Below are 72,089 nucleotides of genomic sequence, written 5' to 3'. Positions count from 1 at the left end.
CTACAGTATCACACAGCATATCAGACAAACTAAAGGACCACTGACTCCATGCCCAATGGACTAGGATATGCTAATGAGCACATATATATATTGACTGAAGTCATCACCAAACACATTGTTATAGACATTTTTGTGCCTTACAGCATGAAGCATGAAATGTCCATAATCTAAGGGATCCAAAGTCCCTAAACATGTTGTTCCTACCCCTAGAGGAACAAGGTCAGCAAACCATAGCACTGAATATCAGTTCTCCACCTGAAAACACTCAAAAACAAGGCAATTCTGGATCATGTCAACTGCTCCACTGAGCATCTACGCTGAATATCAACTGCTCCGCTGTCTACCTGCGCTGAACGTCAACTTCAAAGAAGGCTACCTACGCTGGGCAAGTTGGGACATGTGGCACAGTCATTCCTCAAGGTGTCAATGCCCAGGAAGCTTCCAAAATGACACTTGGATCAGGGAATTCGACTGGTGATGAGTAAGAGGGTCTAGATCTCCAAGTGGAAGCAAGAACCTCCAAGTGGACTCAAGAACTGAAGAATAACTGAAGTGGGAGAGGACACTAGTCAGCTTCATGCCAGCCTCAAGCTGACTCATCCTTTCTCCAAAACTCCTATATATAGAGCTCTCTCATGAGGTCTAAGGAGGCTGGAATCTTGTGAATGTAAGGAAGTGTTGTTGGTTTGAGTATAGAACTATTGGGTGATTTGCTTTGAAGGAGATGAAGAGGAGATTTCTTTCTGCTGGGAGGTGATGCTGGATTGGGCCTTTTATGGTTGTATCACTTCCTGAACTTTACTTCTTCCATTAATAAAGCATTTGAGGTTCTTCTATATACATGTGTCTCAATGGTGTATTGTTATACTTGTGTATTTGATTTATTCTAATCCTTGAATCAGTTATGAACGTATGCTTCTTGTAGTTTCCCTCTCTTGCCATTTTGCAGGATCTTGGTGTAGCTGGGCCAGTGAAAGAGAAAGGAGCTGGGAGCAAGCAGCAAGTAGAGAATATTGGATCAACCATTAGCGGAAGACATCGGTTAGTGGATCCCTTTCTCCCCTTATTTACTTTCATAAAGAAGAAATCTTAGATAGCTTTGCTTCGATTGTTGCTGAGGTACTATCACCCTTAGAGTGGGATAGGGTCATTCCGTATTGGATAATTTTCCCAACAACAAATTGGCGACTCCGCTGGGGACCGTATCTTGTTGGTTGTTTGTGTTTTTTTCTATTCATTTCATAAACACAGGGAGTACCGAATCGAACTGCATTTGGATATTTCAAATGCAAAGTAGAGGGCAGCTACTCTAGCTCAGTTTCTGGGCATGTTTATGATTTGAAGAGCTGATCCACAAGGACTCTGAATAGCTCTTAGTGATAGCTTTTCATACTCCTAATTACCCTTTAGTGTGTACTTGATTGATAGCTTCTGATTTGGCCAAAAACTGTGAATTTTTTAGCAATCTATAACCCGGAAACTAAGAAAAACGAAAGTTTATCTCTTCATTGCAGGCACTATGAAGGCAGTCTGCATTTCATCACAGGTCCCGAAGGGGCTACCTGCGCTGAATGTCAAACTGACAGTGTACTACCTGCGCTGAACCAGTTTTGCCTTGTGCAACTGGGGTTCCCTGCTGTTTATTGCCCTATTTTCATCCTTGTTTTTGCAGCCTGTTATCAGTCAAGGTACCTATCTGAAACCATCTTTCCTTGCCACTATTCCGCCTCGGTTGTATAAAGAAACTGTATTTGTTCTTTGTGTATTTCTTACATCATTTGCAGTTTCCCATAACGAAAGTGAACTAGTCTTGCTGTGACCTCTTAGATCTAGACCTGTGATAAGTGTCGTTTTGATCTTAAGAGTTAGTTTATTTGCTGTTCATAGCTGATTGAGCTTTTGCTTTCGTCATATGGTTTGAATTTATGTATTTCTAGTGTCGAAATAAGTAAATCTTAAGGTGTCTTTTGATTTTGGACAAAAGCTTGTTTGCTTTCACTTGAAATTGAATTCAAAATTATACAACAGCTTTCTTTTTGTATTACATCAACATTAAGAAAGAGAAAAGAAATACCTGCATTGTGCATGTGCATTTTGACAGCTTGTATGTTGATTTAGGGAAAAGTGCATTAGTGTGTGCTCTATGATCTGTGTGAAAAGATGATGTCTTTCTTTTCCCTCAGTAGTTAAGATTTTCAAAGTTGAAGGATTGAAAAGCTTGCTTATCATCTTAGACTGCATTTAGGAGTTGTATCATACATCACGTGGTGATCCATAAAGGAAAACTGCTAAACAAGATCAACTTAAAATGAATTGAATTTACATAACAACGCATTGAAACATAACACAAACACATAAAGGTCTAAGCTAGAGACGTGTTCCGGCGTCGTTAAACATGATATCTTAGTGTTGAGTGGTTGGGTGATTCCTCCACGGTGAAGCGATAAGTATCAATACGGACTTGTGCTCCCACGTACCGTCGCGTATATATTGGGAGACCCCTATAGGAATAAAGCCTTTATCCATAGGAAGCCGTGTCGGCCGCCCTACTGATCGCAATGCAGTGAACACAACATTCACAAAGATCGACCACTCGTACCGTAAAACGTATTCTGTGGTTTTGCGAAAAGTTTGGCACACCCTCTGCCTAGATCTCCAGAGCAGTTTCTTTTGGCCTTTTTCAAACTCTATAACTGAAAAAGTCCATCCGAGCATTTGTCACTTCGGGCTCGTTAAAACATCGAAGGAGACTAGAGTCATCTTTAGCTTTTTCTCGACTCTTAAAAAGTGAAAAAGCAAGTTGTGTCTAAAGCGTTGTTATAAAATTTATTTTAAACGGAACATAATCACCTCCTATTCCTGCGTTGATCTGTAGGTTGAGAACATGGAACGCCCCAACCAAGGAATTCCACATGATGGAAATCCTAGTCCTTTCTCCTCTTGGGGAGAAGTTGGTGCGCCCCACATGGCCACATTGTCGCTTCCAGGACTGACAATTGGCCTGCCCATTTGGATATTCTCAACCAATGTAGTTTAGAACACCATGGTTCCTGAACAGTCGAGTCAATAGTTAGATCAGTCTAGAGCTGCCCACCAGCCTTCTACTTCCTATAACTCTTCCTCCAATCCTTCATCTTCGCAAGATAGAGCCGGCAAAAGCCAAGCTCCCATGGAGAAGAAGGAGAAGAAGAAGGGAGAGAAAAGAAGAAGGAGCCTAAGGCGATTGGGGGCAAGCAAAAGACATCTGACAAAAATCCACACACAGCACAGACCGGGCCTAAATCACCATGTGTCATATGTAGAGGAGACCACTTCCATAGAGATTGTCCCTGTATTCCCCGGATAGTAAGGGACTGGTCCCCTCATTTGCACAATTCGGGAGCATCAACCTCTGATAGCCATGTTGAATGCTTACCGTCAACCAGCGAAAGTGAAGGTTCAAGACAAAGAGGGGGAGCAAGATCCCCCTGCAGACTGTGTGAAGGCGATCACGCCATCCACCATTGTCCCTTCTTAGACGAAGCGAAGAGAGTTTTGGAAGATCGTCCGGTTTCACCGTTGAGACTTCCTCCTGGATACAGAAAACTCGTGCCAAGTCCTTCGTTGGTTGAGAATACAGCTAGCCCACTCAAGTGGTCAGCTGAAGTGTCAGTCATTGAAAATGAACCTACTGAATCCAGACCGGACGAAAGTCCAAAGGTCGAAACGGAAGTTGACCCGGTTCCGCCTTCAGAGGTTTCATCTTAGAATGACACCGTCATTGAAGATTCATCTTCAAATGACACCCTCACTGAAGAGAATAAGGATGACACTATCTAGATTCTTTTCATCAACATAGACTCTGATGAGCATCAGGGCAATGCGCCCATTCCTTTATCGCAGGAAGGAACTTCGTCAGGGTCATATCCGGCCGTATATTCGGTCCCACCACCAAGCAACCTAGTTGTATCCTTTGATTGGAATCAACTAGGCAGACCCCGGTTGCCAGCCAGTATACCATTCAGAATCATCATCCAAATATACAGGATGGTAATGTCTGGCACTATCATTGATGAAGGGGCATCTGTGAGTATCCTTTCCTCTATTGCTTGGAAAGCACTGGGTTCCCCGACGCTTTTGCCTGAGATAAGAAATCTCTCGGGTTTCGATAAAGGAACCAGTCGACCATTAGGGATCCTCCCCAATGTGCTTATTACATTGAAAGGGAAGAACGTTCAAATGAACGTGATGGTCGTTCAAGGAACCTTGGATTATAACCTACTCCTTGGACGAGACTATATATATTGCATGGGAGCAATAGTCTCCTCACTCTTTAGAGTAATGTGTTTTCCACACGAAGGAAGAATGGTCAAGCTCGTAGACCAACTTTCATTTCCGGGATCACGCATCGCAAATAGTCACATACCAACCCTGAATGGTCTATTCAATCAAGAAATGTCTCCACCCCCAGTCCTCCTTCCTGATGAGTGTGAGTGATTCGGAAAGATGGGAGTGGAACCCAGGGGGCATGCATCCTGGTCTGCTTTGGGTAGAGAAAACCTTGGGTATAAGATAGAATTTCCGCGAGAGAATTTGAATAGTCCGTACCCCGTCCGTGGATGAAAGGGGTTGTTCTGGAATAAGATTCTTTTGTCAAAGTTACGTGTTTGACAAAGGTCATTCACCCTTGTCTACTTCGGTAGACAGTGCCGAGGAAATGTTTTGTTTGAAAGATTAACGAAACAATCTTTGGGTAACCAGAAAGAGGCAAGCCTCCCTCAATAACACCAATGTTTTGTCTTTGAGTAGTGTTCTTCTCTTGTCACAAGTAGCTATTCTCTTGCGATCTTGCGAAAGATCTGTTAAAATTGGGCTGACGAGAAGACAAGTATCGCGTAAGACCCGTTAAAAATAACGAGAAGACAAGTATCGTTAACATTAGACTAGCAAGACGACAAGTAGCTGTGAACACCCAAAGAAAAGCAGAGGTGGGGGAGAGGAGGGGCAGTCTTGAAATTGTATTTTATACCTGGGGGCATGGAAACCTTTTGGAGTGCAAGCAAAGAGCGGTTATTTATCTATTTTTTGGATTAGTCGTTTCCGAACTTGCATAATGAAAGGATATGGAGTAAAGCTTAGTGAAGATGAAACTCCTTAAAAAATAGAGATCTCACAGGGGACATTTCTTATCTTATGACTGGTATAATCGAGCAGTTTTAGCACATAGTTCATGCTCGTTAAAAAATAAACATAAGATTCGAGCAGTTTTACCGTGGAATTTATGCTTGTTAAAAAATATAAAAGCGAGATCCGAGCAGTTTTAGCACATAGTTCATGCTCGTTAAAAAATAAACATAAGATTGAGCAGTGTTTTGGCGCATTCGAGCTCTTTAAAAAATGAACCCAGTCTCGGTAAATAACCATTTGAGACCGTAAATTCATCAGCCATAAAAGCCTTGGTCGTATGTGCACCTACCACCTTCACTTTTCATTTGGTCGATCATTCACCTCCATATGATTGTTTACCCATTTTGAGGAACAGCTGCGAAGAGTGATTTCACCTAGCCATCCTTGTGACACTGCCGTGATTGGAAAATTCCAACCTGTACCTGGAATCTGCTGCTATCCCTGTTTATCACTCGTTCCTCAAAAGACGAGTCTTCTTTGAGCTCTTTTCAACTGACTCGTAAAATATGAAAAGATTGCCGAGTTTTGGCCTTCCAGCTCGTTAAAAGGACCGGAAGAGCTATCCCTCCTCTAGATTTTAATCTTTTTGGACCTGAGGGATTATTGCACAAAAAGGTCGAGCGCTTGTTTTATTCGGCTCGTTAAAGTTATCGAAAACTCATCCCTTCTGTATTGTTTTATACTTTTTCGGACTTAAGGGATTAGATGACGAAAAAGGAATTTTGGAGTTAACTTTCCGTACCTTTTCAGACTCTATAAAAATGAAAAGGACCGAGTTTTCCTTGTCGTTAGACTCGTTAAAATGATTAAATAGCGACAAACTTGTCTTTAGACGAGAACGAGTTTCCCTATCGCTAGGCTCGTTAAAACATAGCGATGGGCTTGCCTGAAGGGCAGGTTATAGAACAAGCATATGTTATCCTCCTCAAGCTTGACAAAAATAAAGAGGTACTGGTCAGAAATGACTGGGGAAAAATTGGGAGAACCTCAAAGCTTTAATGGTAGCAAGTCGCTCTTGAACATGACACTTTTCCTCCGTATCACATCGGGTTGGGTTGTTTCATTCACCGGTCTCATCACCATGGTCTCGCCAAACCATCCACATTTGGGGTAATGCTACTGATCCATCGCATCAGTGTCGTTATATGTTCAAGAGATGTCGTTCAGAAAGACTCAACCGTGTCCCATCCACTGCCATACATTATCCTTCATCCATCCATGATCGCCACCCTGAATCATATGTCACAGATTGTTTTCACCTCCATTAAAATCATTAGCTCTGTTCCATGTCACTGATGTGGGATTCATTAAGGCCCTCCTTTGACGGATCGCTTCTTGTCGACTTCAGCTCATTATCCAAGAAGTTGATCTAGGAACACCCCCCTCAGTACTTTGAAGCTTGCATGCCTCAATGGCAAGTTTCTCACTTCCGGCGACAGGTATACATCAATGACCTTCGACCGAAAGATTTCACGTGGTGTTCGACGCCAAGTCCTTTATTCACACCACGTGACTTGTACTGCAGTACCTTGAGGGTCATTATCATTATCAATGATTCCTCTCGCGCTTGTTAACGGTTTACATCATTGAGCGGTAATCAAGCGATGTCTTTCCATGTTCGACTTCAGCGAAATTCTCACATGGATCGACTTGTACTTAGAGTGAAGATCGAACGATTTTGAAGACCCCGGATCTAGTTTCATCCATCCGGGCTGCGATATATATTCAGGAAAATATAAAGACATTTGACATGTACATCATTGCAGCAGATGATCATCCTACTCAAAGGATGATAATTTCAGCAGAGAATTATCAGTCTACCATCAGAGGATCGTCTGTTCTATGTACCAAAATGAATTTATAAAGCTAAGCATGGGAATGCCCGCCTCAGCTAGATCATGAAAGAAGAATGAAAAATAATGTATTGTATTGTATTTTATTACAGGTCACCTCTCAACGATTGAATGAACTTTGGATCCTCCTAATAAAGCATTTCACCCGATAAACGACCTCATACTTTAGGGGGCAACTGTTATAGACATTTTTGTGCCTTACAGCATGAAGCATGAAATGTCCATAATCTAAGGGATCCAAAGTCCCTAAACATGTTGTTCCTACCCCTAGAGGAACAAGGTCAGCAAACCACAACACTGAATATCAGTTCTCCACCTGAAAACACTCAAAAACAAGGCAATTCTGGATCATGTCAACTGCTCCACTGAGCATCTGCGCTGAATGTCAACTGCTCCACTGTCTACCTGCGCTGAATGTCAACTGCAAAGAAGGCTACCTGCGCTGGGCGAGTTGGGACATGTGGCACAGTCATTTCTCAAGGTGTTAATGCCCAGGAAGCTTCCAAAATGACACTTGGATCAGGGAATTCGACTGGTGATGAGTAAGAGGGTCTAGATCTCCAAGTGGAAGCAAGAACCTCCAAGTGGACTCAAGAACTGAAGAATAACTGAAGTGGGAGAGGACACTAGTCAGCTTCATGCCAGCCTCAAGCTGACTCATCCTTTCTCCAAAACTCCTATATATAGAGCTCTCTCATGAGGTCTAAGGAGGCTGGAATCTTGTGAATGTAAGGAAGTGTTGTTGGTTTGAGTATAGAACTATTGGGTGATTTTCTTTGAAGGAGATGAAGAGGAGATTTCTTTCTGCTGGGAGGTGATGCTGGATTGGGCCTTTTATGGTTGTATCACTTCCTGAACTTTACTTCTTCCATTAATAAATCATTTGAGGTTCTTCTATATACATGTGTCTCAATGGTGTATTGTTATACTTGTGTATTTGATTTATTCTAATCCTTGAATCAGTTATGAACGTATGCTTCTTGTAGTTTCCCTCTCTTGCCATTTTGTAGGATCTTGGTGTAGCTGGGCCAGTGAAAGAGCAAGGAGCTAGGAGCAAGCAACAAGGAGAGAAGATTGGATCAACCATTAGCGGAAGACATCGGTTAGTGGATCCCTTTCTCCCCTTATTTACTTTCATAAAGAAGAAATCTTAGATAGCTTTGCTTCGATTGTTGCTAAGGTACTATCACCCTTAGAGTGGGATAGGGTCATTCCGTATTGGATACTTTTCCCAACAACACACATTCCAAAAACAAAACCTTGAACATTATAGCTAGCCTAAAATACTATCCAAACAAAGTTAAATCATAAAGAGAGAGCCCTCTCTAGTCATAGGTAGGCTAGAACCTGTGACCCAAAGATTGGTTAGTGGTTACCTCGGCTGTATTCCCTTGGGAGTCAAAGGGAACAACCTGAGTGATAACAGACACCTTTACTGGAAATCAACTGCAGACAAGATCTTAATGGTTGGATTCTATTGGACAACCTTGTTCGCTGATGTGAAGAAATTTGTCACTTCTTGCCATAAATGTCAAATTTTTTAGGGCAAGAGAAAATTGTTACCTTTACCCCTAAAACCAATTTCCACTGAGAAACCCTTCCAACAATGGGGCCTTGACTTCATTGGAGAAATCCATCCACCCTCTTCAGGCCAACACAAATGGATTCTCACTGCCACTGACTATTTTACCAAATGGATAGAGGCCATCCCCTCCAGACAGGCCAATGATACAGTGATCATAGGTTTCCTAGAAACCAATATATTGTCCAGATTTGGCTGCCCTGATAAAATCATAACTGATAATGCTACAGCTTTCAAATCAAAGAATATGATCAGTTTCTATAACAAGTACCACATTACCTTAGGCCATTCCACAACCTATTACCCTCAAGGGAATGGACTTGCTGAATCTTCCAACAAGAGCCTCATTAATATCATTAAAAAACTATTGGAGGAGAACAAGAAAACTTGGCACAAGACACTAATAAATGCACTATGGACAGACAGGCTTACAACCAAAAAATCCATTGGCACCAGTCCCTATGAATTAGTATATCGCATGGAGGTTGTTTTTCCTTCATCATTAGGAGTTCCTGTTATGAAACTACTCCAAGAAGCTCAAGTGGAACCTAATGATATTCAAAGAAGGATAAACCAGACCATCAATTTACAGCAGACTAGAGAGGAGGTGTACCAAAGATCCCAAGTGTTGCATGAGAAGCTCAAGAAGATATTTGACAAAAGGACTAAGGCTGATGATTTTTACCTTGGAGATAAAGTGTTAAGATGAGATTCTAGAAGAGAGGATAAGAGGAAACATGGGAAGTTTGACTTCCTATGGAAAGGACCTTATATTATCTATGCCCTACAAGGAAACAATACATATTTTCTGAAAAACTTGGATGGCACAGAAGCAGAAGAAGGACCAGTCAATGGTCGGATGTTGAAACATTACTTTGATCCTACTTATTAATGTTATCATGATTGTTAACATGTACATACTATATCCTTTGTACTGTCACAGTTTTGATTGGACAGTAACTTGTTGGAGTTGAAGCCCGAAGAGAAGGCCCTAAGCTTCAAGAGTATCACTATCATACATAAAATAAAGCAACAAGCAGAAGAAGATTTCATAGTGTAGTAAAAATCATTTAGAGGCCATCTGATCTGTTGTTCTTGACTTTCCACCATGAAAAGCCATCCCCAAGTGGAGCCAATGTTATGCACCTATACCAATAGGTGTCATATATCATGATTGACTTGATGAAGCTATGTAATATGTTCATACTTTTACTTGTTGCAAAGGTTTTCCATATTTGCAAAAATTCAAAAAATTTAAAAAATGTAAAGAGGGTATACCCTAAAAGAAAAATAAAAGGGTGAAAAGAATAAAAGATGGTCAAAAATTCAAAGAAAATGAACCCCAACAAAAAGAAAGACCAAGGAAAGTGTGCAAGCATAAATGCCACTACTATTTACTTTATGTATAATAAACAATTGTGTGCAAATTGTCAACTTATGCCACAATTTATGAATATTCAAAAAGTTTAAGCTTGGCCAGTTCATATTTCAATTTCATGTTTTAGATATAGAGAATAAAGATATGACCAAACAGTATAATCTTGGCAGATAAATAGATAGGTAGAATGAAAAAAAGGAGCTCAACAGTTTAATCTGAGTCCTTGGATGTAATAAGTGTAGACATAGATAGGCATTGCCATGTAAAAGAAAAGGAAGTTTGATAAGGGTTTTCCAGTCTAAGTGCACCCAAATAAAGAAGTAAAAATGTTAGGTTAAAGTTGGTGATGAGCCCCAAAAATGGACAATTATTTGGGCTCATTCAACCTCCTAATTTGAATTAATCCACCATTCTCATTAGTTTACTGCATGTTTTTGATTATATTTATGTTAATAGAGTGAATTTGGTTAGTCATTATGCCAACAAGTCTAATGGGTGCTTTGTGTAGCCTTTTTGGTCAATTTGGAGGCAAAATTGAAGGTCTTAATGAGCACTTGGCAGCCAAATTCGTGGGAAGACAAGTGAGAGGATTTGTAGGAAGGTGTCCCCTTCATTTATGGGCCCTTACCTCGAATTCTCCACCATCAACTCAGAGTTCAAGGGCCACCGAATCAATCAGCACAAGGGCAGCCAAACAAGTCAAGTAGGACTGCTATTAACTCCAAGTTTTGGGCAACCGAGTCCCTAAAATTTAGGAGGATTGTTGGGTCCTCAATTTGTATAAATAAGAAGGCTTAGGGCCTCATTTTGGTTAGCCAATGGATGTTAGCTAGTTAGCCAATAGATAGTAGCTAGTGGTTAGTCATTTTGCAGCCATTAGTTAGCTAGTTTGTAGTTTGATTTTTGTGCAATAGATTAGCTCTGCTGTCAGCTCATTTTCAAGTTCTCCTTGTGGACAGTTTTGATGTAACTATTCATTTCTTGATCAATAAAGATGAATCCAGCTTTGCACCAGCTCTAAATCTCTCTTAAGAGGCTGTAGCTCTTGGGGTTGGGCCCATCTCAAGCGCCCAGTACCTCCTTTGTTTACTATCATGTGTCTTTGCTGCGTTTTCAAAATAAAATCTGCTCTTTAAATTTAGATATTTCTTTGGTATTTAGATTTCTTTTGATGGCTAAAGTAGCCTTTTATGTTTAGAATAGAGTGGTTGGATTTAGTCATGCGTTTATATCTCTTTGATAATGTTTTGTTCACATGTTGTACGTGATTCTTGTCATGAATAAAGTTGCTATTCACTGATTTCATTAAACTGTTAGATAGATCATCTGATATTTTGCTTGTATGCAAGACGTAGCTGGTTTGATCAGGTAAATACTATGCAGGGCACCTTCATCACCTCCTTGTTCATCTGAGCCTCGTCCAGATCAGCTCCTCCATCACCAAGTCTGTTTCCTCATCTCCCATCTGCTCTTTTGCCACGTAACCCTACCTTCTTTCCTTTCCATTGCCTAAACCTTCTTTGATGCAAGCTAGACTTCCACACCCTCTCATCACCTCATCCCTCAGTCATTGGGTCATTCTAGGCCCCTACCCTACCTCCCTACCCATTCATGCATTCTCTCCCACTCACCTATCAGTCAAAAACCCAATCACGAAACATCCTGTAGAAGAATTACAGAACATCCTGTAGAAACCCCTGCAGACTTCCTGTAGAAGTTCATAAACACGGTTGCATGGCATCCTGACTTTGTGAAACTCTCTGAAAGGATGATAGGGATCCCTTAGACCCTCTCCGAACCTTTCCCAAGCATTTCTCCTCCTTGATCCACCTCTGCACAGTGAAAAGCTAGTTAAAAGCACATGCATGATAATTCTAATAACTTAAACAAAAATACAAAAAAAAAAATTCTTCAGATAGTGATAACTTAGACACATGCATTTTACCTTCTTAGAAGTAATGGCATCTCTTTTGGTAGTTTTCATGCTCTCCTTTGCATCGGTAGGACTAGCTGGTAGAATTAGGGTTTGCTAGGGTTTGTGTTTCTTTTTGGCTTTCAGTTTCTTTCCGCAAGTAGATTAGCTTCCTTTGAGTTAGCTTTCGTCCATCAGTTAAAAAGCTTCTTATAAGAGCTCATAGAAGTTGGCTTGAGCCCCTAGCGGACTTGTGCCAGCTGACCAAGTGACAGCTGCGGCAAGAGCTAGTACTTGTGCATACAACACCATCGCTTCCAAGTTTGTTACGAACTACCGGGTTGATAAAATTAAAGAAGGGAGTTCCAAGAGTTGTAGCATTATTGCTACAATACTGGAGCCCACCATCTTTTTGGCGCCGTTGCCAGGGAAGCGTCAGAGTATTGGTGATTGTCGCTTTTCTTCTATTTTCCACTACAATCTTCTGCTAAGTAGTTTATTTCATTTCCATTATGCAATTTCATTTATGCAAAAGTATATTAGCATTTCCCGCTTTCATAGATTAGCATTTCAATTTCGCAATTTCATTTCTGCAAGCGTAGATTAGCATTTCAATTCCGCAAGCGTAGATTAGCATTTCATTCCTGCAATTTCATTTGAGCAAAATAGATTAGTCCTTTCCTGCTTTCATTTCAATTCCACATTTTCATTTTAGCAAGGTAGTTAGTTGTAGTTCAATCTATTTCAGTTTTGCAGGTACAAGCAGAAAAAAGAAAAAAACAACCAAAAAGATTTCCTTTCATGCCTTGTAGAAGTAGAGATAAGTTAGAAAAATGATTGCACAACACCCCCACTGCTTCACACAACCAACCTTCTCTCTTCTTCGATGGCTGTGATTAAAGAACCCTTAGGTGGACAACAAGACATATCTGAAGAACCTCTAGGGGAGAAGAAGAAGAAAACATTCCTCTGGAGCAAATGGCTACAAGCAGAAATGTTGGGAGCAGTACCTTATCCAAAAATGAATTTGCAAATCAGATCGAAGATTTCAAGAGTGATATGAGGCAGTTTCTTGCCATGCAACTGGATACCTTGCAGATCCAAAAGAAGCAAGAAGAATCCAAGAGGGTTTTGGCCATTTTTTGTCCTAGGTGCACTAGAAAGCATCCTAGGAACGAATGTCCAATGCACTCTCTAGAAGTGTGTTTTGTCTGTGAAGAATACCATCTTACAGATCAATGCCCTTCCTTGCCTGGACTTAAAGTTGCATATCAGAGAGCCAAAGGAGCCATTGAACCACTCCATTATATGAACCAAAGGAGGCCGCATGGACCTAGATCTTACCAGCAGGAACTGCAAGGGACACCTGAGACCTATTATGACCCCTATCAAGCCACTTTCATGCCTTCTTGGGGTCCCCATGCTCATCCTTTCTGGTTCACACCTCCTCCTTGTTCCTTCACAGATCCATATTATGTCCAACCAGTTACTCATTCATTTCACTCTTATGCTCAGCCACAACCTCAGTGGAATGCACCTTATCAGGAGTGGAGGCCCCAGTACAACTCTCATCCCGCTCATTTTCCTCCACCACCTGCTCATCCACAACCATCGCCTCCTCCTCCACCAAGGCAACCCCAAATGCCTACCCAACCACAATGCCATCCATCTCCATCTCAATTTCACACCTCCACTCAAATACCCGTACCATTTCCAAAGCCATACAATGGAGTAGCTCAACCCCATTGCAAATCTGAGGCACAACATGTGCAAATGATTCCTCGTGAGCTCAATGATCTTCACCAAAGCTCAGGAAGAGTGTTGCAAAACGGAGATTATATTGACAACATTGAAGGACCAAAGGAAAAAGAAGATTCCAAAGAAGAGATCAGAGAACCATGGGCTGCACTTGATGAAGATAAGAGATCAGAATCAGAGATCGAGAGCGTTCCCTCATGGTTACCATCAAATCTTCCATGTATTCAAGAGAAAGATCAGCAAAAAGAGGAAGATGAGGAAGTCATAGTAGAAAGTGACATGAAACATGACCCAGATCAGCAAAAGGACCAAGGATATCAAAGCTATATTGAGACATGGTTCCAGACAGTCACTAAGTTGCAGCAGTACTCTCCTCCTCAGCTATGTTTTGTACTTTCAAAGTCAGATCATTTTGTCTCTGAAATTTGGATAGTTGTCAAAGCATGCATTCCGAGCCTTCACATCATCTTGTCTCTAATCTCGATGTGCACATGGATCCATTGGAAGTATTCTTATACTTGAAAATGATTTTGTGTTTCAAGTAGGGTAGGGTAGGATAAAAAGGAAAAAAGAGAAAAATGAAAATAAGAGAAAAATAAAAATCTAAGGTGAAAACCTCCTTGGAGGCGCCTTAGATTGGCTCATTGATTGAAAACCTCCATGAGGCGGTCAATGGGTTGGAAAAAAGAGAAAATAAAAATGGAATAAGATCCCTGGGTGAAAACCTTCCTTGGAGGCGCCCAAGGCAGGCAATTAGGGTGAAAACCTCCATGAGGCACCCTAGTTGTTTTTCAAAAAAAAAAGAGAAAAAGAAAAGAAAAATAAAGCTAATCTCCATTGAATAATTTCATGTTGCAGCAATGACATTGCAGGTTGCAAGAAGGACATTTCATGACAAGAGGAGCACTCAAATCAAGATCAAAGGAATTTTTCTTGTGCCTTCTACAGGAAGCTCTGTATTTCTACAGGAAACATCCTGTAGAACCTTTGGACGAGACAAATCCAATTTCAAAAGTGAATCTAATGGTGGGAATCTGTTGATTAGGCCTACAAGCACTTGTGTGTCCATCCCTTGCCTTTATCCATCATTTTTTTCCACCTCCTTGTGCTTCTCATTGTGCTTCTATAGGAACTTCCTGTAGAAATTGTGGGAAACTAGACATGGATTTCAAAAAGTGGTTTGGCGAACATGGTAGCTTCCTCAAGGGTTCAGAAGTCCTCATGCAATCTTCCAACTCCTCCTCCATCATCTCCATACCTGCATCAAAGCCCAAGCTCAGTTTTCCCTTCCATGCAAGCACATGCAAAATGCCTTGAAGAAAAAACACATGGAACAAAATTTGTTTTTGCCATAACTTGAAAACCATGCATCCATTTGACAAACCGTTTTATGGGGAATTGTACAAGGTTGATGACAACATGCCTGAGCAGTTTCATGCAATTCCGGTGCATGGTTTCCAAGAAATCAGCCTCCATCACCATCAGCCATTTTTGCATTTTCTCCATAACCGTGCATCCGTTTCAAAACTTGTTTCATGGGGATATGCATGTGAGTGATGGTAACCTAACCAAGCAGTTTCAGCCGATTCCGATGCACGGTTTCTAAGAAATCGAGCTCTGAGATCTTCAGCCATTTTCCATTTTTCTCGAAATCCGTGCATCCATTGATCACGATTTTGCTATGGGAGGTGCATCATGATGATAGGAACATGCTCAGCAATTTTCAGAATGATCCGATCTATCGTTTTGGAGAAATGGCGAAAATAAGTTCTGGTCTGGTGAAAATGCAGCAGCAGCAGCTTGAAGGTGGAGGTCTGAACGTGGAAATGAACTCCTACAGCTTGGATCTGGCCAGAGGACACCTGCACAAGGAAAAGCAATCAAAAATCATCAGCCAAGCCCTCATGCAATCAAAGGATCCAAGCATGCAGCAGCAGAATCAGAGCATGCAGCAGCAAAAAGCTTCACAAGCAGCCGTTTGACTTCAGGTACGTGACTAAACCTTGTTCATCTATTACATGAATCTAGTCTAAGCATTGCATGAACGAATGGAATGGTGAAATTAAGCCATGAATGTAGCAAGACACCCAGTTCTCTAGCACTCACGAGAAAGTCACGCAACATGCACGGGTCAGTCATGCAAGTGAAATTTAAAAAACACAGATAGTGTGGCCAGTCTAACTCCAGTGCAATTGATGGATGAGATTACAGGCAGAGCACACACAGTTAACCACTGCAGTTCATGATAGCACAATAGTTGCATGGGCCAGCACACGTCGTTTCCACCTCACTCCACCAACAATCACGCAGACATCAATTAGCACTCAACTGTTAGTCAACTTGCACACAACTAGAAGTGTGGATTTTGTTGGTAATTTTTATTAGCACAAGAGCAGCCGCCATCAAGATTGCTACAGAAAGCTCTGATGCCATTGCAGGACTACAGTTTGCAAAAACACACAAATGAGGGGGTTATGGAGCATATACAGCGGAAGATTGCCAGACCAGTAAATGCAGATCCATCTGCAAAGTTTTGTTCAATAGCAATGGAAAGTTCATCTGGAACAGAAGCAAGAGAAGCTAGAGCCGTTGATTTTGCAAACAAAAATGTGATGGCTATGACTGGTGCAAAGTTTGAGGAAGAACTTTCTGTGAAACAAGGGCCGGTACTTATTTGACTGTTGAAGAAAAGAAGAAATTGAGATCCGGTGTTAAAGTGAATTTTGACTTTCTTTCTAACCACAAAAAGCTGCAGTTTACACTGACTTAGGCATTCAGCCTTCTTCCTCATCACTTGAAAGCAGTAAAAGTCAGATGGATTTGATTAAAGCAGAGAGCCTCCCTGATTTGAGTACTTTATCTATTATTCAGGTAGATTATAATGTCATATAGAGTATTTGGTGGTTCTATTCTTTCATTTCTTCATAAAAGTCTCTTTGAAGTATTAGCACAAAAGGATGAACCCGCTAGAAAAGACAGTACAAGCATAAAGAAGCATCCAAAGTAACTGTGAAGGATTTCCACAGAGATGGTGCAAAACATGCCATGAAAGATCAGGCTGATGACAGATGTTAAGAAAGAAGTCAACGTGGATGCTGCAAGGATACCTTGAAACAAGCCAAGTTCGAGCGCTTTGACAGAGAGCGTTCAAAGGAAACGAAAGGGAAATGAACAGAAAGCTTGTCAAAATCTAATTTTAAGAAAAGAAAAAATGCCTCTGAGCAAAGACTGCATTTCAAATATTGTTGATACACAGCTTTTTCAAGACCAAACTGCAGGAGTATTATGTCGATTTACAATATCCACAGACCCCGATTTACAACTCAAAGCTGCTGGAGCTGATGTTATATCAATTCTTGTAAGGGTTCTTCAATCTGATACTCCTTTAGCAAAGTGCAGGGTAGCCATTTCACTTGAGCAATTTTCACAGAATTCAGGAAATTTGAGCCCACCAGTCAAGAAAAAGCAAGGTTTTTTATGTTTCTCACCTTCTTCTGTTAGGCGGTGTAGAGTTCATAGAGGTGTCTGTTCAGATTAGAACTTCTTTCTATCTTGTTGAGGCAGAGAAACCAGTTAAAGGCCTGGAAACACTTTTTCCCATCCAGCTTTGGCATGCAATATCTATTCTCAGGCAGTTCATTGTACTTGTGTGCTTTTATAATACATTAGACTTTCCATTTGTGTTGGATTCGTCAGCTTTCAGGCAGCACAGTTCAAGGAGAAAGCACCCTCAGCCAAGCAGGCTAAGACAGTGCCGACTATTTCTACAGGAAGACAGAGAACTGTTAGCAGACTGTTTCTACAGGAAGCTAGCAGACTGTTTCTACAGGAAGTTTGAAAAGAGGGAAGCCAAAGGAGAAATCGGCCGAGATGTTAGCCAAAGAAGCCACCAGGGCCATCAAAGATGAGGAGAGAAATTGGTTGCTCAGAGGATGAGCAACACTTTCAGTAGGGGGGTGATGATGAGCCCCAAAAATGGACGATTATTTGGGCTCATTCAACCTCCTAATTTGACTTAATCCACCATTCTCATTAATTTATTGCATGTTTTTGATTATATTTATGTTAATAGAGTGAATTTGGTTAGTCATTATGCCAACAAGTCTAATGGGTGCTTTGTGTAGCCTTTTTGGTCAATTTGGAGACAAAATTGAAGGTCTTAACGAGCACTTGGCAGCCAAATTCGTGGGAAGACAAGGGAGAGGATTTGTAGGAAGGTGTCCCCTTCATTTATGGGCCCTTACCTCGAATTCTCCACCATCAGCTTGGAGTTCAAGGGCCACCGAATCAATTAGCACAAGGGCAGCCAAGCAAGTCAAGTAGGACTGCTATTAACTCCAAGTTTTGGGCAGCCGAGTCCCTAAAGTTTAGGAGGACTGTTGGGTCCTCAATTTGTATAAATAAGAAGGCTTAGGGCCTCATTTTGGTTAGCCAGTGGATGTTAGCTAGTTAGCCAGTAGATAGTAGCTAGTGGTTAGTCATTTTGCAGCCATTAGTTAGCTAGTTTGTAGTTCGATTTTTGTGCAATAGATTAGCTCTGCTGTCAGCTCATTTTCAAGTTCTCCTTGTGGACAATTTTGATGTAACTCTTCATTTCTTGATCAATAAAGATGAATCCAGCTTTGCACCAGCTCTAAATCTCTCTTAGGAGGCTGTAGTTCTTGGGGTTGGGCCCATCTCAAGCGCCCAGTACCTCCTTTGTTTACTATCATGTGTCTTTGCTGCGTTCTCAAAATAAAATCTGCTCTTTAAATTTAGATATTTCTTTGGTATTTAGATTTCTTTTGATGGTTAAAGTAGCCTTTTATGTTTAGAATAGAGTGGTTGGATTTAGTCATGCATTTATATCTCTTTGATAATGTTCTGTTCACATGTTGTACGTGATTCTTGTCATGAATAAAGTTGTTGTTCACTGATTTCATTAAACTGTTAGATAGATCATATGATATTTTGCTTGTATGCAAGACGTAGTTGGTTTGATCAGGTAAACACTATGCAGGGCACCTTCATCACCTCCTTGTTCATCTGAGCCTCGTCCAGATCAGCTCCTCCATCACCAAGTCTGTTTCCTCATCTCCCATCTGCTCTTTTGCCACGTAACCCTACCTTCTTGCCTTTCCATTGCCTAAACCTTCTTTGATGCAAGCTAGACTTCCACACCCTCTCATCACCTTATCCCTCAGTCATTGGGTCATTCCAGGCCCCTACCCTACCTCCCTACCCATTCATGCATTCTCTCCCACTCACCTATCAGTCAAAAACCCAATCACGAAACATCCTGTAGAAGAATTACAGAACATCCTGTAGAAACCCCTGCAGACTTCCTGTAGAAGTTCAAAAACACGGTTGCATGGCATCCTGACTTTGTGAAACTCTCTGAAAGGATGATAGGGATCCCTTAGACCCTCTCCGAACCTTCCCAACCTTTCCCAAGCATTTCTCCTCCTTGATCCACCTCTGCACAGTGAAAAGCTAGTTAAAAGCACATGCATGATAATTCTAATAACTTAAACAAAAATACAAAAAGATGTTTTCTTCAGATAGTGATAACTTAGACACATGCATTTTGCCTTCTTAGAAGTAATGGCATCTCTTTCGGTAGTTTGCATGCTCTCCTTTGCATCGGTAGGACTAACTGGTAGAATTAGGGTTTGCTAGGGTTTGTGTTTCTTTTTGGCTTTCAGTTTCTTTCCGCAGGTAGATTAGCTTCCTTTGAGTTAGCTTTCGTCCATCAGTTAAAAAGCTTCTTCTAAGAGCTCATAGAAGTTGGCTTGAGCCCCTAGCGGACTTGTGCCAGCTGACCAAGTGACAGCTGCGGCAAGAGCTAGTACTTGTGCATACAGCACCGTCGCTTCCAAGTTTGTTACGAACTACCGGGTTGATAAAATTAAAGAAGGGAGTTCCAGGAGTTGTAGCATTATTGCTACAATACTGGAGCCCACCAGTAGGTAGGGTAGATAGATGATGGTTGCAGAATTATATGTGATGAATGATGACTCTAAATGTGTTAATCTTTTACTTTCATCACAAGGCCAAGGCATGTATTATATTGAAAACATCTCAAGCAAAGAAAAGTCAGAATAATTAACTCCCCTACTCATTTTCCCTAAATTTTCACTAATTTCCCCTAAGTACTAAGGTATTTGCTAAATTAGAGGGGCTCAGAGCATTTCTCTGACTTCTGGAGGGACCGGACCCTCGGCCCAATAATTTATAAAGCCTAAGTACTTAAAACCATTCATAAATCATTCATTCCCCTTCATAAGTTTTTTCCTAAGTAAAATTCTATTTTACTTAGGAAAATTACAATATTTCTCATAAAAACCCTTTTTCACTTTAAGCCTAAGTTTAAATACACACATCAAATGTTTTTATACTTAGCGCTTTTTCATTCATTATGACATATTAACTATTAACTTGTATTAATTTATAAATCCCTTATAAAGTTTACCCTCTCCCGTATTATTGTAATTATGTAATAATCCCAAAATATTATATATCCCGCCCCCAGTTAAATATAACCATAATCTGTTTTAAAATAGGATTAATGAGTTAATCAATAACCCATTAAGAACCTCGACCCTCTGCTACATTAAACGGGATTAATTAACTCTCATGGTTAATTAATAACCTCACCAGCCAGTCCCGCCACTCTCAATGTGATTACGGGCCCGCCATTGTTAAAACACCGTCACTTCATACTCCCTGACAACCGTCTGATCACTCCTTCCATATCCGACGGCCATAATACATATCGCACGGCCCTTTGTGACCGCACGTTAGCATGCGATCACAAAGTGGTTTCACATACAGTACCCTGCCACGCGTCAACCGCTCTATGGAATCGCTAGCCCAACGCTAAATACCACCCTTCCCCATAAGCGGTGTGATATAAAACCGCTTACTGCCTTCCCACAAATGACAAAATGTCATGTTGTTTGCCACTGACATCACCCATCTAAAATCCAAAAACCCACCAATCTTTGACTTTGTAAATAAAACAAAAACAAATCATTTTCACTGTTTTATTCAGTAAACCTGTGTGCCCATGCAAACGAACGTCGAGGTCAACTAGTTCGAAGTTTTCAATCGCCAACCTACTCCAAACCTTGCAGCCGACGCCGCCCAGAACTCTCCAGCCACACCCAGTACTTGCATTTCATCGCTCATCCCTCAAAAAAATGTATTTATCAAATTCCTGACAAAAACCTTGCAAATACTTGTCTTCCACTCTAAATTGACGAAAAAGGCCCAAATTCATTATAATTTAGTTATTATTTTCATCATTTAAGTCCCCCATAGCCTCTGTGTTGCCCATTTCACAAAGCAAACCACAGTTTCCTTCTGAACCCACAAGAACCAGACATGGAAACCCCGGTGGCTTTGAATGTTGCACCTATTAATGCCCTTCATCGAAATTTAGACTATCTGTCTTTGGCAGATAAGGACTTCCAAATAAAAGACCTAACCACTGATAAAAATCACCTCAAAGTCTTTTGCCAAAGTAGAGATGACTACTTGAATGGTTATGATGCCATAGGACTGTGGGAATCCAATCTTCCCATATACTTTCTCCCCTTTGTCCATGTTTTCCCTGATATAATTTATGAATGCCATGCCAATTATGATGCCAACCACAGAGCAGTTATGTCTCCCAGCCAAACAGTCCTCTTCCCAATAACTGTTGAATCAATCAATGAGATGTTGCAATTTCACCCTAGTCAAGCTCTCACTCCCATTTCCATTGGAGATTTACTTGAGAAATCAACTAAATTATCCCAATCCGAACTTAATCACCTCTGTCAGACTTTCATACTACAGAAGCATCAGCCTAAGGACCCACCTCCTTATATGCAAGCTTTCTTCACAGATATGGGAAAACTCATAGTTGATATGATATCTGCAATTATGGGATTCAACACTAGTGAGTATGTAGATGAGTTAACCCTAGTGTTGATGTCAATCTTTACTCCTGGACAGCCCCCTGCTGTCAAGTATGATTATGCCTCCTTTATTGCTAATAAAATTCATGACCAGTTCATGAGACTGGAGAATGAAAGGGTTTTCAAGTATACCACCTTCATTTATCACCTCATACTCTATTATCAGTCAGATAATTTCCCATTGCTTGTCATGAAACTTGATACCAAGGGTAATCCAAGGTCTGTTATCTTTTGGACTTCCATCTTCCATGAATCCTTTGATTCCCCTTACTCATATAATGAGTTCATTGATCAGTTTGTTCATCCAGCAACTACCTTATTGACAGGGATTTCCCCTCCCAGGATCAATGGTGACATTAAGAGGATCCTTCAGCTCTCCAAACAATACAGAGTGGGTGACTGGTATTTCTCCTAGAATTATACAGAAATCAGGATGTATGGGTGTGAACTTTCCCCTTTCAAGTTACCAAAATATGTTCCAATGCGACTGTTTGCATTGGAATACTATAGACAGATGATAAACTCGGATCTAGTTCATTTTACTAAAGCCAAAAAGAAAGCACAACTCAGAATCAAACATCAATTAGGCCCTTTCATCTGCAACACTAGAGAAGCATGGAAAGAAGCAGAGAGAATTCTAGAAGATCATCTTAAATTACACAAAAGTTTTGGTTGGATTCCATATGACCCTCATAGCTTCATATGTGATAGAAGGATGAAAAATAGACTGTCACCATACTTGCATCATAGAATCCCAGAGATTGAACAATTTGCCAACATGGATGAATGGAGGGAAGGGACCTTAGTAGAAACTGATAGTGAGCAGGTCAACATAGAAAATGTAATGAAAGATCTTGAAAAGACTCTTGACCTAGATTCTTTTGGACAGGTGCAATTTGAGACTTCTCAAAGGTCAGCATTAGGGATAAGTGCCTCAACAGCTGGGACCTCTCAAAGGCACTCACAGCAGACCGATACACCACTTATAGGGACATCCAAAGGTAAAGAAATAGAGACAAGCACTCAGGCTACAGAACAGTCAATAATGTCTAAACAACCTGAAACTTCTAAGGAGCAGGCCCACATACACACTCTTCCAACTCAAGTCAATGTGGGAGAACCCCCAATCTTGCAAAATCCTCTGAATGAGGAAAAGAACAAAAGGAGAGACAGGGAAGTAGCTACCCCTGCCAGTGGATTCTCAGAATAGCCTAGTGCTAAGAGGCACAGGCTAAATCCTCATTCTGAAGAGGAATTTTTTGAAAACATTACTAATAGTCAAAGAAAATAAGGTGTAGATAGTCATCAAACTTTCCCAGTAGGTGGGACACCTTTTAGCTCACAAAGACAGGAGCTGGAGAGAAAAAAAAGTGCTGAAGTATCATCTTACAGGCCCCCAGGACAAGACAACCCGGATATTAAAAAGAAATTTAAAGAAATAAAGGCTAGGAATGTGTTATAGGGAAAAGTATCCGACTCGAATGACCCTATCCCACTCTAAGGGTGATAGTACCTCAGCAACAACTGTAAAACAAACTACTTAAGGTTTACTTCTTTACGAAAGCAAAAGAGAATGGAGGAATGCACTAACCGTTGCCTTGCGCTTTATGTCGAATCCAAACTCTTCTTTATGGCTGCTTGCTCCCAGCTCCTTGCTCTATTGCTAGCCCAGCTACAGTGAGATCCTGAAAAATAGCAAAGAAGGAAACTACAAGCAACATGCAATCATAACTGATTCATAGATTAGTGTAAATCAAATATACAATCATCACAATATATCATTGAAACAAGAGCATATAGAAGAACCTCAATAGCTTTTATTAATGAAGAAGTAAAGGTTCTGAGAGTGTTACAACCATTGAAGGTCCTAATCCAGCAACACCTCCCAGCAGGAAGAATTTCTCCTCTTCACCTCTCTCAAGCAATCACCCAATAGCTCTATAATGAAACCAACAACATATCATTACTTTGCACAAAATTCCAGCCTCCTGAGCTCATAGGAGAGAGCTCAATATATAGATGAATTGAGAAAGGATGAGTCAGCTTGCAACTGATGTGTAGCTGCCTTGTGTCCTCTCTCTCTTCAGTTAATCTTTAGTTGATCTTCAGTTCTTGAGTCCACTTGGAGAACCTTGCTTCCACTTGGAGAAACAGAGCCTCTGACTCATCACAAGGCGAAATCCCTGATCCAAGTGTCATTTTTGGAAGATTCCAGAGCAATGACTCATTGTGCCACTTGTCCCATCCCGCTCAGCGCAGGTGGCCTTTGTTCCACTTGCTTTGCAACGCAGGTACACCATGGAGCAACTGAGTTTCAGCGCAGAAACCTAGTGGAGCACCTGCTTTGATTTCAAGATTGCTTGTTTTTGAGTGTTTTCAGGTGGAGAACTGATCTGAGAGCTGTTGGTTTGCTGACCTTGTTCCTCTAGGGGTAGGAACATCATGTTTAGGGAACTTTGGATCCCTTGGATTATTGACAATTCATGCTTGTTGCTGTAAGGCACAAAATTGTCTATAACAGATGCCCCCTAAAGTATGAGGTCGTTTATCAGGTGAAATGCTTTATTGAGAGGATCCGAAGTTCATTCAATCTGCTGAGAAGTGTCCTGTAATAAGATACAATACAATACATTATTTTTCATACATTTTCATGATCTAGCTGAGGCGGGCATTCCCATGCTCAGCTTTATAAATACATTTTGGTACATAGAACAGACGATCGTCTGATTGTAGACTGATAATTCTCTGCTGCAATTATCATCCTTTGAGAAGGATGATCATCTGCTGTAATGATGTACATATCAAATGTCTTTATGTCCTGAATATATATCGCAGACCGGATGGATGAAACTAGATCCGGGGTCTTCAATCTCTTCCGATCTTCACTCGATGTACAAGTCGATCCATGTGAGAATTTTTTGAAGTCGAACATGGAAAGACATCGCTTGATTACCAGTCAATGATGTAAACCGTTAACAAGCGCGAGAGGAATCACCGATAAGGATGATGACCCTCAAGGTACGGCAGTACAATTCACATGGTGGGAATAGAGGACTTGGCGTCGACCACCATGCAAAATCTTCTGGTCGAAGGTCATTGATGTATACCTGTCGCCGGAAGTGAGAAACTTGCCATTGAGGCATGCAAGCTTCAAAGTACTGAAGGGGGTGTTCCTAGATCAACTCCTTGGATAATGAGCTAATGTCGACAAAGAGTGATCCGTCAAAGGAGGGCCTTAATGAATCCCACATCAGTGACACAGAACGGAGCTAGTGATTGTGATGAGGTGAAAACAAACTGTGATGCATGATTCAGGGTGGCGGTCATGAAATGGATGAAGGACAATGTATGGCAGTGGATGGGACACGGTTGACTCTTTGCAGAACCACATCTCTTGAACATATAACGACACTGATGTGATGGATTGGTAGCATTACCCCAATTGTGGATGGTGTGGCGAGGACCATGGTTATGAGACTGGTGAATGAAACAACCCAACCCGATGTGATACGGAGGACAAAGTGTCATGTTCAAGAGCGACTTGCTACCATTAATGCTGTGAGGTTCTCCCAATTTTTCCCCAGTCATTGCTGACCAGTACCTCTTTATTTTTGTCAAGCTTGAGGAGGATAACATATGCTTGTTCTATAACCTGCCCTTCGGGCAAGCCCATCGCTATGTTTTAACGAGCCTAGCGATAGGGAAACTCGTTCTCGTCTAAAGACAAGTTTGTCGCTATTTAATCATTTTAACGAGTCTAACGACAAGGAAAACTCGGTCCTTTTCATTTTTAGAGAGTCTGAAAAGGTACGGAAAGTTAACTCCAAAATTCCTTTTTCGTCTTCTAATCCCTTAAGTCCGAAAAAGTATAAAACAATACAAAAGGGATGAATTTTCGATTTCTTTAATGAGCCGAACAAAACAAGCGCTCGATCTTTTTGTGCAATAATCCCTTAGGTCCAAAAAGATTAAAATCTAGAGGAGGGATAGCTCTTCCGGTCCTTTTAACGAGCTGGAAGGCCAAAACTCGGCAAACTTTTCATATTTTACGAGTCAGTGAAAAGAGCTCAAAGGAGACTCGTTTTTTGAGGAACGAGTGATAAACAGGGATAGCAGCAGATTCCAGGTACAAGTTGGAATTTTCCAATCATGGCAGTGTCACAAGGATGGCTAAGTGGAATCACTCTTCGCAGTTGTTCCTCAAAATGGGTAAACACACATATGGAGATGAACGATTGGCCAAATGAACGGATGGAGGTGAGACTGCAAGAACACGACCAAAGGTTTTTAAAACGGCTTTCAAAGGTTACATTTCTCCAGGTTATTTACCGGTTCATTTTTTCTGGATGAGCTTGAACTGTAGGGAAAGATTGCTCACAATTTATGTTTATTTTTTAACGAGCATGAACTCTATACAAAAACTGCTCGATTTATGGATGCCCCCAGCATAATAATGTAGACGAGGCATATGCCCCCTAAACTTTAAGGGGCAGTTCATTTTTTAACGAGCTTGAATGCGTTCAAACCTTGCTCAATTATACCAGTCTTAATACAAGGAATGCCTTAGGTGAGGTAATCTTATTTAAGGAGCGATACCTCACTAATTACTCCAATTTGGCAGGTTTTAACTTTTTCCCTTCATCCTTTCTTTATGCAAGCTGGAAACGGCTAATCCTACGAGTTTAACGGGTTAGACCTACAAGTTTAAAGGGAGGACCTAAAAATTTAAAAAATAAATAGTCGTCCCGTGCTTGCACTCCAAAAGGTTTGCATGCCCCCAGGTATAAAGTATAATTTCGAGATTCTGTCCTCTTACTTATTATCCGAAAAATGGTTTTGTTTGCTGCCGCAAACTAAACTCTCTTTTCAGCGATGTCTATCATTAGGTTGCTAAGGATGGTGACTACTTGTTGCAGCAATTTCCTCTCTTTCTTTGAAGACTGCCCCTACTCTCTTTCAAAACATATTGTTTTAATGGGTGAGGCTTGACATTCAAAGATGGTGCCTACTTGCTGCCACAAATAGATCTCCTCCTTAGGAGAGCCTACTTTTTTAGACAAAGGGAGCGATTCTTCCGCTTCACATAACTTTGACAAAAGAATTTTATCCTAGAACAACCCTCTCTTCCTTTTTCGGACGGGGTACGGACTAGTCCATTCTTCTGCAGAAATTAACTTTATACCCAAGGTTTTCTCTGCCCAAGGCAGGCCAGGGTGCATGCCCCCTGGGTCCCAGTTCTTTCTTTCCGAATTACTCGCATTCATCGGGAAGTAGAACCGGGGGTGGTGGCATTCCTTGAGTGAATAAACCGTTAAGGGATGGTATTTGACTATTTGCAATGCGTGATCCTGGAAATGAAAGTTGGTCTACGAGCTTGACCATTCTTCCTTCGTGCGGAAAACAGATGACTCTAAAGAGCGAGGACACCATTGCCTCCATGCAATATATATAGTCTCGTCCAAGGAGTAAGTTATAAACCAAGGGTCCCTGGACGACCATGATGTTCATATGAACTGTCTTCCCTTTCAATGTAATCGGAACATTGGGGAGAATCCCTAACGGGTGACTGGTTCCTTTATCAAATCCTGATAGATTTCTCATCTCAGGTAAAAGCGCCGGGCAACCCAGTGCTTTCCAAGCAATAGAGGAAAGGATACTCATAGATGCCCCTTCATCAATGATAGTTCCAGCCATCACCATTCTGTAGATTTGGACTATGATTCTGAATGGGATACTGGCTGGTAACCGGGGTCTGCCTAGTTGGTTCCAATCAAAGGATACAACTAGGTTGCTTGGTGGTGGGACCGAATATACGGCCAGATACGACTCTAACGATGTTCCTTCCTGCGATAAAGGAATGGGCGCATTGCCCTGATGCTCATCAGAGTCTGTGTTGATGAAAAGAATATGGACGGTGTCATCCTTATCCTCTTCAGTGAGGGTGTCATTCGAAGATGGGTCTTCAATGACGGAGTCATTGGAGGATGAAACCTCTGAAGGAAGAACCGGGTCAACTGCCGTTTCGACCTTTAGACTTTCGTCTGGTCTGGATTCAGTAGGTTCATTCTCAATGACCGACACTTCAGCCGACCACTTGAGCGGGTCAGCTGGATTTTCAACTATCGAGGGATTAGGCGCGAGTTTTCGGTATCCAGGAGGAAGTCGTAACGGTGAAACCGGACGATCTTCCAAAAATCTCTTTGCCTCATCTAAGAATGGACATCGGTGGATGGCATGATCGCCTTCACACAACATACAGGGTGATCTTGGTCTCCCTCTTCGTCCTTCACTCTCGCTAGTTGACGGACTGCAATCAACATGACTACCAAAGGTTGATGCTACCGGATTGTGCAACCTTGGGGACCAGTCCCTTAGTATCCGGGGAATACAAGGACAATCACGATGGAAGTGGGCCCCTTTGCAAATGACACATGGCGATTTAGGCCCGGTCGGTGCAGTGTGTGGGTTTTTGTCAGCTGTCTTTTGCTTGCCCCCAGTCGCCTTCGCCATAGGCCCCTTCTGCTTCTTTTCTCTTTTCTTCTTTTCCTTCTTCTCCATGGGAGGCTGACTTTTGCCGGCTCTACCTTGCGAAGATGAAGGATCAGAGGAAGAATTATAAGAAGTGGAAGGCTGGTGGGTAACTCTAGACTGTTCTGACTGTTGATTCGACTGCTCAGGATTAGTGGCGATCTGGACTACATTAGTTGAAAAGAGCCATACAGGTAGGCCAATTGTCAATCCTGGAAGTGACAATGTGGCCATATGAGGCGCACCAACATCTCCCCAAGAGGAGAAGGGATTTGGACTTCCGCCAAGGTTACTTCCTTGGTTGGTGGGCTCCATACTTTTCAACTGTAAGATCAACGTGGGAATAACAGGTGATTATGTTCCGTTTAAAATAAATTTTATTAACGACGCTTTTAGACACAAACTTGCTTTTTCATGTTTTAAGAGTCGAGAAAAAGCTAAAGATGACTCTAGTCGCCTTCGATGTTTTAACGAGCCCGAAGTGACAAATGCTCGGATGGACTTTTTCAGTTATAGAGTTTGAAAAAGGCCAAAAGAAACTTCTCTGGAGTTCTAGGCAGAGGGTGTGCCAAACTTTTCGCGAAACCACAGAATACGTTTTACGGTACGGGTGGTCGATCTTCGTGAATGCTGTGTTCACTGCATCGCGATCAGTAGGGCGGCCGACACGGCTTCCTATGGATGAAGGATAATTGCCTATAGGGGTCTCCCAATATATACGCGACAGTACGTGGGAGCACAAGTCCGTATTAGTGCCACCGACTCTCAGGAGGAATCACCCACCTTCGTAGAGATCGACAGTCACTATGTTTAACGACGCCGGAACACGTCTCTACCTAGACCTCTATGTGTTTGCGTTATGTTACAAAGCGTTGTTATGTAAATTGGATTTATTTTAATGTTGATCTTTCTTAGCAGTTTGCCTTTAAGGATCACCACGAGATGTATGTAACAAATTCCTGAATGCAGTCTAAGATGAGAAGAAAACTTTTCAATCTTTCAACTTTGAAAACCTTAACTACTGAGGGAAAAGAAAGGCAAATCTTTTCACACAGATCATAGAGCACACACTAAATGCAAATTTTTTCCTAAATCTTCAAGCAAACAGTCGAATGCAAAATGCACAATGCATGTATTTTCTTTTCCCTTTCTTAATGTAGATGGGTTACAAAAAGAAAGTTGTTATATAACTTTGATTTCGATTTAGAGCGAAAACAAACAAGTTTGTCCAAAATCAAAAGACACCTTAAGATTCACTTGTTTAATCACTGGAAATACATGAAATCAAACCATAATGACGAAAGTAAAATGACTAATCAGCTATGGACAGCAAACAAGCTAACTCTTTAGACCAGCAAAACGCCTAACACAGGTTCAGATCTAAGAGGCCAAAAGCAAGACTAGTTTACTCTTCGTTATGGGAAATTGTAAATGAGTAAGAAATACAAAGAACAAGTACAATTTCATTATATAACAGAGGCAGAATGATGGCAAGTAATATTGGTCTCAGAACAAGTACAAGACTGACACCTAGCAGCAAAATCTAAGTGAAAACAGGCAAGAGAAAAGGAGGAAACCCCAACTGCACTAGGCAAAATTGGGCCAACGCAAGTGCTGCTCAGCCAGTCTGGCTCTCAGCGCAGGTAGCCCCTTCGGGACCTGCGTTGCAAAGCAGGTAGCCTGTGTACTACCTGCTTTGGAAAACGAGAGTTGCGTTTTCACAGTTTTCGGGTCATAATTTTCTCAAAAATGCACAGTTTTTGCTCAAATCAGAAGCAATCAGTCAAGCACACTCAAAGGGATGATAAGGAAGGTGAAAAGCTATCACTAAGAGCTTACAAGGATCTTTGTAGATCAGCTCTTCAAATCATGAACTTGCTCAGAAATGAGCTGGAGTAGCTGCCCTCTACTTCGCTTTTGATATAGTCAAAAGCTTTTCGATTTGGTACTCTTTTGTTCAGGAAATGAATAGCAAAATACTACAAACACAATCAAATGGATACGATCCCCAGTGGAGTCGCCATTTTGTTGTAGGGAAAAGTATCCGACTCGGATGACCCTATCCCACTCTAAGGGTGATAGTACCTCAGCAACAACTGTAAAACAAACTACTTAAGGTTTACTTCTTTATGAAAGCAAAAGAGAATGGAGGAATGCACTAACCGTTGCCTTGCGCTTAATGTCGAATCCAAACTCTTCTTTATGGCTGCTTGCTCCCAGCTCCTTGCTCTATTGCTAGCCCAGCTACAGTGAGATCCTGCAAAATAGCAAAGAAGGAAACTACAAGCAACATGCAATCATAACTGATTCATAGATTAGTGTAAATCAAATATACAATCATCACAATATATCATTGAAACAAGAGCATATAGAAGAACCTCAATAGCTTTTATTAATGAAGAAGTAAAGGTTCTGAGAGTGTTACAACCATTGAAGGTCCTAATCCAGCAACACCTCCCAGCAGGAAGAATTTATCCTCTTCACCTCTCTCAAGCAATCACCCAATAGCTCTATAATGAAACCAACAGCATATCATTACTTTGCACAAAATTCCAGCCTCCTGAGCTCATAGGAGAGAGCTCAATATATAGATGAATTGAGAAAGGATGAGTCAGCTTGCAACTGATGTGTAGCTGCCTTGTGTCCTCTCTCTCTTCAGTTAATCTTTAGTTGATCTTCAGTTCTTGAGTCCACTTGGAGAACCTTGCTTCCACTTGGAGAAACAGAGCCTCTGACTCATCACAAGGCGAAATCCCTTATCCAAGTGTCATTTTTGGAAGATTCCAGAGCAATGACTCATTGTGCCACTTGTCCCATCCCGCTCAGCGCAGGTGGCCTTTGTTCCACTTACTTTGCAACGCAGGTACACCATGGAGCAACTGAGTTTCAGCGCAGAAACCTAGTGGAGCACCTGCTTTGATTTCAGGATTGCTTGTTTTTGAGTGTTTTCAGGTGGAGAACTGATCTGAGAGCTGTTGGTTTGCTGACCTTGTTCCTCTAGGGGTAGGAACATCATGTTTAGGGAACTTTGGATCCCTTGGATTATTGAAAATTCATGCTTGTTGCTGTAAGGCACAAAATTGTCTATAACAGAATGAGCCATTGAGGATCCAGGCCTACAATCAGTATTTAAAGATAACTCTTGAAGAAATCCAAAGAACTAAGGAAGAATTAGGAAGGATGCCTGAGGAAGCTACCAGGCTAATAAATCTTTTGAATAGCAAGAATAAGTACCAGCTTGAAGTACTGGGCAATCAAGATAGAACAAGGACTATTCTGGAAATCAAGAAGGTATTGACTAAAAGGTCTCTAATGCAGAATTTGGAGAGGAGATGCCAGAATATACAAAAGGAAATTGATGATTTTATGCAAAAATTTGGCATATTGCAGAGTAAAGGAATCCCCAGTCCTTTAGTTATTAATGACACAAATAGACTATGTTGACAAGTTGGCTCGGTATGCAGACAACCAGGCCAGCTCATATGCTAGTGCATCTGCACCAAAGGCATTACCTACAGGCAGAGTTCTCTATGACAGTCTAGAGAACCTATTCTATGTGGAGCATGAAATAAAACATCTGTTCCAAGTTCAGCTTAATTTTTTCAAATACACCAAGGTTGATGGGATCCTTCGAAAACTTCAAAGGACTAGAATACCATAGGAAAAATGGTGGACAGATATGACAAAAAATTTGTGATTTACCCTTGGTAAAAAGGTAAATTTCCATTTTTTACCATAGTCAATGACGATAACAGAAGGTAAATAAGGATCAAACAGGTAAAGAGTATCAGAGCAAGTCAAAGAGTATCAGTAAGAAGATGAAAAGCAGAGCAGCTAGCACAGAATTACAAAGAAGACAGCAAGATGCCCAATCATAGGGCCTGCCTCCAGCTCATTCACAAGAATAGGGACAGCAAGCCATCAGTTTGCCTCTATCTTCTATATTCGAGACCATCTGTCTCTACTTTCATGTAACATATAGTTAGTCATCCTAGAATATATCTCTCTTTGTTATGAGATATTTTATTGTAAAATTTTGTATAAATACTCCCTCATTTGGAGTATTGAGTGTGGATTCTAAGACATTGTTGTAAAACTGATTACTTTGGAATAAAGTGCTATTGGAAAAATCTTACATGGTTGGCTAGATGAAGAATTAATACAAAGGACTTTTCACAGGATTCATGTGTCAAACACCGGACAAATAAGTATTTTATATCTCATGTGTTATTTTTTTCTTGTTTATTATATCAATTGTGTTTCATATCTGAATATTAAAACGAAAAAGAATAATTCAAAAAGTGCTTAAGTGCAATCTATCTTCAATCGTTTTTATTCTAAATGTTTTCTTCTAAACTATCGTAGGCAGTGAATTATTTATTGCTCCTGCTTCTTAGTTTATCATTTGATCATTTAGTAAAAACTTCTTAATTTCTTTTTATTGGTGATCATCCAAGTTCCCTCCTCTTAAAACATGTTGAAGGATTCTTAATTGCCCTTCATCCCTTTTAAGTCCATTCCATCTTTTCAAGTCTCTATTTTCTCCCTGTTTAGCTGTCTTTCCCCGTGAAGCCATCCTTTGTTGAAAACCAAATCCAGTTGAGCCATCTTCTTTTGACTCCATTAGCCCAATGGCCTAAAATATTCAATTCTACCCCTCTACTACTGAATCTCACCACCAAACACAATCAAAACCCCCAAACTTTCATAACTAGCCTAATATCTATCTAAACAAAGCTATATCTTAAAGAGAGAGCCCTCTCTGGGTACGGATTGGCTAGACTCTGTACCTAAAAATTGGTTTGTGGTTACCTCGGACCCCTTTCCCTCTTCTTACAACTTCAGGGAAAATCTGAGTGATAACAGTTTCAAATCTGCCTCGAGTCATGTGTTAGGTCCCTATAATACTAGTGATTACCCCATTACTATTGTAGGTGTATCCCTTATTAATATGGTTGTGCCCCTATTATCCCCGTAATGTTATTACTGTGCCCCATAGAATCCCTCTATTGTTATTTTTGTGCCTTTATATTATTATTGTTAGGTTAGCTGGGTTATATTGTGAATCCTTAGACTTTTATATATAGAAAGGAGGTTTTATCATTTGAATCATCAAAGAATCATTCATTTGTGTAATGTAAAGGAGGCTTCCCCCTCAAAGAGGTTGAATTCTAAGGCGTTGATCTATCTTTTCACTCTTTGTGTGAGCTAGTTTCATAACATTTGGTATCAGAGCTTTGGATTCTAGGGTTTCATTGCTCCAAATAGGTCATCGTGGCATTTTCACTATAACGTTTTTTCTGCCATGTTTCAGAAGTGAAAAAAAAACCCGTTTGAGAAGAAATCGCACTAAACCTTGTGTCTAAATTTCAGAGCTTTTCGTGCTATATTTGCGGAGATATGATCTGAGGAAGTTGGTATTTTTGCAGACTCTTGAATTACATTCCAAACAGGTGACCTGGGGAAAATCGTCATAACTTTCTCTCTGAGTATCAGATTGAAATTTAGTTAGAAGGTACAAAAAGAGGACGGACTATAGTTTCTTGTATATATTTTTCAAAGCCAAAGGTCGAAACAGGGACTCATGGCACGTCGTACAAGTTCGCTCTACTAAACTAGTCTATAATCAGGTCACTGTGGGAGATTTGGCATAACTCTTCCTTGGAGAATCCAATTTGGATCAAACTGGTGGCATTGGAAAGAGGACACAGAGGGCTACTGCAGATCTCAATTTCAGAACTGGATGATCCAAAATTACAAAGATACATCAGAGGCAATATTGAGCTCCTACAAAGTGAAAAAAAGGTGTGTAGATTTTTTTTAATTTTTGCTTAAGCTTGGTTTGAAAACTTATTTTAAAGGAATTCAAAGGGCATAGTAGAGCATTATTATCGATAACTGATGCCTTGAGGAAAGAAAATGCAAACACTTAGTAAGCAACCTAAAAGCTCTAGCATGACTCATGAAGAAGAGGAAGAAATGCTACATGATATATCAAAATTACAACACCAAGTGCAACAAATGTCACTCTCACAAAAGCTAACAGAAGCTAAGATAAATGGCATGGAATCTAAGATAAAGGGCATGGAAGCTAAGATGAATGGCGTGGAAGCTAAGTTGGACGATTTTAAGATAGATTTGAAGACAGGCATGGCAGATTTGAAGACAGATTTGACAAATTTTCTACAAAAAATACTTACTTATGGTGAAAGGGTAGTAAAGGAAACTCATGATGCGAACAAAAGAAATGTTAATCATGATTTCATAGAATCTATTGTTGGATCGAAGACCCACCATATTCCAAAAATTGATATGAGGAAGTTTGATGGCAAGGATCCCACAACATGGATATTACAGATGGAGCAAATTTTTGATCTCAATAATGTGCAAAACACACAAAAGATACATATTGCAACTTTATATTTGGAACCAAATCAGTTTGTATGGTATCAATGGCTTTGCTCTCGTAAAAAAGTTATCACTTGGGCAATTTTTATGGAATAATTGACAGCACATTATGAGGATACAAAAAGCAACACTTTTTTTAGCCAATTGATAAGTCTCAAACAAAAGGGTTCAATAATGGAGCACATTGAGGAGTTCCAGAAATTGAACATAAGGGTAAAAAATATTCCAGATGAGCATAGGATTTATGTGTTCATAGGGACTTTAAAGGATAATATCCAACATGATGTTCGCCTTTGGGAACCTGATTCATTAGAGAAGGCATTCAGGTTAGCAAGAAAAATGGAAAGCAAAATTATGGCAACCAGGAAGCATACCACTCACAACTATAAAGATGGAAGTGTTGTTGCCCCTAGTCTTCCACAACCTATAAGGTTGACACCACAAAAATTGGAAGAAAAAGGAGCAAAAGGGCTTTGTTACAGTTGTGATAGCAAATACACTAAAGGTCATAAGTGTGTTGAGAATAAATTATTCTACATAGATTGTGAAGAGCAAGTACAAAAGGAACAAGAAAGGTCAAAAGAAGAGGATATACTCCAAGAACAAAGCCTAGATAAAGAAGAAATGAATCCGACCATATATTGTAATACATTGGCTGGAATTACCACTCCTCAAACCATCAAGATAGAAGGACAAATCAAGAAGAAAAATGTAATAGTGTTGATTGATTCAGGAAGTACCCACAATTTTATTCATTGTAAGGTAGCAAAAGAATTGAATTGCTTCCTATATCCAACACCAGAGTGTCAAGTGATGGTTGTAAATGGAGGAACGATAAATTGCTCTGGAAAGTGCTATAATATCAAGCTATCCATGGGAGAATATGTATTGACTAGCCCAATGCTTTCCATTCCAATGGGAGGTGTTGATGTTGTACTAGGAGTCCAATGGCTATAATCCTTGGGTACAATAGCTTTTAATTTTCAAAAACTTTTCATGAAATTTTCTGCAGAAGGAAAGGAAGTTGAATTAAGGGGTATTGCAGGGAAACCGGGAAAGATAATCAGCTCTAATGATATGACAAAGCTTCTAAAAAAGGAACAAAGAGGTGTAATTGCACAATTATATTCGCTAGATGTTTCTACATTGAAATCATCTATTTCTCCAGATCTCCAAAAAGTCTTGGACAATCATTCCAAGGTATTTGAGACTCCCAAAGGTCTCCCACCTATTCGTGATCATGATCATGCTATTCATCTGATTCCAGGAATTGTTCCTCCAAACATCAGGCCGTACAAATATCCCTATGCCCAAAAGAGTGAAATTGAATGTATGGTTGCAGAAGTGCTAGAGGCTGGTATAATTCAACCTATTCAATGTTCTTTCTCTGCTCTAGTAGTATTGGTACACAAGAAGGATGGATCATGGTGCATGTGTCCGGATTATAGGGAGCTCAACAAGCTCACTATTAAAGATAAGTTTCCCATTCCTGTCATTGATGAATTACTGGATGAATTGCATGGATCAATTTACTTCACCAAGTTGGATCTTCGTTCAGGATATCATCAAATCAAAATGAAGACTGAAGATATTTCGAAAATAGCATTTAGAACTCTTGAGGGTCATTATGAATTTTTGTTCATGCCTTTTGGCCTTACCAATGCACCTTCTACATTTCAAGGTTTGACGAATTCCATTTTCAAACCCTTCCTTAGAAAATTTGTGTTAGTATTTTTTGATGATATACTAATCTACAGCAAGTCTTAGAAGGATCATGTTGAATATGTTGACAGGGTGCTACAACTATTGGAGGAGAAAAAATTATATGCAAAAAGATCCAAATGTTTCTTTGGAGTACAAGAGGTGGAATATCCGGGTCATATTGTATCTCATGAAGGAGTTAAGGTAGACCCTAGCAAAATTAAAGCCATTAAGGAATGGAAAATCCCCACAGCCATAAAGCATCTGTGAGGATTTCTCGAGTTGACAGGGTATTATCACAAGTTTGTTAAGAATTATGGGGGAATAGCAACACCTCTAACAACATTATTGAAGAAAGATGCATTTTCATGGACTCCAGAAGCAACAAACGCCTTCAAACATCTTAAAGAGGCAATGTGCCAAGCACCAGTCTTAGCTACACTGGACTTCACAAAAACCTTTATTGTGTAATGTGATGCTTCAGGAAATGGCATTGGTGTTGTTTTAATGTAAGATGAAAGACCCATTGCTTTTGAAAGTCGTCCAATCAAGGGAAAGTTTTTACACAAAGCTATTTATGAGAAGGAAATGTTGGCAATACTACATGCACTTAAGAAATGGCGACCCTACCTAATGGGAAGACACTTCAAGGTAAAAACAGATCATGATAGCCTTAAATACTTTTTAGAACAAAGATTATCCTCTGAAGAGCAACAAAAGCGGGTCACAAAGATGTTGGGTTATGACTTTGAAATCATCTATAAAAGGGGGAAGAAAAATGTGGTGGCAGATGCACTCTCAAGAAACGATGAGGATGTGGAAGCATTGTTGTGCGGCATTTCTATTATCCAACCAGATTGGATAAACGAAGCAAGGGAGGAATGGAAGAATGATGAATAAGTGTGGGCACTTATTTGAAAGTTACAACAAGATTCCAATACATCTGATACGTTTAGCTGGAAAAATGATTCGTTATGGTACAAAGATCACTTATACCTCTATAAGAATTCCCAACTCAAACAAAAGATTCTTATGGAATTGCACACTTCTCCCTTAGGAGGGCACTCGAGATTTTTAAAAACTTACCACAGGGTTAAGAAACAATTTTTTTGGGATGGCCTTAAATCGGATATTCAAAAGTTTGTGGCAGAATGTTTGGTTTTCCAAAAAAATAAAGTTGAAACAATTAAGACCTCGGGTCTATCACAACCTTTATCCATTCGAAACCAACATTAGGAGGAGGTTTCAATGGATTTTATCACAGGTTTACCCAAGTATGAGGGAAAGAGTGTCATAATGGCGGTAGTTGACAAACTTACCAAGTATGCACACTCTTGTGCATTATCACATCCATTTAAAGCCAGTACGGTTTCCACTGCATTTATGGAAACAATTCAAAAGCTACATGGAAACCCAAAGATTATTGTAAGTGACAAAGATCCCATTTTCACTGGAAATTTTTGGACAGAATTATTTTCTTGTCTCGGTACTCAATTAGCTCATAGCTCATCTTATCGTCCTCAATCTGATGGGAAAAATGAGATAGTAAACAAATGTTTGGAAGGATATCTTCGTTGCTTTGTATCTGATAGACAGACACAATGGGTCAAATGGTTGCCTCTGGCTGAATGGTGGTATAACACTTCCTTCCATACAGCAACAAAAATGTCCCCATTTATGGCACTTACCACAGGGTTAAGAAAGAATTTTTTTGGGATGGCCTTAAATCGGATATTCAAAAGTTTGTGGCAGAATGTTTGGTTTGCCAAAAAAATAAAGTTGAAACAATTAAGACCCCGGGTCTATCACAACCTTTATCCATTCGAAACCAACGTTAGGAGGAGGTTTCAATGGATTTTATCACAGGTTTACCCAAGTCTGAGGGAAAGAGTGTCATAATGGCGGTAGTTGACAGACTTACCAAGTATGCACACTCTTGTGCATTATCACATCCATTTAAAGCCAGTACAGTTTCCACTGCATTTATGGAAACAATTCAAAAGCTACATGGAAACCCAAATATTATTGTAAGTGACAAAGATCCCATTTTCACTGGAAATTTTTGGACAGAATTATTTTCTTGTCTCGGTACTCAATTAGCTCATAGCTCATCTTATCGTCCTCAATCTGATGGGCAAAATGAGATAGTAAACAAATGTTTGGAAGGATATCTTCGTTGCTTTGTATCTGATAGACAGACACAATGGGTCAAATGGTTGCCTCTGGCTGAATGGTGGTATAACACTTCCTTCCATACAGCAACAAAAATGTCCCCATTTATGGCACTTTATGGATATCAGCCACCATCCATCACATTATATTTAAGAGAAAATTCTAAGGTTCAAGAAATGAAACATCACATCGAGCATCAACAACAAGTCCTCCAACTCTTAAAGGATAACCTCGTGTTAGTGTAGAATAGAATGAAACAATAGGCAGATCGACATCGCAGCGAAAGAAGTTTTGATGTAGGTGATTGGGTAGTCCTACGGCTAAAACCATATAAACAAATGTCCCTCAAGCAAGCTAAGAAGGATAATAAATTATCACCAAAGTATTATGGTCTGTACAAGGTGTTGCAAAAGATTATTACTATGGCGTACAAATTGGAGCTTCTTGCAGCTTCTCGAGTGCACCCAGTTTTCCATGTTTCATGTTTAAAGAAGGTTATAGGCGAAAAGCTCCCAGTTCAAACACTATTGCAAGAACTTAACAAGGAAGGAAAAATTATGTTGGAATCTGAAGAAGTCACAGAAACAAGAACTCGACAGCTACGAAATCGATCAGTTTCGGAGTATCTCATCAAGTGGAAGAACTTATCCGCTGAAGATTCCACATGGGAGGATGAGAATTTTATACATAAGCATCCAGAACTACTCAAGCGTTGAGGAAAACACTTGTTTGAAGGAGAGGGGCATGTTAGGTTCCTATAATACTAGTGATTACCCCATTACGATTGTAGGTGTATCCCTTATTAATATGGTTGTGCCCCTATTGTCCCCATATTGTTATTACTATGCCCCATAGAATCCCTCTATTGTTATTTTTGTGCCTTTATATTATTATTGTTAGGTCCGCTGGGTTATATTGTGAATCCTTAGACTCCTATATATAAAAAGGAGGTTTTGTCATTTGAATCATGAAAGAATCATTCATTTGTGTAATGTAAAGGAGGTTGCCCCCTCAAAGAGGCTGAATTATAAGGCGTTGATATATCTTTTCTATCTTTTGTGAGCTGGTTTCATAACATCATGGCTGCCCGATATGCACCCCTTCTTTTACCTTAAAATATGGATGATATGCTCGTTGATTACCAAAGTAAAATACCTCTTTTCAATGCCACTCAAAGCATTACAGTGCAACAACATGTTGATAGGATGAATGACTTCTTTGACCTTCACAAGGTAGAGGTAGAAAATGTGACTATGAGATAGTTTGTCCAAAGCTTTGGAGGTGAAGTTCGAAAATGGTTCAGAGCTTTACCAGCAGCCTCTATCAACACCTTTGCCAGTTCTGCATAGACAATTTCTCAATCGTTGGGAGGCAAAGAAGAACCCACTCCAAATTTTGTCTAAGTATGAAAATATCAAAAGGAATGCGGGTGAAAGTGTGCAAGATTATTGTGTAAGGTTTAATGCAGTATATAATGCTATTCCGGCTAACATTAAACCACCAATGGGGTTAGCCTTGCTCAAGTTTCCAGATGGTTTCAATGCTAATATGGCATATCAGTTATGAGAAAGAGATCCTACCACACTTGAAGATATGCAGAAGAACATTGTAAGTGTAGAAGCAAATCTGCTGGCCAAAAGAGCGAGAATGAAATCTGAAAAGAAGGTGACTATAAAGGAAGAAGCATCTACCTCAGATGTTAAGATGGATACTTTGCTCTAGAAATTTGAGAATATGTTTGACTGGTTGACTGTTGTAGGTAGACCTAAAACACCAATCAGAAACCTAAACTTCAGAGGACAACAGCAACCCAAATTCCAAATTAAGCAGAGGGAACAAAAGGCACAAGATCAAACAACACAACAACAGTAGGCCATAACTCCTTTGCAGCAGAACTATGTGCACGGAATGGAGCAGGAAGATGACAATGATCAGGTGGTTAAAGAAAATAATTTCTTTACCGCCGATGGTATGCCCATTTTTCTGACAGAAGATGAAGAATATGCAGAGGTTCCAGACACCCAAAGGGATGAAGATTACATACTAGAAAATGAGGCAGTCTTGGAGGGTGAGTGAGATTATTATCAGCGAGGATATATGAATGCCTTGACAGCACAGTAGAAGCAATACTTTTTGAGAAGCAGAGATGTACCAGTCAGTCCAATTCAAAAGAGAAAGGAAGCACAATCTAAAAATTACTCCTCAAACATTCAGAAGAAAGGGAAAGAGCCTACTGATCCAACTTCCAACAAAGGACCATAAGCAAATAACATTGCGAATGAGAATAACAATCAACAAAGTGCAACAAAAGAAAGAGCATAAAAGAAGGACCTTCTTGTCAAAGAGGTAGAGAAAGTTTCAGCTTTTAGTTTAGAAAATGAAATTGCTAAATTAAAAGTTTCAATTCCTTTGAATGAGTTGATTAAGAACAACAACTATAAACACCAGGTGTCCAAAATTTTGCAAATAGACCCTTTGTCAAATATGGTAAATGTTGAAGATGATCATCCTGAGCTCATTTTTGGCCCTGCCTTAGAAGGTCAGTCCGAAAATAGTGAAGTTCCTCCATTTTATATGAGCCTTAGATTACATGAGTATGTTCTCCATAATGCCATGTTCGACTCCGGAGCTTCTCATAATCTGATGCCAAAAGCCATTATGGATAAATTGGGCCTTGACATTACTCGAAAATATCATAACCTATATTCTTTTGATTCCAATAGGGTCCGTTGTATTGGTCTTATCAAAGACTTGGTAGTATCTTTAGACCAAATCCCAGCTAAGAACGTTTTGATGGATGTGGTTATTGCTGACATTCCACCACAGTTTGGTATGCTTTTGTCTAGATCGTGGGGTAAAAAACTTCAAGGAACTTTACAACTTGATTTCTCTTATGCTACCATTCCTGTGTTTGGCCAATTGAGAAAACTGTACAGGGAGAAGAAAATGAAATACATGATTACTAGCAAAGAGAAGCCACTTAATCATCCAATAAATGTTGTACATACCGATTTAGAATCATTTGTACTATATTCAGATGGTGGTTTGAATGATGTAGGTATTCAGTTAGTAGAAGTAGATAATGTGCCAGAAATTTCAAAGAATTTCAGAGCAACCCTTGATCAAGAAAGAAACAAAATAACAAATTCTTCTAAGCAGTCCACATACCAATGGCAAAAGGACAGTGAACAACAAAAAAATGAAGAGATCAGTCAAGGTAATGCAGAAAATGAAACAAAATTTCAACATCTATAATAAGAGGCAGGTCTTTGGAGCATGGATTTTCATGGTGTTGTTGGTAAGGATGGTGCTGGTACAGGAATTTGGATTCGGAGCCCTGCTTTCCAACCTGATAGAGTTCCTAGCAATGTTAGAGTGTGTTCTTACAAGTTGGCTTTTGACTGCTCTAATAATGAAGCGGAGTATGAAGCTTTGATTGCAGGTCTGAAAATTTTGAAGAAGTTAAATGCAAAAAGGATTTTAGTCTATGGAGATCCAGAGCTGGTAATCAAACAAGTAAAGGGAGAGTATCAAGCAAAGCATCCGCGGATGAGAGCTTACAGAAATGCAGTCCTAGACATCTTGTGAATGTTTCCTGATTATGCTTTGACAGCAGTACCCCGGACTCAAAACATTATTGCATATTCACTCGCCACTGCTACAAGCAATTTGAAGATCCTAATGAACTCTAGCAACAAGTTTGCAATTCATGTCAAACACCGGCCTGCTGTTCTGGATAATTTAAGGTATTGACAAGTGTTTTGGGATGATAATGAAATCAATACCTTTTTGCAGAATGAAGGAAAATTCAAAAATGCTTCCATATATGATGATTATGATACCAATGAGAAAGAGATTGAAGTGAATCAGATGGAGGTATTGTAGCTAAAAGATAATATTATTCCTAGAGGTCTCATACCTTTAGAGGAGCTTTTTGATCAAGATGATGTTGCAAGAAAGTTGAGCTTGGTGCCTACAGATAAAGGAGTTGAGGATGTCAATCTTGGAACAACGGACAAGCCCAAGTTTGTAAAATTGTCCAAAGCATTGTCTCCCAAGGTAAAGACTAAATATGTTAGATTGTTATCTGAATTTTCTGATGTGTTTTCTTGGGATTATTCAGATCTAAAGGTGTATGACAAAGATATAATTCAGCACACTATTCCCATCAAGCTAGATTAGAAGCCATTCAGACAGAAGTTGAGAAGGATCAACCCAAAGCTGTTGCCTTCCATCGAGAAAGAGGTAAACAGATTATTTAAAGCTGGTATAATTGTCCCAATCAAATTTTCTGATTGGATTTCGAATCTGGTTCTGGTACGAAAGAAGACCAGAGAAATAAGATTGTGTATAGATTTCTGGAACCTTAACAAGGTATCTTTGAAGGACAATTACCCACTTCCAAAGATGGATCATATCCTACAAAGAGTGGTTGGAGCATCACGCATGTCACTACTCGATGGGTATTCAGGTTATAATCAAATCTTGGTGCATGAAAAATATTGAGACAAAATTGCATTTACCACACCTTGGGGAACTTTTCATTATGCTAAAATGCCATTTGGTTTGAAGAATGTTGGAGCCACATTTCAGCGAGCCATGGACATCGCTTTCGCTAATGAGAAGGATGTATTTTTGGTTGTATATTTAGATGATTTGACAGTGTTTTCAGGTTCCGATGATGAGCATCTACACCATTTAAATATTGTTTTTTAGAGATGTAGGAAGTTCAGGATATCTCTTAATCCAAAGAAAAGTCTTTTTTCTATGGATGAAGGAAAGTTGCTTGGTCATATTATCTCAAAAGAAGGAATTCGCATTGATCCTTCAAGGGTGGAGGAAATTCAGCAAATAGATTTTCCCCGAAACAAGAAGGAGATACAAGCTTTCAATGGTAAGATGAATTTCTTACGCAGATTCATACCCAATTTAGCTGAACATTTAAGAGAAATGACTAACATGTTGAAAAAGGACAACATGGTAAAATGGACGGAGGATGCCATGAAGTCATTCAATTTGGTAAAGTTTGCTTTGACCACAGCTCCAGTATTAATTAGTCCTGATTACACTCAAGATTTCATTATATTTTCATTTGCATCCAAGCATACCATGGCTGCAATATTGATGCAAAAGAGAGATCAGCTGGAGAAGCCCATTGCCTTTTTCAGTAGGACTATTCGAGATGTTGCCTTGCGGTATAATATAATTGAAAAACAAGCACTTTCTCTCGTAAAAGCATTGAAGGATTTCAGAGTGTATATTCTGCACTCACACATCATAGCATATGTCCCCAATGCAGCAGTAAAGGATGTGCTGATACAAACTGATCCGGAAGGAAGACGAGGGAAGTGGATTTCATCAATTTCGTATAGAGATTAAACCCACAAAGCTGATCAAAGGACAAGGCTTGGCGAGACTAATGGCTGAATCAAATAAACATGCTTTAGATATCAATCCCATCACAGCCATGTCAGAAAATGAAGAAGAAGGATCTCTCATTCAAGTTTCTAAAATGTTTCTTCAATCACCATGGTATTCAGACATAGTGTATGTACTTCAGCATCTTTCGCCACCTCCGGGAATGATAAAGAACAAAGGTAGATCACTCAAACTCAAAGCTGCAAAATTCTGCATTTTAAATAATGGCCTTTATTGGAAAGATTCGGGAAGTGTTTTACTTAACTGTTTGGTTGAAGACGAAGCTCAACAGGTGATGTATGACTTTCATAAAGGTGATTGTGGTGGTCATTTGTTCTGGAAGACAACGGCAAATAAAGTATTGAGAGCAGGTTACTACTGTCTGACTCTATTTTTAGATATATATAAGACAATCATGAGTTTTTATGAATGTCAGGTCTTTCAAGGGAAAAGAAAATTGCTTCCTCTTCCTCTGAAACCTGTCGAAGTAAATGCACCATTTCAGTAGTGGGGACTCGATTTCATCGGGGAAATCCATCCAACATCATCGGCACAACACAAATGGATCCTAATAGCAACCAACTATTTCACCAAGTGGATTGAAACTATTCCAACCAGAAAAGCCACAGATATGGTAATCATCCATTTTCTAGAGTCAAATATTTTATCTCGTTTTAGTTGTCCTAATAAAATCATCACAGATAATGCAACCGCATTCAAATCAAAGAGGATGATCGAATTTTTCAGCAAGTATAACATTACTTTGGGTCATTCTATAGCATATTACCCGCAGGGAAATGGTTTGGCTGAATCATCAAATAAGTCTTTGGTGAACATCATCAAGAAGATGCTGGAAACAAATAAGAAAAATTGGCACAGAAAGTTGGTTAATGCCTTATGGGCTGACAGAGTGAGCCATAAGAAATCCATAGGTATGTCTCCATTTGAGTTAGTTTATGGCATTGACACAGTTTTTCCAACATCTCTTGTAGTTCCAATTATGAGACTATTACAGGAGGCTGGCAGTGAAGAGGATGACTTTCAGTGAAGAACAAGGCACCGTTGTCGGGGACGAGGTGACATATCTTCTCTAGGAAAGATTGTTCAAGTTGCAGATCTGATTGTTGATGGTGGACATCAGTCAGACACATATGAAGGCTAAAATCATCTACCTGACGACTCCATTGTTAGAAATTCCGAGTTTCAAAGTATTGATGGTGGCTCCACTAGCTAAATGAAGGACTTAGATGTTGTTTCTATTTGTTCAAGGTATTCATGTATCTATTTTTCTAATCTTCCTGGTTTTCCTAATCAATTACCGAAAGATGCATATTTTTTTAGCAATGGCCCTAAATTCAATGGGGAAGATTTGACTTTGACTCTTGAACATATAGAAAATTTTAAAACATTTGTGAAAATTCTTAGAGTTAAAAAGGAATATGTCTTCATCAGATTGTTCTTTGATTCGTTTCAAGGCAAATGTTGAAGATGGATTAAAAGTTTTCCTATCAGATCTATTAAGTCATTCACATATTTTTGGCATATCTTTCTTGAAACATGGATGGAGAAAGAGGAATAATTCAAAATATAGGTGCCCTTTATTCAAGGCTCTAGAGAATGGGAAGATATGTGCACAAAAGATGAGGTAGATGAGAACTTTACTTCATCTCTTTCTTCTTATCTGAAATCCTATCGATGTAGCCATGAAGTTAAGCTCAAGGTTTTGCAAGAGTTTGCCATCAAAACTGAAGGAGACATAACTGAATTGGAGACCCAAATATAGTCCCAAGATTTGGACTATCAAGTCCCATTCTTTGGGGACCTTTTCCAGCAGAAGAAAGAGAAGGTAAGGCTGCTCGTGGATATTTGCATTGATAGTCTATAGTTGGAAGCATGCATTGAGGAGTTAAGGCAGCAAACAGAGTATGGTTTATTCGATCTTATTGCAGTGTACATGGAAAACAAATTCAGTTTGAATGATAGATCAGATTTCCTTTTACATAACCAGACTCATTATGTGCATGTATGGTTGTCGGCCTTTCTAGTTGTGTCCTGGTTGAAGCACTTCCAAGCAGCATCCTTGTCACAGCTACTTGATTGGTTGATCTAGCATTATAAAATTACTTGATCTATTGATTTTGCTGCAAAGTAGAGTAGGTTTGTGTATAAATAAGGTACCTAAAGTAGCATTTTAGTTTCCGGTATTTGTTTATGTATAGGTTGCAGTATGTGTATGTTTTATGGATTGGTATAAGTTGATTTGAGTTTGCAGCTGTTTGACTTTATTGCCCAATGGATGAGGCACTAATCTACATGTTCCCAAATATCTACGGTTCTTGGCACCTCCAAGGAGCTGCCATCCCCAATAAGGCCAATGTTAGTTCCAGTCTTCGCATCTTGTCACCAGGGATCAACATGGGCTCTTACTATGTCTAGTTTTGTTAGATGTTTTGCACATTATTTTCAACACAAAACATGTCATCAGTGTGTCCGTCAGAAGTAGCTCGGAAAGAGCTTTCCAACAGTATATCACACTCCAAAAACTGGCTCCCAGATCAAAAGATATGATCAAATGAATGATTAACTCAAAGATCTCCCCGTGTAGCTATTTATGTGTTTAATGATCCAGAGGAAACTAGGAGATGTCAGTGGTTGGATTGTGATAAAGAAGGAGAGGACATAGCATTTGAAGGCCTATTCCCGTGCTACTAATCCTCATCTCAACATATGGTGAGCTCGTTCTGCTTTGATTGAAAGAGATATCCATGAATCTGTGCAGAGGACATTGTACATTGCTGACAATGATATTGCGGGTGAAAGGTCTCACTAAGGGGAGAAAGTGTGAAGGAGATAACTAGAGATGTTTTATTGGAGAAAGTTACACATGAAAGGGAAATTCGTAATCATGCCAAAAAGGCTACTGCTGCAGCATTATTCATTCAGAGGGTCTGGAGAGGACACTGTGTGATTGGAAATATTGCAGAACAGTTTCGTTATCAGTGGGATGCACATTTAACTCAGTCAGAAGATATTTCTTTGAATGCAAAACAGATATCAGAAGATATTGTAAGACCCTTTCTTTTCTTCATATGTCAGCCAACCAAACGGTTTCTTCAGTTCGTCAATACATTATGACATGCAATAGTGCAATGAATAGGAAAAACAAGGTTGTTGTACAGACAGATGAAACTTTTATCATTACTGCAAGTGCTATAACCATGGTCCTTCGTCCTTTCCATTCTATGCCATCGGATTTATGTGAAAGTGTCTTTTCTATATCAAATCAAACAAATTGTCTCAAAGGTTATGATGCTGGAGTTAAAAGTGCAGCAGAACAGTTTTGTGTATATATACTTACAATTCCTTATCTCACACAGAGGCTTCCTACTGCATTGTTACCTGCTCTTCAACATTCATCGACTTTCTCTCCATGTTTGAGAACAATGGTGGTAATGGTAGATTTCAAAGGAAGTTATCTTGTTAATTTGGCATTAGGTTCTATCGAGAGCCCTGAACATTCTGGACAGCTTGTGGAGGGCTTATGTTGTAGAGAATATGTGTTTGCTCTTTCCTGTATTTTAGAGAATTTGATGCCATGGATTGAGAAAAAACGGCGATCAAAGCGGAAAGTAGATGAGGATGAGGAAGAATATGATGACCATAGTTCTAGTGTTCCCAAGCACCATTTTTTGAGTGGTACAGAAAATGGGGATGGATTTACTGAATTGACTTCATCACTCATCGAGTATTTGAGGCCAGTCCATCAGCAGTGGCATCTGCACCAGCTTCTAGCTACAGTGAAAAAGGAGGGTTCTTCTGTGCATGAAGTATATCTGGGTCATGGGGGCTTAAAGACAAAATTGGAACTGCAAGATGTTGCCCAATTGTATTCATACCTGCTCGCTACCTTTTCTTCCTTGAATTCCTTTGGTGGACCTTTGCCTATTCTTAATTTATTAGCTTTCACTCAGGGATTTTTGTCACAGTTGTGGGAATGGTTAGAGAGATTTCTTATTTTCAAGAAAGATGGATTTACAAGAGTTCAGAAGCAATTCCAGACCAGTCTAAGTATTGGTGAGAACCAAATTCATGATATAGTTGGCAGAAAGGAGGAAAGTTTGATCAGAAATGTAAGCAATAAATGGGCCTCTGCCTTTCTAAGAACGAAAGGGAAGTCTTCAAATGGAGATAGCAGTACTGATATGTGTAAAGATAACTCTCTTCAGCAATATACTGATAAAGATGATGCATGCACAGTATGGGACTTGGAACCTATGAAGAAGGGTCCTCAGGGCATTCCAAAAGATACTTCAACAATGTTACTTCTATTTTGTGCAACTTATGCCCACTTGCTTATGGTTCTTGATGATGAAGAATTCTATGAAAAACAGGCTCTTTTTACACTGGAACAACAAAGAACAATTGTGGCAATGCTTAATACAATGGTCTACAATGGCTTTTTGAATAATTCTGGGCATCATAACAATCCTTTGATGGATGCAGCTGTTAGGTGTTTGTACTTTTTATATGAAAGAGATTGTAGACGTAGTTTCTGCCCCCCATCTCTATGGCTTGCTCCTGCTGTCAAATATCGTCCTCCAATTGCTGCAGTAGCTAGAGCACATGAAGCTGTGTCAACTTGCTTGAAATTGGGAGACTCATCCGTGCCTTCAACGATGGGTTCTTTGGTCACAACTACTCCACATGTGTTTCCTTTTGAAGAAAGGGTACAGATGTTCCGTGAGTTTGTCAAAGCTAATAAATTGGCCTGAAGAATGACAGGGGAGGTTGTTGGACCTGGGCCAGGATCAATTGAGATAGCAGTGCGTCGTGACCATATAGTGGAGGATGGATTTGCACAATTGGATTCCCCTGGGTCAAAATTGAAGTCCTGTGTTAATGTTTCATTTGTTAATGAGTGTGGCCTTCCAGAGGCAGGGTTGGATTACAGAGGTCTCTTTAAGGAATTTCTCACGGATTTGGCGAAGTCTGCTTTTGACCCTCGGTATGGACTTTTCCTGCAAACTTCAACAGATGAGAGACTGCTATTTCCACACCCATCAACAAGAATCCTTGCAAATGGGGTGCAGATGATTGAGTTCCTCGGCAGAATTGTTGGCAAAACTTTGTATGAGGGAATTTTACTAGATTATTGTTTCTCTCATGTTTTTGTCTGGAAACTGCTAGGCGGATATAGCTTCCTTGATGAGCTTTCTGGCCTTGATCCAGAATTGCATCGAAATCTTGTGTACCTAAAGCATTATGAAGGGGATGTTAGAGACCTTGCTTTGGATTTCACAGTAACAGAGGAGGTTTTTGGAAATCTAGTGGTTATTGAGCTTAGACCGGGTGGTGCTAATATGATTGTTACAAATGAAAATAGGTTACAGTATGTACATGCAATGGCAGACTATAAACTTAATCGGCAGATCCAGCCACTAATAAATGCATTCAATAGAGGATTATCAAATTTGATTTCACCATCGTGGCTGAGCTTATTTAATGCAAGGGAGTTCAATCAACTGCTTTCTGGGGGAGAGCATGACTTTGATGTTGATGACCTGAGAAACAACACTCAGTATACAGGTGGTTACTCTGAGAGCAGTCGAACTGTTAAATTATTTTGGGGAGGATAAGTTGCGGCCTAGTTTTGAAAGAAACCTTGCATATTGGTTCCAAGGATTCTTGTTTGTTTTGTCATGCTTACAATGAGAGCCGAAGGCCCAGCTCAGCGCCCCTGCGTCCACAACACATACAAGGTCAAGAAATCAAAAGCCAAGCCAATCTAGTTGTGGCGTTGTGCTTCTGGAGTGTGGCCCTACGTGCAGCGCTTACACCTGGGAAACAAACAGGACAACAGGTCGATCAAACAACTCCAAAATTCGTGCAGGCAGGTGCAAGGTGGCAGTCAAAAGGAAGATTTTGTGGAATATGGTTCCACACCTAAAGGAGCAGATATAGTAATATTAATCCACTTGGCAAACCTTCACATAATTTGGGTTTTCAAAAACTACTTCTCATGGTTCTCGAGATAGTTTGGGATTTTAGTTGCAAATTAGTTTATAATAGAGTTTTATGATAGGATTTTATTTTTAATTTTATTTTTTATTTTTTATTTCCTATGTTGAGGAAATAAAAATAGATTTGTAATTTAGTATATATAGGATTATTTTTAAAAGATAGAGGTTCGATTTTTGCAACAGGAAGAGGCATTTGGATTGTGTAAAGTTTTATTGAATATCATAATAAAGCAGTTTTTTCCCTTTAGGCCTGGGATCCATCATGGTGCTTAAATGTCCAGTATGTTTTTCTCATAAATTCATTTATACATTATGTCTTTTCTGCTATTTTGTGTTGCAGCATTCTCTAAGTGAAATGTTTGGAATCCATCAATGCCATGATGCTCCTTTCATAATGATTATGTTGTTAAATGTGTGGTTATCTTTTCAGAATCCATCCCCTGATAGATGCTCTGTTGAGTAACCCTGTGCTTCTCTTTCGTCTAAGTTTCTGCTGCAGATCCATCCCTTGTTTGATGCCTGTAGGGCAGCGAGCTTTCTCCCCTATTCTTCTCACATTCGCAATCTTTATTTGGCTGAACATTGCACTTACTTTGCCCCAAGTTTGCCAGTAGAAACTGGCATCGACTCCATAGCCCAAATGGTCCTTTCTCTTGTTGTTTTCGACCCAAAAAATTTCAAACAAAATCCCCGCACTCCATAGCTAGCCTAAGATTCAGTTATCGTAGCCACGTTTTGTTGGCAAAGAGAGAGCCCTCTCTGGTCTAGAAGGGCTAGATGCTAGATCGAAGCTTCGTCTGTGGTTGCCTCGGAATTGCCTCTTCTCAACCTTGAGGTTCATTTCGAGTGCTAACACATTCAACACTTTTGGAATGAGAATGGCATCGAAAAAAGACTTGGTAGGTATAGCAAAATAGAGTGGCATATAGCTGCTGAAAAAGGGCCAAATGCACAAATGAGACTAAGGTTAGGGCTTTCCACCATTTTGGAAAACCTAATTTAATCTCTTTTTTCGATCATCATTGCAAATCATAATCGTTCGTAGTGTGTGGAGCAAAATAGTCGTGTGTAATCACATGGGTAGGGCCAACATCACCTATGCTAAGTGGGGCACGTACACCTCAATAAAATATGGTTCCATTCATAGAGCGCATGTAGGGAGAAATACGTATGGTTAGGTTATGTATCCTAGTAACTCAATTTAAATGAATATGAAATTTATAACCCACAATTTGGATATCAAAGAAGGGTTGAAACCATTAAAATAATTATGCACCAAAAATAAATTGTAAAGTGAACTATTGTATTATATTGTTGGCAAGCGCACCACATATCATGTTGATACGGGTCAAATAAAGGATCAGATGAAGAGTTTTCAATAAACCTTTTAGGGATATGGCATGATGATAACGAAATGGAGTTAAGAATTAAATTATGTTAATTCGCTTGCCATGTTAATTCACTTTAATTATTGGAATTTGTTCGCAGAATGTTGAAGTAATGGTAGGACAAAGATCCTATTTACTAATTTTGTCTTAAAATGGATATATATATATATATATATATATATATATATATATATATATATATATATATGAGGAGGTATGTTATAGTCTTGGTGCTAAGGGCTAGTAAATTTCTGGATCACACAAAGTTGTGTGTTTACTAATGAAGGTCACATTGTAGAGTTGGGAAAACGCTAAGGGCGTTGTTTAAATTTGAGCATCGATGCATAGTCTTTATTTAATACAAAAATCTAGGATTCCTCCACAACGAGATCGAAGTTGATCAAGGGGATAAAAGAGAAATTTTGATTTGGACCACCATGCATGAAGAAAGTGGGATGTCTTAACATCAATATTATTTACTTAATCGTAATCATAATAATAATAATAATTTTATTATTGTTGTTATTATTTGCAATATTTTTATGTTGTTAATATTAATATTATTACGTAAATGTTATTAATATTAATAATAACATTAATAATCTTAATAACATAAGACATTGTGTGGCTTAATGCAAACGCTCACCCACGAGGTTTGAACAAATAAACTTTGCATAACTAGAGTTGTAACAAAACATTCAATCACCAAATAATCCTTGCCCATAAAATAATAATATTATTACATTAAGATATGATAAATTATGGGATGTAATAATATTATTATAGCTATTTATTACATGTTAATATTATTAAAATTTATTTATGTGATTTTTACTAAAAGATCTAGCAACATTCATAATATGGATCACAAAAGCCTACATTCAAAAATTATTAATAATATATTAATCTCATTCATGCAATATTTATTAATAGTATTGATGTTGTTATTACTAGTGCAACCACATTAACAATATTAATGTGGTTGATATAGCCTAAGGCTTCATAATAATAAAAATATTATTACACCACCAAGAATATCTTACTAATGCACACATTTCCCTAATTAACCATGTATAAAAAAATTATATCAACTTTAATTTAAAAATAAAATAAAAAATATTACGCTTTTACATTATTATAATAATAATATATAATTTACGTTGATCGAAGATTATATAATGATAGTGCTCGACGAAGATCAGTGAAGAGCCTTTTTTTAATGTATATAATCTTTTAATAGTTTTACATTCGTCTCTCAACCGCACATTACTCTCTAAGTTGCGCGTGGATTAATTTTTACTTTTTAAGCTTTCACTTCATACCCAGAATCTGAGTTTGTTAGGACTGACGATCAATGGAAAACGATATGGTCAACACAGTGGCACTCGGTGATAAAGGGCATGGCAGAATTCATCGATATATCTCATGTAACTGTGCATGTTAGAGTATCGAGTCCCAAATTGGAAAAGGTAATTTTATCAGCGTATATAATAAAGGTAAAAAACAATGGGAAATATTATCTTTTTAAAAGTCAATAAGTAATGTAATTATATCATATGGCGGTTGCTGATATGCTTTATATTATTTTATTTTATTTTATTGTAGGCAACAGATTTTCTTGATATGCAGAGTCTGCACGTGAGAAATTAGACAGAGAAATCCTTTCAATACCAGAGATCGAGATATCTTTAATGAGTGATGAATTTTTTATATAAAAATAATTAAATCAAAGAATTATTATTTATTTAATTGGACATTTTTTAATTCTAATTTAGTTATTTCTTTTATATTATAAATTTAGTTATTTTTTTTTATATTATATTGGAGTTGTTTATAATGTAATTTTTTGGAGATTTCGGTGACGGAATCTGGCAGAAGAAATTGAGATTAAATCATGATTTGTTGCAGTTAAAATGGTTTTTTAGCTGCATATTCCGATTCAGCACCCTGAAAAACCCCTGGGACGCTTTGATTGTGCAGAAACTAGCTATCAAACTTGTGATTCCAATAAATTGCTGCCTGATTTTCACCGGAAAAACCCGCCGAAAAAGCTTTCAAATAGTCGCGTTATAGACAACTGCTATTATATTTAGTTAGTTTGATTTATTTTTTTCCTTTTATATTATTTAGTTATTTTTATATTATATTTTGTTAGTTTTTTTTTCTTTTATATTATATTCTCTCATGTTATTTTATGGTGAATTTTGAAATATGAAATGGTAGTTATATTATTATATAATTATGATTGTTTTATCTTATAAAATTATTTATATTTATTAGTTTCATTTTCATCTATAAATTAAATTTAGATAAATATCGAAGTTTTAAATTTAAATAATAAATAATAAATATTAAAATGTTAAATTACATTTTTATATTATATAATTATAGTTGTTTTATTTTATAAAATTATTTAATTATTAGTTTTATTTTTATTTTTATCTATAAATTAAATTTGGATAAATATCAAAGCTTTAAATTTAAATATTAAAATGTTAAATTACATTTTTATTGGCAAATTTTAGGAAATGATTATTATCTCTTATTTATTTTGAGAATTATTTATATTACAAAGTTTATGTTTGTTTGTTTTAATATATATATATATATTATATTATATTATGTGTGAGAATTATTTATATTACAAAGTTTATGTTTGTTTGTTTTTATATATATATATTATTATTATGTGTGGAAGTGTGTTTTTTTTTTTTTTTGGAAAAAACATATATATATATGAATTTTTTTATTGAATTATTATATATTATTAATTTTAATATTATTAATAGCATTAATATTAATAATAACATTGATGTATATCTATGTTTATTAGACATTTAATTTATATCGTTGTTTTTTGATGTAAACTTGAAAGTTCTAATAAAATTCAAAACTTATTCACCAATAAAATATTAATAAATATATATATATATATATATATATATATATATATATATATATATATATATCGATATTAATCATGGATCTATCAAACACCGAGAGCTATAAAATATTTGAGGTGCAATCTTCTTTTAGAGTGGAAAACTTGAAAAAATGTTTACAACTCAAGAGATTGTCCCCATTGCCCCTTAATAAATCTGTGGTTGAAATGGATCTATTTATCTATCTATATATATAGACATTTTTCAACCCCTTGAAAATCTTCTTGGCCACTTGGATTTTGTAGATAACTCACTTAACTTGCAATTGGTGCAAATCTTTATTAGATTTTGTACAAAATTGACAATAAAATATACTTGAAAAAAGGAATAAAATGTAAAAGTTGAAATTTTATAAACATAAGATTTTATATTTTTCACCCCATATATATATATATATATATATATATTCTAGGCATTGTTTTTCTATGAATAGCAATATTTTTTAAGTGTAGGATATTTATTTTATATTAAGAATTGAATGAATTATACATTTTTCTTTTATTATTTTTATTAGGAACTAATTGAATTTTTTTACTTTCAATTATCTATTTTTTCATTGAAATATTTTATTAAAGTCAACATTAACATAATTTATTTAGTTAGTTTGGTTCCTCTTATATAATATTGAGTTAAGTTTGACATTCTTTTTATTCTATTATATTCCATCATGTTGTTTTTAGTGAATTTTGAAACCTTGATTTATATAATTTATAAGATTAGCACTTAAATGATATATCTTGAGTTGTTCATTAAGAAATAATCAAATATTTTTTCAGAGAAAAAAATCTATATAGATTATATTAAGATCATATAATATTCTGAAAAATACATAGCAATAGAAAGCCATAAAGGTCATGATCAAAACAAAGATGAGTGATGACAATCGATCTGTGGATCAGCAGAATGAGAGCATAGTGAGACATATTGATTCAGAATGAGTAGACAGGCAGAAGAGAGACGCCAGTCGCATAGAGCCGGCATGTGCAAAAAATAGAGCAATGACAACCTGCATGTAACATAATGTGCTGAAAAATAACAGTAGCACAAGAAAATAGAGATGCCAGCGACAGATGGAAGCTAGTCCAGAGGCATGGATCCTGTAATCAGCGAGATGATGGAGTCCAGCGGCAAGTTGGAATCCTGAAAGACGCGACGACATCTCCACTTCCAGATATGCCATACAGAAAGGAGAAATAAAGCGAGCCAGGTGGGTCGTTGAGAGGACCACCAGAAAAAAGCGTCCGGGACCGTGGAGAAGATACGGATGGGAAAACCAAAAAAGGAGGATAGCTCGTTCCAGATCGCTGAAGATGCCGCGCATTGAAAGAACATGTGGATGTTCGTTTCCAATTCAGCAAGGCAGAGTTGACAACGACTCGGACCGTGCCACCCTTTCTTTTGGAGAACATCCCAGGCAAGGTTCCTGTTGTAGAAGAGGAGCCAGCCGAAAAGGATAGATTTAAGAGGGCAGGAGGCTTTCCAGAATTTGAGAGGATAGAGATTAGGGGGGGGGGGGGAGATGAGATGAAAGGGCGGAGTAAAGACGACGGACAGTGATGGGGTGGATGGAGGAGTCCGGGGACCAGATTAGTTCGTCCTTTGTTCCAAGTTGTAGGATCCTCCGGCGGGAGAAAGAAAGGGTGGCGGAGGACCAGAAGGGGCGGAGGGGGGGGGGGGATATGAAGTTGATGTTCCGTTTTCCAAATGGGCTCAAGTGAGGACCATGAATCAATGAGATTGGACCAGGTGAAAATACCCCTAGAGTGGAAGAAGGTGAGGAGAGCCGGGGGGATCTGAGATTCTAGATCATATAAGGTAGGGTCAAAGGCAATGAGGACAGATGAACCTGAAAAAAATGTCCATTTAAGATTGTTCATAAAGAACCGTTGATTCTTTCTGAAGCTGCACCATATAGGAGAACCGTGCCTGATCCCGAGAGATGACCTTCTGAGCCAGTGTTCCAAGTTCCGGCCTTTCAGATACTTTTGCTTGATGAGAGCGGACCACGGGCTGTTCCCGAAAAAACCCCTGTGCATAGACTTGCAGATGAGCGCATTCCCAAAGAGCCTCATGTTTAAAAGGCCCCATCCCCCTTTCTTCTTTGATTTTGTAATATTATCCATTCTTGCAAGGTGTATTTTTTATTGATAAGAATGACCACCCCATAGGAAATTTGCAGCGATTGACTGCATATTCTTGATGACTTTGTTGGGGAGGACGAAGAGGTGGCCCCAATAGACTGCGAGTTGGGAGAGAACCGCTTGAACGAGAATGAGTCTGCCAGCTAGGGATAACAGCCGCAGTTCCCATTTAGAGATTTTGTTGTAGAACCGGTCAATAAGCCACAACCAATCGTTGCACTTATTATTTTTCACTTTGAGGCGAAAACCCAGATATGTAAGACCATCTGATAGGAGGGCGAGGTTGATGCCGAAACGGGCCGCTATCCATTGAGCTGTAGCAGGGTTGGAATTATTGTGATATAGCACAGTTTTCTCATTGTTGATCATAAGGCCTGTTGCAGCCCGGAACTTCTGAAAGATAACATATAGACAGGCCCAAGAAGATTTACATAGCATTGCAAAGATTAGAATATCGTCAACAAAGAAATTGTGTGAGAGTGAGATATCCTTACAAATCTTTACAGGTTTACATCTGCCTTGGGCGACGGCATGGTTGATATGAGTGCTGAGAGAGTTCATTACCAAAATAAAGAGGAGAGGGGACAGAGGGCATCCTTGACGGAGCCCTCTTTCGGCCTGGAAGAACGATGATGGTATTCCATTGATAATAACAGAGTAATGAACAGATTCAACGCATGCCATAATCCAACTGATAGCGCGTGGCGAAAGACCAATTCTTGCCAGGAGAACTCTGAGGAAGCTCCAACTAATGCAGTCAAAAGCCTTTTTTAAGTCGATTTTGAGGGCGGCCGCATCTATGTTCTTGGAGGAGATAGAGAAGAGGCCCTCCTGAGCTAAAGCGACTGCGTCGAGGATAAGCCTGTCTTTTAGAAAAGCGTGCTGTTGTTGAGTAATAAAGGAGCTGAGGGTTTTTTTCATTCGCTCTGCAATGAGCTTGGAGATAATCTTGTAAAGTGCATTGCATAAGGCAATAGGCCTGAAATCCCCGAAAGATGAGGATTTTTCTTTTTTTGGAATCAATGCGATAAAGGTGGCCGAGAGAGCGCTATTGATACTCCCTGACAGGCGAGAGGCGTCCACCATATTGAGGAGGTCGTTTTTGAAAAGATCATAAAAATGAGAGTAGAATTCCACCGGAATTCCATCGGGCCCCGGGCTCTTATCTTTTTTAAAACTTTTTATTATGTCTGTAAGCTCCCCTTCTGAGATTGGTTTAAGGAAATCTTCATTAGCAGCATCATCAAACATGATCGGAAGATGGTCAACCGCCCACAACATGTCATAGATGTCATTATGTTGACGCTTATATTGGGCACTGAAAAAAGAAGTGGCCGCAGCGGAGATATCGAGCTGGGAGTAGAGGGGGTTTCCGCTGCTATCATCTATTCGCCATATCGCATTCCTCGTTCTGCGGGCACTTGCAAAATTATGGAAAAACTTTGTGTTCCTGTCGCCCTGTTTGAGCCATATAGCTCGGCTTTTCAACCTCCAGGATGCTTCCTCTTTTAGGAGCAGAGCTTGTTTCCTTTTTTCCAGAGACCAAAGGTGAACCTTTTTGTCAAGAGAGAGGCCATGAAGATGGATAGTTGAAGAGATCAAATTTATTTCGAGGTTGATATTGCTGAGATCCTGTGAGTCTGTTTGCTTCTTCTTGATCTGCCAAGATTTAATTCCCTCCCGAAGCTTGTTGATTTTTTCACGAAAAGTGAGGAAGGGAGCCTCCTCTGAATTATTGATATGACCCCAGCTGGATTTGACGAAGGCAGCAAAAGATTCATCCTGTAGATAAACTGAATTAAACTTGAAAGAATAGCCCTTTCTTTGATGTTCACGCACCCATTCCAGGGAGATGGGCTTATGATCAGAAGTGATGGCGACTCCAGTTTTGGCAATGGGCATCCCCCATTGTTCAATGATGACTGACGACAGCAGAAAGCGATCAATTCTCTTTGCAATGAAGGCATGACCCAATCTGCCGTTGTCCCATGTGGGGGCGATAGGATCCGGGATGATGTCAACCATGTCTCTTTTTAGAAGCTCCCCTCGCATTTTGTCAGCCAGTTTGTCCGTGGAAGTGCATTGACCCCAGCATTCTTGCGAATTGAGAGTGAAGTTTAAATCACCTGCAATGAGCAAAGAGTTAATATCAAGAATACCTGAATCGAGAAGAGAGTCCCAAAAAGGAAGTCTGTTCCGATAAGGCGCATAGACATTGAGCAGATTGATTGGGTGGGACCTTCCTCGAATGGTTGCCGAGATGAGAATACCAGACAGACACTTATATGCTTTAGCTTTTACCATGTGAGGATCCCATAGGGATACAAGGCCACCCGACAGGCCATCTGCGCTGATAGCAGCCATGTGCCAAGTAGGGTACATTCTTCTGAAGAAGGCCAAGGCAACCGTGCTGGAGTGCATAGTCTCCTGAACAAAAATGATATGTGGACTAGCAGATAGGAAAAAAAAAAAAAAGTTTAAATCGAAAGTTTAAATCTATTATAGTATGATTTTGTACTATTTAACTTCTAATAAAGCAAATCTCCAACAACTAACTTCACAAGCTTATTTTACATTTATGATCCCCATCTTTAGAGGGAAATTTCTAATTTGAATTGGTAAGAGTTGACATAAACATTAAATTTAAATCGAAAGTTTAAATCTATTATAGTATGATTTTGTACTATTTAATTTCTAATAAAGCAAATCTCCAACAAGTAACTTCACAAGCTTATTTTACATTTATGATCCCCATCTTTAGAGGGAAATTTCTAATTTAAATTGGTAAGAGTTGACATAAACATTAAATTTAAATTTCTTGAAAATCTTATACCATTATTGAATCATAAATTAATTATAAAAAAATTTGACTTACCTTTTTTAAAATTAACAATAGATTGAATTCTATAAACCAATATTGAATTAATTAAATTATATTTTTGAATAGTTTATTATTATTAATATTTTATATTAAAAATTGAATGAATTACACATTTTTGTCTTATTAAAAAATAACTAAATTATTGTACCTTTAATTATTTCTTCCTTGTGAGTATCTAAATATTTTACTAATTAAGTTAGAATAAATATGAATGAACTATCTATATTATAATTTTACAATCATGGTTTCAACCATACTAAGCTTTGTAATTTATAAAAATATTGCATTTTTTAAAATATTTTACTAATTAAGTTAGAATGAATATGAATGAACTATCTATATCATAAATTTTACAATCATAGTTTGGACCATACTAAACTTTGTAATCTATAAAAATATCTTTGCATTTTCTTAAAGTAAGTCGTTTTGAATGCAAGTTTATATATAAAAATTTGATATAAATTCATCAATATATAATCTATAATAAATATTATTTCATAAATATAAACATCATGATGATAACCATCTAACAAACATAAACATCATCTAACATACACAATCAAATTCACTACAATCATCTAGATATTGACACCTCTAGCACATATAAACATCATTAGCTAACACACAAATCTAATAATCTAATAGGGCATCATCATTATGATGACATCTAACAAAACACAAACATTGTAATTTAAGATCATCGCGACACATCCTCAAATTAATATACATCTCATGTCAAATAACTGTTATCACATACACATCTATCTGCAAGCACATTAAATGAACATATCTAACATGTCTTAATAATATACACATCAACACCAACATATAAATTAATACATAAACATGAAGAAAAAAATGTAATATATATATCTAATACAACAAACATAGTAGTGCCAGTGATCCAGGTGGATATTGTGGCCACCCGCCTATTCCACTTGGACCCCCACCACTATCTCTTTCAGTTTTTCAATTTCTTTAATTGTAGCACAATTTACTATTTTTGGCATTTTTCCGGGTCTTGAACTTTCGGAGCGGTTTTGAAGCCCTAAATGACGTTTTTTGGGGAAAACCATTGAATCATGAATTCGCAAGTTGTAGTCCTTTGACATACCTTTCTAATGAGGTATTGTGTGCATCAAATGGAGATCGTATGTCAAAGTTATGACCCTGATAAAAGATTACTTTTTCACTTCTCAAAGTCGGCCCCCACATTAAGGACTGGTGAGAAACCTGTTGTGAGAAGGACGAAGGTACACCCTCAATATTTTTAGGCACACCCACTTAGAATTCATTCTGGGATGTTACTAAGGAACAGTACTAACCTGTTGGAAGCTATGAGGATAAATACATAAATTGGGTCATGCTACGACAGGGAAAGGACCAAGACGTGTTAGACTTTACCAATTTTTTACATACCCTTCGCATGAAGTTGGGTATCAAGGTTTATGAGTGACATTTGGTAATCAGGTACCACAACTCTCTACACAGGAACATCCAAGATGAGGTGGAGTTCTTGGACATCTCCTCGCTCAGCACGGAGTACTGATACACTGTTAAGATTGAGCATAAGCTTAAACAGAAGAAGCAAGACTTTGGATCTGTGAATCTGAAGCCAGGGAAAGGCACCCTAAAATCATAGAGCAAAGGATAAAGCCAAGACAGGGCAACCTAGGATAACCCATCGAAGATGCAAACAAAGAACAACACCACAAAGATAAAGAAGGACATAGGAAAGTGGTGTGAGTTCCATAAGAGCTCCACTCACAACATAAGTGAGTGTTGGGCCAAGCAATCACTGGTGGCCAAGTTGAAGGCTTTCAAATCAGACGCATGTTCTAACTCTAAGTTAGAACCTAACAAGGGGAATGACAAAAGGAAGAAGAACATTGACACAAAGACCAGTGCCACCGTGGCCACCACCAAGATCCAAAATAATGATCCTGAAGATCCAGAGGAGGGGGAATGCTTCTTCCACTCAGATGTGGTTGAAGGGTTCACTGTTGCAGTTCATTGTCGAGAGTGAGAGCCAAAAGATCCTCATTTCAGCAGAGATCATGAAGCAATTGGGCCTATCGACTACATCATATTTGCATTCATACACCATCGAGGGGCTTCACCAAGGATGATATCTTCACGTCATCTAGCAGTGTTGCCTTCCCTGCAACACCAAACCCTTCACGGATGAGGTAATGTGTGATGTTGCTCCTCTTGAATTTTGCAATGTATTATTAGGACAACCGCGACATGTTGTATATGAGCCTAAACCTCGCTCTGTGATTATTAATTTGGGTAATAAGTTGTACATGATACTAGAGGTAGCCCCATCTTTTGCCATCTCTTTGATCACTACAAAGAAATGCAATAAGATCATTTCACAGACCAAGAAATTTGTTTCCTTTCTGATTCACTCTCAAAGTAAGGGGAAGATTCTAGCCACATCCAATTCCCTCGAGAAGGGTTCCTCCATGCATCAGAAGCAGGTGGATACGGTCATGGAAGAATATAGGGACATCTTCTCCTCACCCACAAGGGTACCCTTTCGCTGTTAGGTCAAGCATTCAATCAATCTAACTCCGGGAGCACCTCTACCCAACAAGTTGATATATCATTGCTCCATTCTGGAAAATGAAGAGATCAAGCGGAAAATCTAGGATTTTCTACAAAAAGGCAACATTTGACCAAGTTCCTCACCTTATGGGAGCCCAATTGTACTTGTATAAAATAAGGATGTGACCTAGAGGCTTTGCATTGATTATAGGGCACTAAACAAAATCATCATTAGGAACAGGTATCCAATCCCATAGACTGATGACCTTCTCAACCAACTCAAGGGGGGAGAGTATTTCAAAAAGATTGATCTGAAGTCTGGTTATCACCAGGTTCCAATAGATCCGGCAGATGTATGGAAGAATGCCTTCAAATCAAAGGCAGGTCTTTTTGAATGGTTGGTTATGCCCTTTGGGTTGAAAAATTCCCCTACTACTTTTATGAGGCTAATGGATGACATATTGCGGCCCTTCGCCAACTCATTCATTGTTGTTTATTTGGTTGACATCCTCATCCTTATCAAGAGTTGGGAAGAACACTTGCAACACATTCAGCAAGTCGTTTAAAACCTTTGGTAGCACAAATTGTGTGTCAACTTGGGGAAATGCACCTTTGGCATGAGCAAGGTCCAATATTTTGATTATATCATATATGAGTGTGGCATGCATGTGGATCCAACTAAGATGCAAGTGGATCATTAGGGATTGGGCAACCGTGACCACTCTAATAGAGCTTCGCAACTTTTTGGGCCTTCCAAATTTTTATCGGAGGTTTGTGTTGGGATTCTCCCATGTCACTTGGCCTTTGAGTCAGATTATGAAGGGCAGAGTGAAAGAAAATTTTTATTGGTTCGAGTCCCAACAGAAGGAATTCATTGAGTTAAAGCACCGCATGTGCTCTGCACCGATACTCACATTGCCAGACCTGTAGCAGCCATTTAAAATTGAGACAGATGCCTCTGACTATGCTATTGGTGCAGTCCTCACCTAGCATGGGCATCCAGTGGCCTAGCATAGTGAGACACTTTCCGATGCAATTTGGAAGTACCCCACCTATGATAAAGAGATGTATTCCAGTAATGGAAGCATTACATTTTGGGGAAGGAGACGGTCATCCACATTGATCACCAACCTCTTTAGTTTATACTGACATAAGGGAAGTTGTAGAAAGATCACCATCATAAGTGGTCTACATATCTACAACAATTCCACTTGAACATTAAATACAAAAAGGTAAGCACCAATCACATTGCAGATTACCTCAGTTGGCCCCCAGTTGCAGCACTAACTATTATTCTCAAGTCTTGTGGCCATGAGACTTTTGGACGGCCGCAACTATACAAAAATGATTCAGAGTTCACCTCCACATACCAGATGCTAGTATATGGCAAGCAGGTTTCTGATTTCCACCTCCAAGATGCATTATTATGCTATTTGAGCCACATTTGTGTTAACTGCTATCACATACACATCTATCTGCAAGCACATTAAATGAACATATCTAACATGACTTAATAATATACACATCAACACCAACATATAAATTAAGTACATAAACATGAACAAAAAAATGTAATATATATATATATATATATATATATATATATATGATACAACAGACATAGTAGTGCTAGTGATCCAGGTGGATATCGTGGCCACCCACTTGTTCCACTTGGACCCCCACCACTATTTCTTTCATTTTTAAAATTTCCTTAATGGTAGCACAATTTACTATTTTTGGCATTTTTTCAGGTCTTGAACTTTCAGAGCCGATTTGAGGCCCTAAATGACGTTTTTTGGGGAAAACCAAGGAAACATAAGCCTTCAACTTTTGCATTCACAAGTTGTAGTCCTTTTACAGACCTTTCTAATGAGGTATTCTGCACATCAAATGGAGATCGTATGGAAAAGTTACGACCTAGGAAATATATTACTTTTTCACTTCTCAAAGTCGCCCCCCCCACCCCCCCCACTGTAAGGACCAGTGAGAAACCTATTGTGAGAAGGACGAAAGTAAACCCTCACTATTTTCAAGTGCACCCACTTGGAATTCATTCTGGGATGTCACCAAGGAGCAGTACTACCTTGTTGAAAGCTATGAGGATAAATACATAAATTGGATCATGCTACGACAGGGAAAGGACCAAGACGTGTCGGAGTTTACCAATGTTTTTCATACCCTTTGCACGAAGTTGGGTATTAAGGCTTATGAGCAACATTTGGTACTCAAGTACCATGGTTGTCTACACAGGTACATCGAAGATGAGATGGAGTTCTTAGACATCTCCTCGCTTGACATAAAATACTGATACACTGTCAAGATTGAGCATAAGCTTAAATAAAAGAAGCAAGACTTTGGATCTGTGAATCTGAAGCTAGGGAAAGGCACCCCCAAAATTCAGAGAAAAGGATAAATCCAAGGCGTGGAAACCTAAGACAACCCATCAAAGCTGCAAATAAAGAACAACACCACGAATACAAAGAAGGATATAGGAAAGTGGTGTGAGTTCCATAAGAGCTCCACTCACAACACAAGTGAGTGTTGTTCCAAGAAGTCATTGGTGGCCAAGATGAAGGCTTCGAAATCATACGCATGTTCTAACTCTAAGTGTTCCAAATTAGAAGGCTTCCAAATCATCTATCTGGTGTTGCATGCCTTGTATCCCTCATCATTTCCAGTAGCCTACTAACTCCAACGATTTGATGCATAAGAGTCACCATCTCACACTAAGAGTCCCTGTAGATATCCACAAACCTAGGATCTATGTTGATGTCTCGAGCCCTCGCAGGGAGGACTCCCTCCTCAACCAAAACTCTAGACAATATGTCGCAATATTCCATCTAAAATCTCATACCATCCCTATGTGCCTAAACACCCATTCCCTGCTGACAATGTGCCTCACCCTCTTGGGCCTCACCTATATCCTCATCTACTCCATCTGGTGGAGGATGCATGTCCCCATGGAATGTGCCTCAACTTCTTGGGCCTTGCCTAGCTCCTCATCTACTCCATCCAGTCGAGGAGGTATGTCCCCATGGAATGTTTTGATCTCTACAAAATATATAGTACAAAAAAATAATTAGACAATTTCATTCAACAATTTAATAAAACAAGTTAAAGAACGTGCTAGAATAAATTTTATTCTAATTAATTAAAACAATAAAATGAAACTAGACTAATTTAAAGAAAAAAATAATATTACCTTTATCATTTGCAGACTGATCCATTATGAAGAGGGTGTTGGGACACCATCTCCAATCAATACCTGCATATAGAAATGGCAATAAGATAAATGAATGGTCATCTTCATTGTCTAGTAGCACCAATGTCTGGGCAGAAATCTTGGTTAGATACTGCGACAACCCCCTCTTGGGCATCATGTACCCCCACATGTGCATTTTGACCTCAAGCATTAGCCTAGGAGGGCGACAATCAAATTTAGGTCTTGTCTCTAAAAACCTCTCAAAAAATAAACAAAAAAACTCTGAAGCAAAAGGGAAGTTCATCCTTCCATGGATCATCGCAAGGCATCTATATAAATCCATAGAAAACTACCTCAAAAAAATGGCAGACCATCTAATACATCATGGTGCTTGAATCGAAGAATCAACGTTATACAAAAGAGGGCAACTAATTTCCTACCCATCACTAGTAAAGCATGCAATTGTGGTGACTAATAATGAGAGGCACCTAACCTCCTATGTAGCAAAAGAAGAAATTCGTAACTTTCCACCACGCATTTGAAATTTTTTGTTAGGACTGCATGACGCCCAACATATCTCTAAGAGTAGGTAAGTTGACTCTCTATCGCAACCCCATGGGGGACAGTAGGGAACTAGGGAAAATCGTCCCCTCTCTTGGATAGGCCAGTGACCAAATATATGTCCTCCTCAAAGGTCCTATACCACACCCCATGACCGACATGGAAACCCTACTCCTTGACACTCCACCGGCAGATCAGATGTGCCAATAAGATAGAATGTGCCTTTAGGGATGTAGCCTCCTCATAGTATTTAAGGAGGCCTACATTCCTCAAGAGAATTCGGGTCACTACGCTAATAGGGCGAGCTTATAAATCCCTCTCCCTCTCTCAGGCCTCCCATGGTCTGAACATATTGTATTGGTCTCTCATTTTCTCTTGATCTTGTTGTTGCTCCCTCTACGGACATCTCTACTACATGATTGACGTATAAATTTCATTAGCCTCATACATAAAACACAATTTTTTTAATTAAATGAAAAATGTATTTATAAATATGGAAACATAACTTTCAATTACGAAGAAAAAAAAATCCCTGGTGCGCCCAAAAAAAATTAATGCACCGGCTCAGGTGCACTATCAAATACAATTGCACTGGATATAATGCATACATATGTATGACGCACCACTGTTGGTTCACATATTTAAATTTTCATCATGGTGCATCTCAAACTTTGCACTAGTGTGCAAGTATAACCATTTTGAATTGGTCTAGAATGCTTAGGTTATGGAATGCACTGAACTATATTTTTTAATATTATTTTTGCGGTGTGTTTGGTAAATATAAACGCATTGGGCGTAACCTAAAAATTTATGCACTAACTTACAATTTATAGATGTTCTCGGTGTGTTTTCATTTAAGAAACACCGCTAAAATAGCTGTGAGGTTGATGCACTGAATGGCAATGCACCTTGTAAATTTATAAAGTGCATCGCACCACACAGAAAAAAGAAATAATAATAATAATAATAAATAATAATAAGAAGAAGAAGAAATAAAATAAAAAGTGGATTTTTTAAGCTAATTTGCAATTCTAATCCTCTAAAAAATTAAATTAAAGAGAAACATAGTCATTACCTGGACATTTTCTCATCTGGGAGGAATTGTTGACACATAATTGAGAAAAAAAAATCACCACTATTTGAGAAAATTGGAAATCCATGCACTAAGCACGGTATGGAAAGATAGTGACCAAGAGAAGCACCGACGTCAAGGTTCTTGCATTAGGAAAGATTGGCACCAGTGCTTCAGAGCTCTCAAGCATTGTTGATGGTGTCTAGTCAATTTAACGTCTTAAATTGCTCTACATAAATTATCAATCCGGGTATCGTAAACTGATGAAGTGTGGTGCACTATATGTGCTTAGTTAACCTCTTTCTTACTTTGTTGGTTTATAAAGTTATAATGTTCAACTCTTCCTAACCCTCTGCTTCCAACATATAGTACTATGTTAAGCACAATTAAGAAGTAGTCAGAAATAAGTCCAAAAAGTAATCAAGCTCTAAGGTGACAAGTAAGAAAAACCACTTTAAAGACCAGTTATAATGTTCAACTCTTCCTAACTCTCTGCTTCCAACATATAGTACTATGTGAAACACGATTAAGAAGTAATAAGTTAGAAATAATAAAATTTAATAAATTATTAAATGATCAATGGTCGGCTAAAAATTTCCCAGCTGTCATCCTTCACCATATTTATCACAAACTCATTTTCCTCTTCTCTGTATATCAAGTCCTGATGATGAGTCTTGCTCTAGACTCGAAACGTCGACAAGAAAAAGATGAACACTGTGGATTATCCGAATCCAATCTCTCAAAAACCACTCCACAGAAACCTGCAATCCAAAAAAGATTAAGAAGTAGTTAGAAATAAGTCTAAAAAGTAATCAAACTTTAAACTTGCAAAGAAAGAGCTTGAAAGAAATAACTTGAACTGAAACTGAAAGCAAAGCATAAAAACCGCTTTCTAATGGCACTAGACACCATTCACGCTGCTGCAAATAAAAAGGTAAGAAAATCACTTTAAAAACCAATGATAATGTTTATCTCTTCCTAACTCTCTGCTTCCAACATATGGTACTATGTAAAACACGATTAGGAAGTAGCTAGAGATGAGTTTAAAAAGTGATCAAAAATGAGAAAAATCCACTTTAAAGACTAGTTATAATATTCAGCTATTTCTAACTCTCTGCTTCTAAAATATGGTACTATGTAAAGCACGATTAGAAAGTAGTTAAAGATTAGTCTAAAAAGTACTCAAAGCCAGCTGTAATTTATTAGTATTCTGATCGCTAAAAGATAAACAATTTATGATAAAGAGACCATCAATATGTTAACATACAACTTTGAGAAACTAAACTAGAAGTAAGCTAGAAAATCAAAGTAAAGGCAGCAACTTTGAATCTGTCAACTGAAAATACCATCAGATATAAAGAAAATACAACAAAGACACACAATCCCGGGAGAAAATAAAATACAGTAATTTAAACTGTACAAGGCAGGGGCCCCCTACTACCTATGAAATCAAAGCAAAATTAAACACACTTGCATAAATTAAAATTGCATGAATGAAAATCTAATCTACCTTACATTCTACAAAGCAATATTTACAAAATGAAATCTAATCTACTTACATCCTAATATGCTCCATGACATCTACTTCACATCTCCTTCCATGTTGAGAACATCAAAGCTTTATTCAATTTCTTCAAAAGTGCAAAGTACAACAAAGCTCTCCAAAGCTTTCAAAATCCATGGGACTAACAAACTAAAAGGACTAAGAAAAGACTAAAGGAAAGACTAGAAGGGAAGACTAGCAAATGAAGGAGAGAGATCTCCTATTTATACAAAAAGATGAGAGCCATCTCATTAATGATAGTCCATGAATCTCTCCCTCTACCTCTAGAGTCCTAATCAAAAGAGGAACTGATAAGACACATGTCTTTTTAGAGTTACAATACAATTAGGAGATGTGACACATATCCTCATGATCCCATGATTCTTTCCAACCAAATTCGAATTTGGCCTTAGAGTGCCACATAAGGGTCTTCTAGAAGCCTCCTTTCAACCTACACATGTCAACAATCTCAACCCATTTGTTAGGTATAAGCATATGCACATTATTTTCTAATGTTTAACCACAAATTCACTTAAAAGGCTTAGAAATAATAAATATTGGAAAAACATAAAGGTGGCCCAATGATAATGAAAGTGGGATGAATGTGGTGACATAATAGTGAAATGGAGGTGAAATGGAGGTGATATAATGGACATAATAGTGAAAGTGTAATGGAAATGAATGACATTTTCAAGACTCAACATACCCCCCAACTGAAGCTATTGCATGTCCTCATGCAATATATATTACATTAACTCTTTTGATCCTTGAGCTTTGGCTTAACTTTGCATGATATCATTTGATAACTTCATATTTTTGCAAAGTGTTTCACTTGAATTGCAACATGGTTGGTTCTTGTGTTACAACCATTTTTTTTCTTTTGTTGCTTGCTATTTTGATCTTTGAACTTTGCATAATCATATTTTGATTATTGTTGCAAAGTATATCTTTATTGGATTGCATGATGGTTGGTTCTTGTGTGACAACCATGATTTTGTTTGTATCAAATTTATCCTTTAAGCACTTTTTCAAAAGCCATTGTATGCTCATAATAGCAATGTAATAATTAATATATGTTGGAAGTATGTGAGCTCGTAAATATCATATGGACATGGCAAGATATGAATATGAATGTATTCCCCCCCCAACTGATGGTATTGGAAATTTTATGAAATGAGGAAGAGAAATGTTTTTCCAACAATTATCATTCTAGCTTTTTATGGAATTCTATGGTTAAAAGTTAGAAAATTCCGTACCTTCACTTACCCTTTAGAATGGATGAGTTGTATGTGTGGTGGCTGAAATCTTCTGATCATATTCTTCTTCAAGTGGCTGAACAAGAGGAGTCATGGATAGAGAGATAAGATGGATTTTTATTGCTTCTACTAAAACTTGCCGAATCTGCTCCAAAATGCTGAAAATAATAGTCTTCATGTCTTCAAAACTCATTGGCACAATTCCTACTATGTGAAAAGATGTTCTGATGTCGAACACAGTAGGAAATTGTTGGCTTAGTGACCATTAATGGATGCCACTAGTCAACACGAGAACTCTCACCATTGATGACAATGAGAGTCAAGACGCCCAAACACATCTTGCTAGGTACGAATGAATTTGCTGATGTCGAGTCACCTAGAAGATCTAACGAACAAGGGACATTAATGTATTCCCATTGTTTGTCAGCGTGAGGACTTGCCATTAAGGCATGCAAGCCTCAAGGTGTTTTTACAAAGAACTTAGACTCAAAGGACTATGGACTCAATAATTTGCATTGAAGCAGGGCTTATTTGCAGAATGAAAATGACAAGGAATGGAAAATGGAAATGGAAAATGGCAATGGAGAACAGAAATGACAATGGTCAATAAGCATGTGAATGAGCCTCTTGCTTTTATTGGTGGGTTATGAATGGACAAAAAGAGATGGAAAGTGTATGTGAATGAAAATGGAAGATATGGAAGAAAGTGAGATGAATGGTTTATTATGAAGTATGGATCTGATGGATGGATGTGATGGAGACAATAGTATCTGAAAGTTTTTCAAGTGTTTGGATCTAATTTTACATTAGCATATTTCCTCTTTGTTGCTGATCATCCTCTTATGAAACAAATTGGTCTCTTAGAGAGACACGATTCTCTTGTAGTCATTTGTCCTTCCTCCTGGAACCTGCAAAAAAAACTAATACTTCTTCTGCAATGGAATGTAAAATTATCAAAGGAGAGAGGTGGCCAATCTCTCTAGTTATGATATTTACACACAAAACTAAGAATTTGTATTAATGAAACAAGTTCTCAAAGGAAAAATCAAAAGAATTTATACCTACTTTGGAATTAGTGCCTCAAGTTGATGTTGCTTCTTTTCAGCAATTTATTTCATTATTTGCCATTTCAAACTCTAATGATATATTTCTCATTGTATAGATCTTGTTGAGATCTTTCCAATGGTACTTAAATCATCAAAATCTGATTTTGTATGAAAAAGATAAGCTGATTTGAGCAATGAGGTTTTTCTGGCTGCGGAATCAGAGAATAACTGCGGAATTGGACTTTAGCTGCGGAATGTGCACAGTTCTGTAGCTAAAAATCTTGGATACAAAGTTAACCATTCATATTTCATCATCAGTCCAAAGTTAATCAATACCTTCAGAAAAGTGAGCAAATAACTTGTTCATTTCATTGATTCAAAATTATTATTTTTTTTCTTGACATGCAGCGACTCAGTGTGGCGACTCAATGTGGCGACTTTGTGATAACACACAATTGACTTCCCTTTGACCGGGGTCTTTTTCATCAAATTTGATCGAATGAATAGGACACCATCCATGTACTGGCATTTCCCTAGCTACCCATGTGACTTGTTTTGCCTGATGACACCTGCAACCTAGAGTTTAACAAAACAGCTGCGGAATCTGGGATTGGCTGCGGAAACGCTGGAAACGCTGTGTGACATTAATAGTTTATAGCATCAGCCAAAAGAAAGTTAAGGTGTAAATGAACTGATCTTCTATATGATAGCCTTTTCCATTCTCGTTGCCTATATCAGTTCATACACCTATGTTGTAAGGTCCATGATCATACTAACAATATCTCCACTAACAACTTTTTAGAGGTTTAACTGCCTTAATTCTCGATACTCCAGCTTGGGTCATTACTAGTTTAATGTCTTTGAGCTCTGCTCCAGCGTCATCTACTTCCTCATCTTCCTCCTGTGCAGCTGTAGATGTTCCTTTAGCATTACATGACTCATATCAGGCGCCTTGAACTTCTCAGCTACTTTTGTTGGAACCATAACCTTGGTTCTGGATGCCTTTCACTATCAATCAAGCAAGCTAAACATGTACACCGATATCGGGCTTTATAATATGTTTGTAGATGAAAAACCTGCAACAATGGTTAAAACTATAATAGGTATCGAGAGTTATGCGGTGGCAGTGAGAGAGAGTCGTGTTCAATTGAAACTGTTGTTTTAACAGGGAGTCGTGTTCAATTGAAACTGTTGTTTAGCGGTCTTAAATGAATTACAATCGGTGGCATCTGGGCAAAGAGAGGTGTTAGCATAGAACCAAATTTGAATTCCCTTTCTTCAGGTACGCCGAACACATCAAACTATCAGTTAACTCACGTTTTTCTTCACGCGGCGGCAAAAAAGAGGCTCCAAAGAACCGAAAATGTCTCCCAGACCGCCACGAATTTCCTCAAACGGTTTCTGGGTTATCTAATTAACCCATCCAGAAAAAAAACCCATGTTTTATTTTTTTGAAATTCGTCTCTGTTTGGGAGAATCGAAGGTGTGAAGTTTGACGTTTTTCAGGTTTTTGCGTTTTCTGAGTTAATTTTTTTCTGTTCTGCCTTTACGTTTTTTTTTCTGCCTTTTAATTTGCATTCGGCCTTTCCGCTTGATTTTGCTGTGTTATTCAGTGTTCCAGTCTCATTTTTAAGGGCTTCTCCAGGCGTATGTCTTGAAGATACGACA

General features: G+C 38.7%; 1 pseudogene; it reads left to right on the top strand.

Annotated features, from left to right (window-relative positions):
• The first annotated feature begins 46,908 nt into the window (after positions 1-46,908).
• On the top strand, positions 46,909-49,455 carry LOC149215990 (E3 ubiquitin-protein ligase UPL7 pseudogene; annotated as a pseudogene).
• The last annotated feature ends 22,634 nt before the right edge of the window (positions 49,456-72,089 follow it).

This window comes from Pinus tabuliformis, chromosome 1_1, assembly GCF_031772625.1.
Source record: "Pinus tabuliformis cultivar Carrire ecotype Pingquan chromosome 1_1, CPIR1, whole genome shotgun sequence".
NCBI lineage: Eukaryota > Viridiplantae > Streptophyta > Pinopsida > Pinales > Pinaceae > Pinus > Pinus tabuliformis.
The sequence above is the reverse complement of the archived record's forward strand: the minus strand, read 5'-3'. Positions and strand labels throughout refer to the sequence as shown.